Below are 72,089 nucleotides of genomic sequence, written 5' to 3'. Positions count from 1 at the left end.
ATCCGATTTCTACGAAGTTTGGCTTTTTCTTCATGGTTTTCCCTCTAGATTAATCTGGCATTCAAATCTGAACACCGATTTTTTAGTCGAAATTCATGTCCAAATCTTTCCCCAAGATTCGTATATAAACATGGGTCAAAAATTACCACCCCCATATCTCGGCCAAATCTGATCCGATTTCCACGAAGTTTGGCTTTTTCTTCATGGCTTTCCCTCTAGATTAATCTGGCATTCAGATCTGAACACCGATTTTTTAGTCGAAATTCATGTCCAAATCTTACCCCAAGATTCGTATATAGACATGGGTCAAAAATTACCACCCCCATATCTCGGCCAAATCTCATCTGATTTCCACGAAGTTTGGCTTTTTCTTCATGGGGTTCCCTCTAAATTAATCTGGCATTCAAATCTCGACACCGATTTTTTAGTCGAAATTCATGTCCAAATCTTACCCCAAGATTCGTATATAGACATGGGTCAAAAATTACCACCCCCATATCTCGGCCAAATCTCATCCGATTTCCACGAAGTTTGGCTTTTTCTTCATGGTTTTCCCTCTAGATTAATCTGGCATTCAAATCTGAACACCGATTTTTTAGTCGAAATTCATGTCCAAATCTTACCCCAAGATTCGTATATAGACATGGGTCAAAAATTACCACCCCCATATCTCGGCCAAATCTCATCCGATTTCTACGAAGTTTGGCTTTTTCTTCATGGTTTTCCCTCTAGATTAATCTGGCATTCAAATCTGAACACCGATTTTTTAGTCGAAATTCATGTCCAAATCTTTCCCCAAGATTCGTATATAAACATGGGTCAAAAATTACCACCCCCATATCTCGGCCAAATCTGATCCGATTTCCACGAAGTTTGGCTTTTTCTTCATGGCTTTCCCTCTAGATTAATCTGGCATTCAGATCTGAACACCGATTTTTTAGTCGAAATTCATGTCCAAATCTTACCCCAAGATTCGTATATAGACATGGGTCAAAAATTACCACCCCCATATCTCGGCCAAATCTCATCCGATTTCCACGAAGTTTGGCTTTTTCTTCATGGTTTTCCTTCTAGATTAATCTGACATTCAAATCTGAGCACCGATTTTTTAGTCGAAATTCATGTCCAAATCTTACCCCAAGATTCGTATATAGACATGGGTCAAAAATTACCACCCCCATATCTCGGCCAAATCTCATCCGATTTCCACGAAGTTTGGCTTTTTCTTCATGGTTTTCCCTCTAGATTAATCTGGCATTCAAATCTGAACACCGATTTTTTAGTCGAAATTCATGTCCAAATTTTACCCCAAGATTCGTATATAGACATGGGTGAAAAATTACCACCCCCATAACTCGGTCAAATCTCATCCGATTTCCACGAAGTTTGGCTTTTTCTTCATGGTTTTCCCTCTAGATTAACCTGGCATTCAAATCTGAACACCGATTTTTTAGTCGAAATGCATGTCCAAATCTTACCCCAAGATTCGTATATAGACATGGGTCAAAAATTACCACCCCCATATCTCGGCCAAATCTCATCCGATTTCTACGAAGTTTGGCTTTTTCTTCATGGTTTTCCCTCTAGATTAATCTGGCATTCAAATCTGAGCACCGATTTTTTAGTCGAAATTCATGTCCAAATCTTACCCCAAGATTCGTATATAGACATGGGTGAAAAATTACCACCCCCATAACTCGGTCAAATCTCATCCGATTTCCACGAAGTTTGGCTTTTTCTTCATGGTTTTCCCTCTAGATTAACCTGGCATTCAAATCTGAACACCGATTTTTTAGTCGAAATGCATGTCCAAATCTTACCCCAAGATTCGTATATAGACATGGGTAAAAAATTACCACCCCCATAGCTCGGTCAAATCTCATCCGATTTCCACGAAGTTTAGCTTTTTCTTCATGGTTTTCCCTCTAAATAAATCTGGCATTCAAATCTCGACACCGATTTTTTAGTCGAAATTCATGTCCGAATCTTACCCCAAGATTCGTATATAGACATGGGTCAAAAATTACCACCCCCATATCTCGGCCAAATCTCATCCGATTTCCACGAAGTTTGGTTTTTTCTTCATGGTTTTCCCTCTAGATTAATCTGGCATTCAAATCTGAACCCCGATTTTTTAGTCGAAATTCATGTCCAAATCTTACCCCAAGATTCGTATATAGACATGGGTGAAAAATTACCACCCCCATAACTCGGTCAAATCTCATCCGATTTCCACGAAGTTTGGCTTTTTCTTCATGGTTTTCCCTCTAGATTAACCTGGCATTCAAATCTGAACACCGATTTTTTAGTCGAAATGCATGTCCAAATCTTACCCCAAGATTCGTATATAGACATGGGTAAAAAATTATCACCCCCATAACTCGGTCAAATCTCATCCGATTTCCACGAAGTTTAGCTTGTTCTTCATGGTTTTCCCTCTAGATTAATCTGGCATTCAAATCTGAACACCGATTTTTTATTCGAAATGCATGTCCAAATCTTACCCCAAGATTCGTATATAGACATGGGTCAAAAATTACCACCCCCATATCTCGGCCAAATCTCATCCGATTTCCACGAAGTTTGGCTTTTTCTTCATGGTTTTCCCTCTAAATAAATCTGGCATTCAAATCTGAACACCGATTTTTTAGTCGAAATGCATGTCCAAATCTTTCCCCAAGATTCGTATATAAACATGGGTCAAAAATTACCAACCCCATATCTCGGCCAAATCTGATCCGATTTCCACGAAGTTTGGCTTTTTCTTCATGGCTTTCCCTCTAGATTAATCTGGCATTCAAATCTGAACACCGATTTTTTAGTCGAAATTCATGTCCAAATCTTTCCCCAAGATTCGTATATAAACATGGGTCAAAAATTACCAACCCCATATCTCGGCCAAATCTGATCCGATTTCCACGAAGTTTGGCTTTTTCTTCATGGCTTTCCCTCTAGATTAATCTGGCATTCAAATCTGAACACCGATTTTTTAGTCGAAATTCATGTCCAAATCTTACCCCAAGATTCGTATATAGACATGGGTAAAAAATTACCACCCCCATAACTCGGTCAAATCTCATCCGATTTCCACGAAGTTTGGCTTTTTCTTCATGGTTTTCCCTCCAAATTAATCTGGCATTCAAATCTCGACACCGATTTTCTAGTCGAAATTCATGTCCAAATCTTACCCCAAGATTCGTATATAGACATGGGTCAAAAATTACCACCCTCATATCTCGGCCAAATCTCATCCGATTTCCACGAAGTTTGGCTTTTTCTTCATGGTTTTCCCTCTAGATTAATCTGGCATTCAAATCTGAGCACCGATTTTTTAGTCGAAATTCATGTCCAAATCTTACCCCAAGATTCGTATATAGACATGGGTAAAAATTACCACCCCCATAACTCGGTCAAATCTCATCCGATTTCCACGAAGTTTAGCTTTTTCTTCATGGTTTTCCCTCTAAATAAATCTGGCATTCAAATCTGAACACCGATTTTTTAGTCGAAATTCATGTCCAAATCTTACCCCAAGATTCGTATATAGACATGGGTGAAAAATTACCACCCCCATAACTCGGTCAAATCTCATCCGATTTCCACGAAGTTTGGCTTTTTCTTCATGGTTTTCCCTCTAGATTAACCTGGCATTCAAATCTGAACACCGATTTTTTAGTCGAAATGCATGTCCAAATCTTACCCCAAGATTCGTATATAGACATGGGTAAAAAATTACCACCCCCATAACTCGGTCAAATCTCATCCGATTTCCACGAAGTTTAGCTTTTTCTTCATGGTTTTCCCTCTAAATAAATCTGGCATTCAAATCTCGACACCGATTTTTTAGTCGAAATTGATGTCCGAATCTTACCCCAAGATTCGTATATAGACATGGGTCAAAAATTACCACCCCCATATCTCGGCCAAATCTCATCCGATTTCCACGAAGTTTGGTTTTTTCTTCATGGTTTTCCCTCTAGATTAATCTGGCATTCAAATCTGAACACCGATTTTTTAGTCGAAATTCATGTCCAAATCTTACCCCAAGATTCGTATATAGACATGGGTGAAAAATTACCACCCCCATAACTCGGTCAAATCTCATCCGATTTCCACGAAGTTTGGCTTTTTCTTCATGGTTTTCCCTCTAGATTAACCTGGCATTCAAATCTGAACACCGATTTTTTAGTCGAAATGCATGTCCAAATCTTACCCCAAGATTCGTATATAGACATGGGTAAAAAATTATCACCCCCATAACTCGGTCAAATCTCATCCGATTTCCACGAAGTTTAGCTTGTTCTTCATGGTTTTCCCTCTAGATTAATCTGGCATTCAAATCTGAACACCGATTTTTTATTCGAAATGCATGTCCAAATCTTACCCCAAGATTCGTATATAGACATGGGTCAAAAATTACCACCCCCATATCTCGGCCAAATCTCATCCGATTTCCACGAAGTTTGGCTTTTTCTTCATGGTTTTCCATCTAGATTAATCTGGCATTCAAATCTGAACACCGATTTTTTAGTCGAAATTTATGTCCAAATCTTACCCCAGGATTCGTATACAGACATGGGTATAAAATTACCACCCCCATAACTCGGTCAAATCTCATCCGATTTCCACGAAGTTTGGCTTTTTCTTCATGGTTTTCCCTCTAAATTAATCTGGCATTCAAATCTCGACACCGATTTGTTAGTCGAAATTCATGTCCGAATCTTACCCCAAAATTCGTATATAGACATGGGTCAAAAATTACCACCCCCATATCTCGGCCAAATCTCATCCGATTTCCACGAAGTTTGGCTTTTTCTTCATGGTTTTCCCTCTAAATTAATCTGGCATTCAAATCTCGACACCGATTTTTTAGTCGAAATTCATGTCCGAATCTTACCCCAAAATTCGTATATAGACATGGGTCAAAAATTACCACCCCCATATCTCGGCCAAATCTCATCCGATTTCCACGAAGTTTGGTTTTTTCTTCATGGTTTTCCCTCTAGATTAATCTGGCATTCAAATCTGAACACCGATTTTTTAGTCGAAATTCATGTCCAAATCTTACCCCAAGATTCGTATATAGACATGGGTGAAAAATTACCACCCCCATAACTCGGTCAAATCTCATCCGATTTCCACGAAGTTTGGCTTTTTCTTCATGGTTTTCCCTCTAGATTAACCTGGCATTCAAATCTGAACACCGATTTTTTAGTCGAAATGCATGTCCAAATCTTACCCCAAGATTCGTATATAGACATGGGTAAAAAATTATCACCCCCATAACTCGGTCAAATCTCATCCGATTTCCACGAAGTTTCGCTTGTTCTTCATGGTTTTCCCTCTAGATTAATCTGGCATTCAAATCTGAACACCGATTTTTTATTCGAAATGCATGTCCAAATCTTACCCCAAGATTCGTATATAGACATGGGTCAAAAATTACCACCCCCATATCTCGGCCAAATCTCATCCGATTTCCACGAAGTTTGGCTTTTTCTTCATGGTTTTCCATCTAGATTAATCTGGCATTCAAATCTGAACACCGATTTTTTAGTCGAAATTCATGTCCAAATCTTACCCCAGGATTCGTATATAGACATGGGTATAAAATTACCACCCCCATAACTCGGTCAAATCTCATCCGATTTCCACGAAGTTTGGCTTTTTCTTCATGGTTTTCCCTCTAAATTAATCTGGCATTCAAATCTCGACACCGATTTTTTAGTCGAAATTCATGTCCGAATCTTACCCCAAAATTCGTATATAGACATGGGTCAAAAATTACCACCCCCATATCTCGGCCAAATCTCATCCGATTTCCACGAAGTTTGGCTTTTTCTTCATGGTTTTCCCTCTAAATTAATCTGGCATTCAAATCTGAACACCGATTTTTTAGTCGAAATTCATGTCCAAATCTTACCCCAAGATTCGTATATAAACATGGGTCAAAAATTACCACCCCGTATCTCGGCCAAATCTGATCCGATTTCCACGAAGTTTGGCCTTTTCTTCATGGTTTTCCCTCTATATTAATCTGGCATTCAAATCTGAACACCGATTTTTTAGTCGAAATGCATGTCCAAATCTTACCCCAAGATTCGTATATAGACATGGGTCAAAAATTACCACCCCCATATCTCGGCCAAATCTCATCTGATTTCCACGAAGTTTGGCTTTTTCTTCTTGGTTTTCCCTCTAAATTAATCTGGCATTCAAATCTGAACACCGATTTTTTAGTCGAAATTCATGTCCAAATCTTACCCCAAGATTCGTATATAGACATGGGTCAAAAATTACCACCCCCATATCTCGGCCAAATCTGATCCGATTTCCACGAAGTTTGGCTTTTTCTTCATGGTTTTCCCTCTAGATTAATCTGGCATTCAAATCTGAACACCGATTTTTTAGTCAAAATTCATGTCCAAATCTTACCCCAAGATTCGTATATAGACATGGGTCAAAAATTACCACCCCCATATCTCGGCCAAATCTCATCTGATTTCCACGAAGTTTGGCTTTTTCTTCATGGTTTTCCCTCTAAATTAATCTGGCATTCAAATCTCGACACCGATTTTTTAGTCGAAATTCATGTCTAAATCTTACCCCAAGATTCGTATATAGACATGGGTCAAAAATTACCACCCCCATATCTCGGCCAAATCCCATCCGATTTCCACGAAGTTTGGCTTTTTCTTCATGGTTTTCCCTCCAGATTAATCTGGCATTCAAATCTGAACACCGATTTTTTAGTCGAAATTCATGTCCAAATCTTACCCCAAGATTCGTATATAGACATGGGTCAAAAATTACCACCCCCATATCTCGGCCAAATCTCATCCGATTTCTACGAAGTTTGGCTTTTTCTTCATGGTTTTCCCTCTAGATTAATCTGGCATTCAAATCTGAACACCGATTTCTTAGTCGAAATTCATGTCCAAATCTTACCCCAGATTCATATATAGACATGGGTAAAAAATTACCACCCCCATAACTCGGTCAAATCTCATCCGATTTCCACGAAGTTTGGCTTTTTCTTCATGGTTTTCCCTCTAGATTAATCTGGCATTCAAATCTGAACACCGATTTTTTAGTCGAAATTCATGTCCAAATCTTACCCCAGATTCGTATATAGACATGGGTAAAAAATTACCACCCCCATAACTCGGTCAAATCTCATCCGATTTCCACGAAGTTTGGCTTTTTCTTCATGGTTTTCCCTCTAGATTAATCTGGCATTCAAATCTGAACACCGATTTTTTAGTCAAAATTCATGTCCAAATCTTACCCCAAGATTCGTATATAGACATGGGTATAAAATTACCACCCCCATAACTCGGTCAAATCTCATCCGATTTCCACGAAGTTTGGCTTTTTCTTCATGGTTTTCCCTCTAAATTAATCTGGCATTCAAATCTCGACACCGATTTGTTAGTCGAAATTCATGTCCGAATCTTACCCCAAAATTCGTATATAGACATGGGTCAAAAATTACCACCCCCATATCTCGGCCAAATCTCATCCGATTTCCACGAAGTTTGGCTTTTTCTTCATGGTTTTCCCTCTAAATTAATCTGGCATTCAAATCTCGACACCGATTTTTTAGTCGAAATTCATGTCCGAATCTTACCCCAAAATTCGTATATAGACATGGGTCAAAAATTACCACCCCCATATCTCGGCCAAATCTCATCCGATTTCCACGAAGTTTGGTTTTTTCTTCATGGTTTTCCCTCTAGATTAATCTGGCATTCAAATCTGAACACCGATTTTTTAGTCGAAATTCATGTCCAAATCTTACCCCAAGATTCGTATATAGACATGGGTGAAAAATTACCACCCCCATAACTCGGTCAAATCTCATCCGATTTCCACGAAGTTTGGCTTTTTCTTCATGGTTTTCCCTCTAGATTAACCTGGCATTCAAATCTGAACACCGATTTTTTAGTCGAAATGCATGTCCAAATCTTACCCCAAGATTCGTATATAGACATGGGTAAAAAATTATCACCCCCATAACTCGGTCAAATCTCATCCGATTTCCACGAAGTTTCGCTTGTTCTTCATGGTTTTCCCTCTAGATTAATCTGGCATTCAAATCTGAACACCGATTTTTTATTCGAAATGCATGTCCAAATCTTACCCCAAGATTCGTATATAGACATGGGTCAAAAATTACCACCCCCATATCTCGGCCAAATCTCATCCGATTTCCACGAAGTTTGGCTTTTTCTTCATGGTTTTCCATCTAGATTAATCTGGCATTCAAATCTGAACACCGATTTTTTAGTCGAAATTCATGTCCAAATCTTACCCCAGGATTCGTATATAGACATGGGTATAAAATTACCACCCCCATAACTCGGTCAAATCTCATCCGATTTCCACGAAGTTTGGCTTTTTCTTCATGGTTTTCCCTCTAAATTAATCTGGCATTCAAATCTCGACACCGATTTTTTAGTCGAAATTCATGTCCGAATCTTACCCCAAAATTCGTATATAGACATGGGTCAAAAATTACCACCCCCATATCTCGGCCAAATCTCATCCGATTTCCACGAAGTTTGGCTTTTTCTTCATGGTTTTCCCTCTAAATTAATCTGGCATTCAAATCTGAACACCGATTTTTTAGTCGAAATTCATGTCCAAATCTTACCCCAAGATTCGTATATAAACATGGGTCAAAAATTACCACCCCGTATCTCGTCCAAATCTGATCCGATTTCCACGAAGTTTGGCCTTTTCTTCATGGTTTTCCCTCTATATTAATCTGGCATTCAAATCTGAACACCGATTTTTTAGTCGAAATGCATGTCCAAATCTTACCCCAAGATTCGTATATAGACATGGGTCAAAAATTACCACCCCCATATCTCGGCCAAATCTCATCTGATTTCCACGAAGTTTGGCTTTTTCTTCTTGGTTTTCCCTCTAAATTAATCTGGCATTCAAATCTGAACACCGATTTTTTAGTCGAAATTCATGTCCAAATCTTACCCCAAGATTCGTATATAGACATGGGTCAAAAATTACCACCCCCATATCTCGGCCAAATCTGATCCGATTTCCACGAAGTTTGGCTTTTTCTTCATGGTTTTCCCTCTAGATTAATCTGGCATTCAAATCTGAACACCGATTTTTTAGTCAAAATTCATGTCCAAATCTTACCCCAAGATTCGTATATAGACATGGGTCAAAAATTACCACCCCCATATCTCGGCCAAATCTCATCTGATTTCCACGAAGTTTGGCTTTTTCTTCATGGTTTTCCCTCTAAATTAATCTGGCATTCAAATCTCGACACCGATTTTTTAGTCGAAATTCATGTCTAAATCTTACCCCAAGATTCGTATATAGACATGGGTCAAAAATTACCACCCCCATATCTCGGCCAAATCCCATCCGATTTCCACGAAGTTTGGCTTTTTCTTCATGGTTTTCCCTCCAGATTAATCTGGCATTCAAATCTGAACACCGATTTTTTAGTCGAAATTCATGTCCAAATCTTACCCCAAGATTCGTATATAGACATGGGTCAAAAATTACCACCCCCATATCTCGGCCAAATCTCATCCGATTTCTACGAAGTTTGGCTTTTTCTTCATGGTTTTCCCTCTAGATTAATCTGGCATTCAAATCTGAACACCGATTTCTTAGTCGAAATTCATGTCCAAATCTTACCCCAGATTCATATATAGACATGGGTCAAAAATTACCACCCCCATAACTCGGTCAAATCTCATCCGATTTCCACGAAGTTTGGCTTTTTCTTCATGGTTTTCCCTCTAGATTAATCTGGCATTCAAATCTGAACACCGATATTTTAGTCGAAATTCATGTCCAAATCTTACCCCAGATTCGTATATAGACATGGGTAAAAAATTACCACCCCCATAACTCGGTCAAATCTCATCCGATTTCCACGAAGTTTGGCTTTTTCTTCATGGTTTTCCCTCTAGATTAATCTGGCATTCAAATCTGAACACCGATTTTTTAGTCAAAATTCATGTCCAAATCTTACCCCAAGATTCGTATATAGACATGGGTCAAAAATTACCACCCCCATATCTCGGCCAAATCTCATCCGATTTCCACGAAGTTTGGCTTTTTCTTCATGGTTTTCCCTCTAAATTAATCTGGCATTCAAATCTCGACACCGATTTTTTAGTCGAAATTCATGTCTAAATCTTACCCCAAGATTCGTATATAGACATGGGTCAAAAATTACCACCCCCATATCTCGGCCAAATCCCATCCGATTTCCACGAAGTTTGGCTTTTTCTTCATGGTTTTCCCTCCAGATTAATCTGGCATTCAAATCTGAACACCGATTTTTTAGTCGAAATTCATGTCCAAATCTTACCCCAAGATTCGTATATAGACATGGGTCAAAAATTACCACCCCCATATCTCGGCCAAATCTCATCCGATTTCTACGAAGTTTGGCTTTTTCTTCATGGTTTTCCCTCTAGATTAATCTGGCATTCAAATCTGAACACCGATTTTTTAGTCGAAATTCATGTCCAAATCTTACCCCAGATTAGTATATAGACATGGGTAAAAAATTACCACCCCCATAACTCGGTCAAATCTCATCCGATTTCCACGAAGTTTGGCTTTTTCTTCATGGTTTTCCCTCTAGATTAATCTGGCATTCAAATCTGAACACCGATTTTTTAGTCGAAATTCATGTCCAAATCTTACCCCAAGATTCGTATATAGACATGGGTCAAAAATTACCACCCCCATATCTCGGCCAAATCCCATCCGATTTCCACGAAGTTTGGCTTTTTCTTCATGGTTTTCCCTCCAGATTAATCTGGCATTCAAATCTGAACACCGATTTTTTAGTCGAAATTCATGTCCAAATCTTACCCCAAGATTCGTATATAGACATGGGTCAAAAATTACCACCCCCATATCTCGGCCAAATCTCATCCGATTTCTACGAAGTTTGGCTTTTTCTTCATGGTTTTCCCTCTAGATTAATCTGGCATTCAAATCTGAACACCGATTTTTTAGTCGAAATTCATGTCCAAATCTTACCCCAGATTCGTATATAGACATGGGTAAAAAATTACCACCCCCATAACTCGGTCAAATCTCATCCGATTTCCACGAAGTTTCGCTTTTTCTTCATGGTTTTCCCTCTAAATAAATCTGGCATTCAAATCTCGACACCGATTTTTTAGTCGAAATTCATGTCCAAATCTTACCCCAAGATTCGTATCTAGACATGGGTCAAAAATTACCACCCCCATAACTCGGTCAAATCTCATCCGATTTCCACGAAGTTTGGCTTTTTATACCCTGAACCCATTAAAAATGGGTATAAGGGTATATTGTATTTGTGCGAAAGCCAAATGTATGTAACAGGCAGAAGGAAGCAACTCCGACCCCATAAAAAATATATATTCTTGATAAGCATAAATAGCTGAGTCGATCTAGCCATGTCCGTCTGTCTGTCCGTCCGTCCGTCCGTCCGTCCGTATGTATGAATCTCAGAACCTATAAGAGCTAGAGACTTGAAATTTTAGATGTAGATGCTCATAGCTCCCGCGCAAATCTTGTTTGTATCCGATAATCGATAACTTACTCCGTTTCCAAGCAATCGATAAAAATCGATATCGATATCCTGTATTTGGCAATTTTGGTAAATAATAAGAACTAGAGTCACCAAACTTGACATATAGCTTCTAAAATAGAATATATATGCATTTGATGTTGGAAGAAGAGGGTTCAGGGTATCCCCTAGTCGGGAGCTCCCGACTGGAACCTCTTACTTGTTTTTGTGGTGTATTTGTGCAGAGCCCAATCGGCCAATGTGGCCCGGTCCTGTGTCCGGTGGGGCGTCACGCTTGATTTGTGCACTGTTATGATATTTTAATAAGATCTGGCAGCGCTGGCAAGAGGCTTGCCATTTGTTTGGTTATTGGCAGTTGGCAGTTAAACTGCGCAAATGTGTAGGCACAGTTAGTTACCATACACTCGATACACGACTAGACTATTTATAATAATAGTTGTTGCCCGGACTGCAACAACAATCGAGTGAGATATTTAGATTAACAGGTTGTTTTCATTACAATTCGTGCTTTTTAACAAGCAAAACGTGCACTTTCTCCGCACGCAGAGCCAATAATTTTGGAGCTGGCTCTGGCTCTGGCTGTGGCTCTGTTAGCTCTGTGCCAGAAGAGGCACCACCGACTCTCAACTCTCCGTCTCCAGACTCCTTGGCGTGGAACAATAGCCACATTGGCAGGCATCGGCATTAACATTGACTTTACACGACTTTGGAGCGATCGCGTTGGTAGCTTCATATTTTTATTGTTGTTGCGCATTGCGCATTGTAAAGAATGCATTTTTGTTTTTTTTTTGTTTGCCTGGGATCGTGCCTGTGTCCTTAAACTCTTGTTTGGCAGCTGGCATAACGCATCTTTTTATATGCAAAGATCGCTGAAGGTATCATGAATTTGTAAGTTGCCAGGCAACAAGCTTTTACTGCGAAGATCGATAACTATCGACGGGTTGTATGGAAATTATGATCATTTGCGCTTAATCTATGCAAGCTATACGCTTAAATAAACTTGAAAATATCAATTAACTTACTTGCTTTTATAATTATAATGTAAGATAGAGATTTAAGATTCTTCATATGATCGCCGGTGTTGATATCTGTTGAAATCGGATTCGAAATGCGTATCTCTTTAAGTTATTGAAAAGGTTCAAGCAATCGAATGCACAGATATCTTATCGATAAACTTCCATCGCTATTTTGAATTTAAGAAGTCTATATTGATATTTAGCACAAAAGTATGCATCTTTATAAACTGGTTTTTTCCCAGGGTATCTGTGATTCGTTTGTTGGAAAAATAGTTGCTTTTTGGCCGTTCTTGCTGCCTGTTTATGCAAATAATGCGCCGCTGGGTCACGTTTATGGGTTGTATATACGTTGTAAAGTGTCAATTTCTCAGATGCGCAACAGACACACACAGGCATATATACGTATACTTAGATATCTGAATGGGCATTCAGAACGTGCAGCTTATGTCATAATCGCCGAGAATCCTTGCCGCGCTCTGTTGGGTGTTAATGTGCATCCTACATGTGGTCATCCAGCGTCATTTTTCCCACATTTCGCGTTTGCCATGTTTCTGGCTATTTGTTTATGGAGTTTGGCTACTGTGCACTTGCTGTTTCTGACGTTGTTGTTGTTGTTGGTTTGGTTCCAACGACTAGAACAATGGATAGTTTGCATGTAATCTTGGCTCCCTGTATCATCTTCCCCTCTCTTATTGTGTGTGAGATTTCTGACTGCGATGTGAGCAGGACATGAGTTGGGCCCTAGCAAAAAGAACAAGCTGCCTGCTCATGTCCCAAACAAACAGCAACAACACTAGCAACAAAAACAACAATCACGAATCTTCTGACAACGACAGCAAACACAGCCGCCAATGAGGTAGCTAAATGAGCGCCGTTGCCCGAAAGTTAACAAATTGCAGCTTTATTACCAACATCTCACTTAAAGCTCAAGCTAAAAGAGCTAAGCCAAGCCGAACTGAGTGCCAAGTCGGGGCTGATAGATGTGCCCGCCAAAGACTCAAACGAAAGTCGGAGCCATTAGGATAACTATCGCGTGAGAGTGCGGGCGCGCCGGTGTGTGGAGTGTGCTCCCAGGGCAACCGATCCTGACTCGCCGATGCTCCGCGCAGCTAAGTGGGCTAAAGTAATGAGCCGACGCCGACGCCGACGCCGGTGCCGATGCTCCAGCTGCCGCTCCAGCAGATCTCAGCCAGGGCGATTGGCGCGCATGCGCAATAAACAAACACGCCATGTTACCGTTGTCTGGCATCCGATTCGAGAGCACAGTGGAATGCATTCTCTTATATACTAGATAAAAAGTTATATAATTTGAAAAGGGAAAATATAGTCTGAGCTTGATGCAATATTAAGCACATGCTTTATAAATTACAGAGTCGCGTATGAGTTGAATACACGCAAAATGCTTAAAAGACACAAGATTTAAGCATTTCTTGGGCAAATAAGCAACAAGGATCCAAGTTGGAATTCCCGGCTAGTCTGTTAACGTTGCATTGTCTTGCCAGAGTTTGCTTTTGTTGTATCCTTTACTTGATTTGTTGGTTGAATTCCAAATTATTCTAAGGAGACTTTGGTATTATAGTAAATAATTTGGACAGTTTCAAAAATGATTTTTCTAGCACTATTTCTTTCATTTAAAACTGTGTTTATTCACCAAAAAATCTCATCCTTAGTTCAATCTTTACTTGCCGCTTCCTATGTTTTGTTACCATTGTTAGCTTATCCAACTGCAACTTGGACTGGAAGCTTATTGTTTTTGGCCTGGCTTTCAGTTGGTGTCAGCTGGTGGGAGTTGCGCTTGCCAGAAATGAAATAATAATTATTATTAACTATTAGCGTTGGCTGGTAGCCAAACAGATGAGGCTCCAGCCGATGCCGGTGCGGCAATTGCCACCATTTGGGCCCCAAAGCTGGACTGGAAGCACTCGAAGCAACTTTTGATTGTTTATGACCTTAAGTTGTCGTGCCGCAGTGAAAAGGTCATCATTAGGCACAGCCACAGCCATTGGCAGCGGCCTGTGTTGGGTTAGTTAGCTGAATGGGTTAGTTAGTTAGTTAGTAAGTTGTTTTTGGTTGGGCTTATGGGAGGCGGTGTCTAATTTGTGGCTGCGGCTCAACTTCTGTTCGCGTTTTTAGTGTTTGCAGTCGCGGCGGCGTTTTGCCATTTTTCGTTGGATCTGCCTTTGATTTTAATGATGTTTTAATTTGTGGCACGTTGCAGTAAATTTCTGTCTACGATTATTCGATTATTATCGCGCAACAGGTTCAATTTCTCTATACTATTTTCAATTGTGCTGCGCTCTGCAATTGTTTGAACTCTGAACCATACTGCGTGAAAGCTGAAAATTGCCTCGGCCATTGGGATTACCGTTTGACACAATTATGCATCAGCTCTAATCCCCAGAATGCCGAAATCCCTGGTCACTTTTCCATCACTTGTCGGCTTGCCATCAACAGCAGGGGCAACAAAATAACATTTGAGCCAAATCTGTGGACTACAACGTAGCCTCGTAATTCAAAGCGTTTCCAGGCAAAGCCGACAAACTCCCATTTCTCAAAATGTGTCCAAATAAAAAATCTTCCAAAGCTCTCGAACGAAATTTGTTGCTTCGGTTTTTGATCTTGTACCGCAATAAATAAATCCCCAAGCTAGAAACTTCCTCATACACACAAAAGCACACTTGAGTGACCAGAGTAGCCCGCAACAGCACAAACAAGTCGAAACTATCCTATCTACAACACATGTCGCCGCCAATTAACAAAAACCTAAAACAACATTTAAAAAAATATATTTACCAACCAAATTCGAGCCGAGAAATTCGCTGCCAGATGAATGGGAAACAAAAAACAAAAACAAAAAAAAACCAAAAAAGGATTAAAATCAAAATTGAGAAAATGCTTTCAGGCTAATCCCAGCGACATGCGCAACGTTTGCGTCTCATGTTCTCCAACATTTGTTGTTAATGTTTTTGTTATTGTTGTTGTTGTTGTTGTTGTTGTAACTGCTGGACACACACTTGTCGGTTGCGCTCAAAGCGACATTTCCCACATCAAAAAGATTTCGTCACGCATAATATCTTTGATTTTTTCAATTTTTCGATATCCAAGGGTTTCGTTTGAAAAATTTGTTTCAACCCGAAAAAAACAACAACAGCATGATAAAATATCTGAAATTATTAAGTCATGCAGAAGACAATTGGATCATTTGTTTATAAGGTGTGTTTGTTGCGCCGCATGTGCAACAGGTTAAATCGAGTGACGTGTTTCCTTGTTGTTGTTGCTCTTGTTGTTGTTGGGCATTTGTCAACAACGGTACCGTTTTATTATTTATTTATTTTTGACTTGACTGAAATCAGCTTAAATATAATTAATGGCTGGCATTGGCCATTGACAAGTCCATTAAAAAAGTTTTTGCCGCATGCGGAATCTTGATTGACTTCGGAGATACCGCATCGTGCGGCCGGCCAGGTAGGCAATTACTAGCTAGAAATATTGTTTCTCTAAGCAAACGAGTTGTTTGTAATTAGAAATATGTATTGTATTGTAAACTTGAATTTCCATATCCGCAATACATTAAATGTGAATTTTAATTTAAATTAACTCAACTATTTTCTTTTCAAAGGAGCAGGAGTGTATTGCTCTTCTAGCTTTCTATATAAACATAATTCTTTAATGATAAACATAATATATTAAATCCAACCCGGATTGAAATGCCCATACGCATGAAACTAAACGGAAAAAACTATAGCTTACTTTACAAAAAATTATGAAAAACATTCCGCATAAAAGTCGTTTGTGTTTGACCATGTTATGCATATAAAAGTCCGGTTTAGGCATTCATTAGTAAAGTAGGTCAAGTAAGCATATTTTTACATACTATTTGAGTTTTCACGACTTGGATATTATGATCCTGGCTAATTTCTTAGCTTTAAAAACCAAACTAAGCTTTTAACCACGATGAAGCCTTCGGCAGACTGCAGTTGTGTCCGTCACAATTCTGTCTGCCTGTCAGCCATTTGCTGTTTATTTTATACCCTCGTAGGGTATCATCATTTTGTCACGTAGTGTGTTACACATATCATATATCTTCGATAAATATCAACAGACATGTCGAAAAAGCGTCTGTCAAGAAATTAGTATATCAATTTTAAACGCATCTTTCTTTTGCAGGCACTATGTATATTAAAATCTACCGGATCGGACATAAAACAGTCTTCGGAATGATTGGTTGAAAACGAAGTTGATGTAAGTAGAATTTCTCATAAATAAAATGTCTCAATACATTTTGTAGTTTATTGGTTTTACTATGCTCCTTTTATGCATCGTTCAAAATCGTGTTTGTCAGACAATAATAGAAAGAATCGATCGGATATAGGGCTTTTATTAAAGATCAGTTTTACGCTATATGGCCAACAGCGTATTTAATCGTCGGTGTGCCATTTTTTCTTGTTGTTGATGCAGTTTGTTTGCATTTGCTGTTGTTCTTGTTGCCGTTGTTATGACTAATAAAATGTTAACATGCAAAACACTCGAGCGCGGGCAGAAAAGGAAAAAAAAGACAAACCAAAAAATGTCAAAAGCCAGCAACACGTTTTTGATTATGGCCCACACGTTGTTCCTGCAGTCAGTCCATTTTGCCCTGCATCTGCTCAGCTGGTGGAAAGATCAATGGTCAACTTGTGGCAAAACTGAGATTGCGTTCCGTCCCCTTCCTGGCAGCACCTCAAGCTCCACCTCTGGGCCACCACCCTTAAGTCGAGTGCATGATTCATTGGCTTGAGTTACGAGCTGCGGCTGCCGTTGTGCCAATTCCTTGATTTGCGGGGCGCGTGCCTGTTATCAGCGGCCGGTGCAACGGTTAACAACGGTTACTTGACGGCCAACAGAAATATTGAAAAAAAAAAAAAAAAAAAAAATTAAAAACTAACACACTTTCCGACACAAAGGGTCGCCTTAAAGAAATTCCAGGCCAGGCCGTTAACAAAATGTTGGCTTTCTCCTCGTTTCAGTCGGGTCTATTCCTATCAATTAAACTCATTACATTTTTTACATTTTTTTTTTGTTTGCCTCGGCTCAATTAAAACTCATTAAATCATTTACAATATTCATAAAATAACAATAAAAGGCTACAAAGAAAATCCAAAAGAAGCGAAGAGAAAAAGCCGCCGCAGAACTTGCAACGGGAAAACTATTTGAAACTTTAATGCATTTGTCATGAACCTGCCAGGCGGCGGCGGCGGCGGCGGCTCCAAGCCAACTCCAAAGTCAGTCTTCGCGTTGACCGCGACCTGCTCTCCATTGTGCACATGATGAGGCTGAGAGGTTGGGGTTGTCGCTGAGGTTGAAACCTCGGACCCGTTGGCGGCCAGCAACTACACGCTAATGGTCAACAACTACCACAACAACATCGAGGGGCATGAAGTAAGAGTGCACTAGTCGAAAAAGCTCAACTTGAAGATACCCTGCAACCAACACTATGCTGCCGTTGAAAGCAATCGTATATCCTTCTTTATGTATACAAAAACACACAACAACACAACCTTGATACCAAATTTTATGTTTCTAGCTCTTATAATTTTTGAGTTATGCTGACTAAACCAGGCTCCAAAATCGATATATTTCGATTGAATGAAACTGTTTGAAAATGTATCGGAAACGGAAAATCTCGGAGAATCTCGTAGCTCGCCGTCCTGATTAAGATTGCACTTTACTTCGTCCCAGTTGTTTTCTTCTGCCTTATCACATTAATTTGCATAAAACCATCATACCCTTCTTAACCGTGTTTAATGGGTATACAAACTTGCCGCGCACGCTGCCAACATTATAAAGAAATTGTAATAACAATAATGGCTCAATAATTTATTGATAAAGCTTCGGAGTTGCAGTTAAAGTTGTAGGTAGAGGTCGATTTTAAACGCTAATGTGGATATTTGCTTGTGTGTTGGTGTGTATGTGTGTGTGTGTGTGTGTGTACATATCAAACGGTACTTCCCAAGTATTTTGATTTTTTTGGTAACTTCATTTCATGCGAGCGTCCACAGAGCGCGTAGTGAGCAAAATCGCTTAGCCCCACAGAATCGTGACTCCCACATTTTAACCCTTGACCTCACCACGAGCGAATGAAGTTAACTGAATGCCGCCCGCCTATTCCCCCCTCCAGACCATAGAGAAAAGCGCTTGTTGTTGTACCTGCTTTCGTTGCAGTTGAAAAGGGGCGCTAGGGGCAGCTGGGCCAATCCAAAAAATCCACAATAATCATACGATTTATTGCCTGTACCTTTTTGCAAATTCTCGAACTCAAAATGACAATAAATCATATGCTTATTTTAAGTTTGGGCCCCCTTATGTAAGTCGCAGGCCTGGCACGAGTCGAGTCGGTGCATTGTTATGGGCCAAAGGATGTGAAAATGGTCAAAGGCAATGCACTGACCAGTGCAGAGAAACAGCCAACTGGCCATTGAAAGCAAAGTGGACACAGGCTTTGAAAAGTTGAAAGTTTGCGACTTTGGGGCGCACTTCTTGGGGATTTCCCAAATACATTTATAAATGCATGCCCGATATCGAGTGCACGTATTTTCCAAATCCTTTCCTGTTCCATTCTACAATGTTTTTCAATTGTCGCCTTCATATGACATGCTTACGTAAAAATTCCAGATAAAACCCTGTGACAGGAGTTTCCCGACGGACTGGAATTGACAAGACACCGCCAATTATTTGAAACTACAGGGTGGGGTGAGGGTATCTCCTAGTAGGAAATACCCGCCGACATCTGCATATCCTTTTGACATTATGCGGTCGGAGTACAATATGACGATCCATCTATCTTGGGCGACCCCATAAAACGCTGTATTCACGGCCAACTCCAGAAAGAATGTCTTTCTTCTCATAATTTCCAACCGATACACCATGGCTTCAAGCTAGTTGATTGATTCGAGCCCGAATGTTTCAATATGAACCAAACCCTAAGCCAAATCTGTTGTCCTGTTCTGTTGTCCGAAAAACAGCTGAGATAAAACCCGAACCGAATTTAACTTTTTCGCAAAGATGGTTTGGTTCAAAATAAAGAACATTTATATAATTTATAGCAAAAAGCTGCTCATTACTTAAGTTTATTCCATTATCCAAATTTTGACCTTAAGCCAGTCGAGATTAATAAAACAGATTCACTAAATAGGTAATTTCCATAAAGTTGTAAAAAAAGCTTTGATAATTTGACAATATTGATTAGCGTAAGTTTCACTTTTAAATTCTCAAGCTAACTTAGCCATTAGGCTGTCGTAATCATTGGGGATATATACACTATGAATACCAGCTTTTAGGATTTAGCTGTTACTTGGCACTCAAATTCCACACATGTGGAATTCGAAAATCGCTTCGGCTACTTCAAACGCATCCCTTGCAGCGTTTCCTCCAAGAGGCCAGTCAAGGTGTAAATGAAAATCATATTTACGCACCTTCACCTACCAAAGGCGGCCAACATAAATATGTATATGTACAACTCACGCAGTTGTGGTGGACACTTGCCGTGGGTTATAGCGCGGAACAACAACATGCGCAACAACAACAACAATTATTTTTGACTCGTCACGGGTCCCGCTGGTTCGCAATTTCGGTACTACATTTGGCATGTTCTAATTTACAAGCGAGCGACGAATATCGAGAACCGAAAGGAGGCCCAACATCAGCGCCAAATGTAAGCCAATCACGTAGAGGGGCGGTGGGGGAGCAAGGTGTGCCAGTGGGGTTACGGGGGGGTGCGCGTTACGTGCTTGTAAATTCAAATTTCATTTTTGGGCCGATCGGAACGGTGGGTCTCTTGGTCTCTTGGTCAGTTCGGCTTGTTTTCGTGGTTCATTGAGCCGCGTTCCGCGCATAAATTAATGAATTATGAAAAGGAGCTGGTTCTCAGGGGAGTAGGCGGGAGACGCGCAGGAGGGGTTGAGGTAACAGGAGACCGCACACAATGTTCAACATGGTTTATTAATTCAATTTGTGCCTAAATTAACGTGTAAGTGCTTAAATATTGAGTTACCGGCAGCGTCACATCAACCGGACTCAAACTCCACTTCTTCCAACCGCTACTTCTTTCCTTGTTTTTGCGTGTGCCAATGCCATTGACTTCTTCATTCCTGTTGTTGCTCCTCCTGATTCAAATATGTGCCTTGGATATTTAATATAGATTATCGCTATGCTTTTGCAATAAAAACTGCATAAACTGATTATCAGAGAAAACTAAAACGGCAAAACAGTATGAAACAGTGGAACGCGGAACGGAAAGACTTTTTTGTTGAGATTACGCAACACCGGAACATGCAACAATCAGAATTGAAACACTGCAATGAATAGAATTAGGATACGACTACATGAGATATAACTCTTTGGTATATGGAATAGTGTGAAATGAAAAATTATGACAGCTAAAAAGGGAAAGGGAAAAACGAGCAGCGGCACATCGAAGTTCATTTTGGGACAGCTGAAGTTGAAACGAAGCGTATTGTTTTTCCAGACTGTCGGCTTTGTTGGTAATATCAATCAAACATTGGCAGGTCGTTCGCAGTTAAGCCACCGGCTGGCGACAATATGGATCCACCTTATCACATCGCCGCATGGACGCTATCGTTGGCACATCTGGCATAGAAATTTCAGCGCTAGTTAAGCCCGCTAAGACACCCCCATAAGCTGTGACTAATTGGCGAGGAAATCGATGGTCGATAAAAAGAGCGCTCTTAACTTTAATTTATGGCGCCTAACAGAAACTGATTCGCATTTTGGTCATGCAATTGATGTTGGCATAAATTTGCACAAATTTAACTATTATTTAGCAAATATTATTAATCGACCACTTAACGCATTCTGAATGTGCGATTCATGCTACAACACTGCAAAACTGCAACGTGTATTTCTTGCTCTTGTATGTGTTTCTTTTTTTTTTTTTTTTTGGGGCAAGCAACTGTTGGCGTTGTTGTCGCTTTATTTAGTTTGCTTGGCGATTCGAAATTCGTATTGAAACAACAAGCATTTTGTCTAGACTGCCATGTTCAATTTGGCCTTAAATTAAAATTTTGGGTTTTGAGGTCTTCTAGGAGCCACACGCAATCCAAAACCATTTTGTTTTTGATTATGATTAACTCTTGAGTTTATTGAAGTCGACCAAATACTAAAAAGTCACACCTATTTTATGATTACCAAATCTTCTCTATTTAATTGTTCTGGCATTGTTATTGGTCGTTCGCACAGTTATTCTTTCGAGCTGGATCGGACTGTATTATTTTTAAATTCGGTTTAAAAGCGACCCCAATAAAATTGTCATGTATCGTCTCCTTGTGCAGGCTGCAAATGTATCGATATTGGCCCAAAAAACTTCAGAAAATTTTATGTATTTTAAGTCAGCTGATATTATGAAATATTTGTTTAAAAACAAATCTCCTTATATAAAACTGTTTTTCCTGGCCCTTCTTCCAAGCGGAAATGTGTATGGGATGAATTTAATTTTGGTCCGATTGCCTTCAAAGTTATTTTTAATTTCGAAGCAAAGAATTAGTTGTGTAATACCAGCTAATCTAGACACGCCACATATATAACCTATTATAAATTAGTTTTGTCGAGCTGTTAGCCATTATTTGAGTTTGCCATTAGTTGGTATCGCTTGGCCACGATTTAATTAACTAGTTAGCGCCATGTTAATGTTGTGCTATCTTGGGACAGGCGGCAACCCTGACATCTGCCAAGCCCACCCAAAAACCCAAAAAAACCAAGAAGCGGGCGACACTCACTTAGCATTTGATTCATGGACCTCTACCGTGCCAGCCAATCAGCAAATCATTAACAACTAATTAAATTATATAAAACAGTCATTAATTAAGCGTCAAATGCGCCAAGGCGGCGCAGAACGACGGCTACTTGGATTCTATGGAGTCCATAGAGTTGCCTTTCACTTTGCCAGCAGCTACGACACAGGCCGAACGGAACAGAACGGAATGAAACGATTGCAAATAACGACAAGAACTTTGCGCTAAACTTTTGCACTTTGACATCGGCTGGCAACCCGGTTGGCCCCACCAGGTGCAGCACTGCACCCAAAATTGGCACGCTTTATGCGGCGGCAGTTGTAAATACATATTTAATAACTACATTAATAACAGCAGCAATGACAATGACAACAACAGCAGCAACAGCAACTAGCAACAACTATAATAACACGCGCTCTTTGGTGATTGCAATTTGCCAAGCAATAAAAACTACCGTTTTGGCCACGTTTGCCAATGGTATGAATTGAATGAATGTCATTAATTTGACAACAGCAACCGTTAAATCAGCAATTCAATCACCAGCACCACAGCAACAGCACCACAGCAACAACAGCAACAACAACAACAACAGCAGCAGGCGAGTGGCGACAAAAGAAACGGTTCTCGATTCTCGGTTTGGTGGTTCAGTTTTGGTCTCGCGGCGTGAGTCTTAAATTACCAACCTTGCCACAATTCTCAATGCGCATTCGCATTCGAATTTGTTTGCAGTAATTGCGGCAATGCTGAGAAGCCGGCTACGACTGACGACTGTTGCTGCTGCCACCGCACCCATCAGCAACAGTTGTTGTGGCTGCTGGTGCTGCTGCTGCAGCACCACCCAAGCATTCATCGTTCGCCTTTTGCCTTTCAACTTCAGTTACAGGTGTATCTCTCCTGATCGTCTGGGGTTTGGTACTCTACCAAGTTGCTGCCGTGTCAATGACAGTTCAATGTGCTCGCGATTTGTTGCTGTTGTTATTGTTGCTGTTTGTTGTGCGCTGGCAACAGTTGTCGCACATGCAAATCGTGACTGTTGCCCAACCGACGTCCATCACAAGTTGCCAAACAAACTTGCCAGTCAGTCAAGACAGTCAGTTGGTCTCATGCCACGTTTGTGCAGTGCACCATATAACGAAATGTTAAAAGTTGGTTCATAGCTTCAAACTATTTCGTAGAAACGTTTATTCTCTTAATATTTCAATGATGCAGTCGTTTACGAATGACGCACAAGATAGAATTGCAAAAATTAGATGGTTTCAACTTAACATGACCATATTAGAGAGTCAATATGAAATTTGGGATATCCTTCTCTTTTAAGTGTCTTCAATTTCTCAGTCAGTAAATCACACAAAGAGGAATTGAGAAAAATTTTGAAAGGCCGAATGCTCTCAACTGAGCATGGCATGGGAAATCGCAAAAAAGAGGAATTGAGGCAAATTTTGAAAGGCCGAAAGCGCTCAACTGAGCGTGGGCATAGAAAATCTAAAATTTGATATTGATCTCTCTCGCCCCTTATTTTCTCTCTTTAACAGGATAAAGAGAATTTAAGAATAATTGAAACAAACATGTTAAGGTCGTTTGCAAGCGCTTCCTATCCTTCGCTGCTACCCACTTTCCGCCGTCTCTGCTTCTATCCCATCATTGGCTATTAAATATTTAGATAATTTGTTATTTATTTATCTGAAATTTTAAATCTAGCAGCATATCAACGCATTTTATGCATTTAAGCCTGTAATATTAGCATTTCCTGGTCAGCACAGCGTGTAACCGCATTTACAGACTGTTCCAGTTAATCAGTTAGTGGCTGGCTTTTTTCTTGCCTTGATTTCGTTTGGTAGTTGAAATGCGAGTGATTTGCTTAAGACATTTTGATTGATTATTTTTGTTTGTTTTGTTTTTTTTTTTTTTATGCCAAGCGACGACAAAACTGCGACTGCCCACCTCCTAGCCTCAATGCCTGCGCCTTCCATTAGGTGGCAACGCTTCCTCGAGTTTTACTCGTCCGTGTTGGCTTTTTGGCCGCCAGAGCTGGCTCCGCTTTTGGCCAAGTCATGCGCACAAAAGTCGCTCGCTTTTATTAATTATTTTGACCCAGAAATCGCCGTTGTTTCGATTTGTGTGTTAAGTATTAGGTATCTGAATTAAGTCTCCGGCCACGGATCTGACAAAGTCGGCGGATCTGGCTTGGGGATCGGCGCGCGTTTGTTGTCAGTTAAATTTACCACCTGTGATGAATAACGTTACATTTTGTTGATTGTTTTCTTTTGTTATTGTTGTTGCTTAACGTGATTAATCGCATTTATGCAGTACCAGCGGAATCTGGCATCAGAATCGTATTTAACGTAACGTAACATTCGCCCGGCCATGCCCACATAAAGTTGATTACTCAGGTGTCTGAGTGCGTGCTGCTCTCCCTGTCTCGCTCTTTCTCTCGTTTGCTGTATCTTGCCTTGTCTTTATTTATATATGGGGGCCGTGTACCGTTAATTAATTTGCAAGTTGTTTTTGTTTGTTGTTGTATTGAATTTGTTTACTAATGCCCTAGTGCTTGGCTTTGGGGTCAGGTAGAGTTTATTTTGATAGAGTCTGTCATTCATTAAATCGGGAAAACGTAAAAATTTTGAACGTTTATTGTTAATACCTATGATTTGATATTTTCTATATATATACAAAATTGTTTGTCCTGACTGACTGAATGATTAACGATCCAGCCGTTAAGGTTACGAAGCTCAATATTTGAATATAGTTACATTATGAATGGAGATGCACTCTACTTGGAAATTACCCATGGAAATTCACGATGGCAGCACAATTTTTAACATATTGCCAGGCAAAGCTGTTATTACCGCTGGTATATGTATATAACGTATTCTTACAATAAATTTCATTAGTTGGTTGATAAAAATTTGAAAATGCATATGCAACAATGACAACTAATTTCAGTTATTACAACTTAAGCTGGAATCTAAAGTCCTTTATCATCTAAAAATTGAGCTCAAAATTAGATTTAAATGTGACGCAAAAACGCTTGGCTGTTTGTCAATTCTTTGGCTTGTTGGCCAAATGCAGTTTGGATATGTTTGGACTGGTCCTGGGCGGAGTTCTCATGTTAGGCGTGCCCGGCTCGATGGTCACCCTGGATGATGGCGGAGCACGGGGTAGTTGAAAGGAGGTTGAAGGGAGTTGATCGGATGGAGACTTCGAAGAAGGCGTCGAATCCGGGCCGTCGGTCGACTCCTTCGACGCGATTGAACGCCTGTGGCGATTGTAGATCGGCGAGCTCTGCAGCTCTTGCGTAATCTCCGCCGCCGTGGGCATAATGGCTGGTGGCTCACGGCGCATGCGGGGCGATGGCGCAACCGGATTAACGCCATGGGAACTGATACTGCGGCTAAGCGCTTCCGCTTGTCGCTGTGTCTCCAGATTAGCATCGCGCATCAATGTGGAAATACGCTCTCGATTGGCGCGCTCCTGAGCCAATTGATTGCGCTGGTGACGGCGTATCTGCTCAAACTCCTGCCAGAAGGTTTGGGTAATCTGGCGCGAATTGCGATGGAGTTCGCGACGCAAAGCCTGCACCACATGCGCATCCCGAGGCAATTCATTTTTGAGAGGTCGTCTGGACATGGTTTTTGATTTTTGTTGAAATTTTGAAGCGACGAATAGAACAAGAATTGGAAATTAGACACAGTATTTGATAGTATATACTATGTATATGAAGTTGCCATAACGTGTGTGTCTGTGGCAATTTGATCGATGAGAGTTTTCTAATTGCGCCGCCAACTTTCTTCTTAATTGTGGCGAGAAAAATGAGGCCCGTATCGAAATGGCATGAAAAGCACAGCAACAAGAACAACAGCATATCAAACAACAACAGACGTCACTCGCGGAGAGCGAGAGAAATTGTTTTCAATATATTTCGTATGTAAAATGAATATTTGTTCTGTTGTATGTGCAGTCAATCAATCATGCGATAGAAGCTTAAATACTTGGCCCAATTGGGCCTTGGCCAAACAATGGCCCAACGTTTGTCTTTCGATATAATCGCAGCCGTAGAGAGGCAGTGGAGGCCTCTCCACTCCATTTAGCCGAAATGAAAACAAAATTGCCAGCAGCGCCGCCTCCTTTTTGTTTCCTGGCCAAGACACCCCGCTGTGCACTTGTCGAAGCCAAAAGTTCAACGATTGCCGCCGACTGTTTTAAATGCGGCTACCTAACCGAGGCGCAATCGAAGGCGCAGGCACAAGCCGAACTCGAATTCGAATTGGTACCGACTATGCGACTTCAGAGTCACAATTTATCCTTTATGGCTTTTGTTTCTGCAGAAGTGAAAACAAAAGATTGTCATCGAGACCAGAGACTCAAGTATTTTTGCTGTTGTTGTTGTTGTTTTTTTTTTTTTTTGTCGTTTTGCATAAGATCAGCAGCTCCTTGATAGTATTTATATACATGTATATACCAATATATATGATATGACTGATCGCCCTAATTGGGTGAAAGTGCTTAGAAAGTGTGACAGTGGTCGAAAGCGCTCTCATCAATACGATACCCCTGTCAAATCAGTATCTATGCCTTTACCTATACCTGTAGCTATATAACATACATCACCCGCATATATAGGCATCGTCAGCAATCAGCTAGCAAAACGACTACAAAGCCCCCGTCCGTCCGTCCATTCGTCCATCTGTCTGTGAGATATTCCCAGGCCAGACCGGGCAACAAAACTAGAACTCAAAATCATACATCACAAGCAATTACCGGCTAAAATGCGGCAGAGTGAGCTTCGACAACGACTAAGGCAGCGACTAACCTTGGCCGCTAGTGAGGAGAAGAAAAAAAGAACGAATAAATACAAATATATATAGAAATATATATATTTATATAAAAGAGTAGGCTGCTGTTATTATTGTTGTTGTTAATACACTGCGATAGGTGCCAGGCATATCGACAAGCATAAAATTGTAGAAGTAAACTTCTTTTTGGTTTATTCTTCGAGCTAAGCTTTCGGAAGCGGAACAATGAATATAAATTTTGATTAAAAAGCTCACGAGTGAATAAATCCAAATTCTTAAAAGGAATAATAAAGTTCACTTTATGGATATATAAACTATAATTTATGAAAACAAAATATATTATGCATATAATAATAGACCATTTTTTTCAAGTAATAAATATTTAATAAAATGATATGGCTATAATATACAAGAATGCACACTCCTCTTGATTTTGCAGTATTTTCAGTTCGTTGCCTAAGTCTTTTGTTTTATAGTACTTGCATTTCAACCGAAAACTTTTCGTCCAATGAATATCCTTTAAATAAAAATGTATTGATTACGAGCAGTCAACAGGGTTTTAAGTTTTAGACATAAGATCATTTTATTTAAATACTTAGAATAAATATTTCTAGACATATTCATCATTAGGAAAAGTATCAATTTTTATTGCAAAAGTGATGAGAGTATTTCGAATCTTTAAAAAAAAATTCGCGTATTTAACTTGAAAAAACAGTATAAAATTACAGCAAATGTTTTGAGCACTTTATCTTTAAATTCGCCAAATACTTTTTCATAGAGTATCCCACGTAGCATTTCGACTGCAGCCTTTGCAACTTGTTGCTGTTCTGTTGGGATGTTGTGTATGCCGCGCATGCATCATCATACCATCATCCCATTATCACATACCACAAGCCAAGCCACGGCAAGGCAAGGCAAGACTGCGTTGTGGTGCTGGTGTTGGTGCTGCTGCTCCTCCTTTGGCTGACCGACTGCGGCACTTGAATGCTCGGCATGAAATAAATCGCGTGTTTATTGTGCCAACGGCGATCGCTTCAATGTTGCACATGAAAATTGAACGCAATAGAATGCCACTAATCGATCGGTCCGAGCTGAGCTCTCTCGGATGCCGCCAGCCACAAAATGAAATGTTTCAAGTTCAAATGCAAGGTGCGGAGCTGGCCGAGAGAAGGAGTGCCAGACATATTGGACAGCCTGCCGGACATCAGTTGGTGGAGACTGGCGCAAGCAATCTCAAAATAATCTAAACGATTTGGCGAAAATCACGTTGCCGTCGCCGTCGCCATCGCCATCGACATAGTCGTCGTCGCCGTCGCCGTCGCGGCAGCGGGAGCGGCATCCACCTGTTACGCCGAGCTCATTTTTAATGCCTGCCTCCTCTGCCCCCACGATGAGATGAAGGCCAAGGCGGGTCTGGAGCAACTGCGACGGCGGCATTGAGAGCAAATTGCAAAAGCCAAATTCAACGAATGCCGGCACACAGTTTGGCATTAATAATGAAGCGCAATCAACTGACGGCCGCCGGCCATTGGATGGCTCCAACTGACTGCTTGACGGGCCGACTGGCCGGCTGGCTGACTAACTGACTGACTGTATGGCCAGGTGAGGGTGCCTTGATATGTGGCATTGGCATTGGCATTGCACAGATTAAACATTTTTCCAACACAATGCATAATTTCTCGCTGCTGGGCTCGTTATGTTGCACTATGTGGATGCTGTTGATGTTCTTGTTGTTGCTGCTTTTGGTCGATTGGTGTTATTCTAAACGGCTTTTAGACAAAGCATCAGTCCAGTCGCTGCCCATTGCCCACTGCCCGCTGCTCACGCTGCCAATCAATCAATCACGTCGAGAGCTGAACCGAGTCGCCTAGTCATCTGAGCATCTGCCGACGCCATCAACGTACCCGGAGCGCGCTCTCTGGTCAAGTGTAATGGTTTTGTCATGATGCAGCATTTAAGCTGCCGCCGCTGATTGATGCGGCGTTCGTTCCACAAGAGAGTGCCAGTTAGGAATTTCACACCACCAACACCAACATCGCCATGGCCACCAGTGCACCCGCAGACTATGGAAATTTTGTGAGTCGCTGTCTCCCAGTCTGTACATTCAGTTTTCTATTAGTTCCATATTCAAGCTTGTCGCTTAAGTCTTTCATATGACTGCAATTGATAATCGACTGAATACGAGTATATGGTCGGATTTAATTCAAGTCCATTATAAGAAGTTTTTAATCGATAATATGAAAATTAAATTAACAATAAATCTTGTTCCCTAAGCCGTGCCAAAATTAAATTGATCTCCTTGCCGTATGCCTATTTATTGTAAGCTTATCAAACAATAGTTCCTTATGACAATTTGCTTCCATTCTACATATTCTATATATTTCAGCCACACAGGCTTATACGCGGCATTTGCAAATTACAATTAGTGCTGGATTCCGACCCGAAAGGAAGCTTCGGTAGCTCCTTCGGGCTGGAATATGAATGGGGCATCGTTCATAAAGATAGGATAAGCTCTTATATATAAATATATTTTTTTGTATATACTTATATTTTACCAGAAATCGTTGTACACTACTTTTTATGGGGGCCACATACTTGATTTACATAACGTTTTTTCACAACGTATTGACATCAAACCGAAATAACGAATGCCACCTGCAGGGCGGCATATCAAATCGAAATCAAAGCGCAATTAATTGACGACAATTGTGTGGCAAGTGGCCAAATTGTATGGCAACATCAAAATTGGCCACAACGGCAATTGAAACAACTGTAACAACGGCAAACGTCAATTGTCTAATCAACAAATTTAGTCAATAAATCGTAATTAATTAACGTTTGCCGCTGCGCTTTGGTGGCAGTGGCAGTTGAAAGAGCGTTCAATTTTTGCAAAAAATTCAAATGTGTGGCAAATGCAACAGCAACAGCAACAACTACAACAGAATACAGAAACAAAACCCAAAAACGCGAGCAAATATTCGTGAATTGCGACTAATTTTTAGTGCAGCGAAAAACGTTAACAAAAATATTGGTAACAGCTAATCAGGCGCATATACGCCCAGAAAAAAGAGGTGTGCCTGGCAGGTGGTCATACTGTGCAACTGTTGTTGTTTTCGTTGTTGTTGTTGTTTTTGTTGTTGATAACATCGTTGCAATGTGTTTCTTGTCAAAAAATTGACTTGCAATCCACGAACTAACTTTTCTATCCCATTGCAATCAAAAGACTTAGGCAACGAACTTGCCGCCTGCTGCTGTTTTTGAAAGTTAAAAATGATTTCGAGCCTGTCAGCAGATAGAACTAGACGCGATTTGTAAATGCGTGCCCTGCACCGTCAAAGTTGCTTGATATACCCTGCATCCAGTTAATGTGGGTTAAACGTAGTAAAAATCTTTGCAATTTAAGAACTCGACTCCTGCGACCCTACCGAAGCACGAATGAGAAATAATGTTGAGTCCTTACGGCTTTTTGTTTTACGGTAAACATTTCCAAACGTGGGCATAGAAATATGCTCCTGTGTTTAATTTCTTCACCAATTTTGTAAGATTTCCTCATAACTCGTATTAGGCGCATTTATTTAATAATAAACATATTTACGAAATTACCTTTCATGCAAATTGGTTGGATAGCTATTTTGAGCTCGAAGGAGTGACTGACTCAGCTATTTCCGTTGAACGAGCCATGGCTCATCGTGAGCTGCTGCAATTAGCTGTAAAGAACTTTTAATTAATAATGCTTAATGCTCAATGGTTAATGCCTAATGCTTAATGCTCATGATATATGTGTGTACTGACATCGAACTCTACTGTGGCCAGATCAAAGGCGCCTCAAACCGCAGCCGCAACTTGGCAGTTAATCAAATTAATTGCTAAGAAAATCAACATGTTGATTTGAACCGTCGAAAAAAATACAAAAATAAAAAGAAAAGAAACAGGCAACTCAAAATCCCAAATCACAATCGAAATCAAGAGGCAAACAATGACAAATAACGAATTATGGAATAGATATGAGTATTATATGCATATTCAAGGCCCTCCTAGTTCACAATGGGAATGTGCAACAATATGTTTTGTTTCTTTTTTCGGAGTTTTTTTTGTGAGCTTTGAGTTTTTGGTTGCTGCGTGTTTATATTCTTGGAAGCGCATTATTTAACCGCAGTACTGAACTAAAAACGAAAATTGGCCAAAAACGAGGCACATAAATCACCAAAACACACACTCTCTCAAAGCAGATACAGATACAGATACTTACAGAGCCACAGCGCTTTTTGGGGTAGATTATTGACAGCGCGCCGGAAGATTTTATTGTTTCCCAATGGGGCCCAAACGGCGACGCCGACGATGGCGACTTCTCGGTATTTTATTAAGCCACACAAATCAAAACCCAAAGGCATTCAGCACAAAAAAAAAAAAAAAAAAAAAAAAAAAAAACCAACAGGTAAAAAACAACAAATATATATATTTATTTATATATATAAAGAAGCCTTCGTGTGGTAACTTGACTCATGAATTTGGATGCTTAATTCTACTTAAACTCTGTCTGGCCTTTTTGTGCGCTTTTAAATGCCTGACATATTGGCTCTGAAATCCGAGGCGACGATGCAGCCGCGATTAGCTGGGCAAACAAGTGTTAAAGTTGTGGCAGCCAATGCTGCCACCACAGATGCTGCTGCTGTTGCTGCAACCGTGGCACTGACAGGGGTAGGGGCATGGGGTTGCTGGCGATGGCAGTGGGTGCACTGATTGCTTCTGCCGCTCCTCTAAGTGAGAAACAAAACAAAGTTAAGCAAAGGCTTGTTGCTGTTTTTTTTTCTTTCTTTCTTCGATTTGTGGCCATTTTTGGGTAGCTTCTTTTTTGTTTCGTTGTCGCATTGCATTGTGCAAGACGATATTTGCTTTGTTTTATAACGCGTTTGTCGGTTTGCTTAACGCTTCGTTTTGATTCATTGTGGCAATGCCAAAGGTAGGCTTTACAGTTGGTGTTGCATAATCTGCTGCTTGGGGCGAGAGAAAAGCTAATAGGCAATAGGATTTAATACCGGAACTAGATGTAATGAACATAGAAATTAAAGAACGATACGATTTAAGAATATGCTTCAAAAATCAGAATTGACAACTATCGAATGCTGTCGATGGCCAGAGGCAACTTCCAGTAATACGTTAACGTATAAGATTGAGAGGGAAGAAAAAAGGCAATGAAATTGTAAAAATAGAACACTCTTTATTAATACTTATACCTTAAATTGACAAAAGGCTAAGAAATAAATATGAACTGACGCTTACTTACTTATAGTTAGGGAGATCTGTATGGATTACTGTGCTGCGATCATGGCACTTAGCGCCAACAGCGCTTAGAGATCGGTTCAAAGATCGTTTTATTTTTTATGTAGTGATTTATTTAATTGGAACCAGAAAAAGGCACCTAAAGGAATAGCTCACTTACATCAGGAAATCTTGTCATTAGACCTTGTTTCCAATATCGTTGCTAAGTATGTTTTGAACGCTATTTCTTGGGATTATATAACCTTTCACGAAATTGTTATTGCTGTCAAAATGCAACCTCTCATTTTGGGACTAGCGGGGCTTTAAGACGTTGCACCTGGTTCGATATTTGCATATCGGCAATCATTGTCCACACGGTTCATGTCATTTGCAGTCAGCTAATCCAATGGACAACAGCAGAAAGGCAAACCCCACCCCACGGACACTCCAAGCGCACAACACACACATACACACACAGTCACACCCCTCACAAGGAGCACTTTGTGTGTGGGTGTGTGTGTGTGTATATGTGTGTGTTGCTTGCCTGCCTGCCCAGTTTGTCTCTAATTTAATTTGCATTTTAACAACTTTTTGCGTGTGGCTTTAGCTGCGACTCCAAAAAATGCCGTCCGAATGGACAGCGGGCAACAAAAGGCGTGACTGCAACATGCGCCAAGTGCGTGAAACGCCAAATAAACACAACAACCTGCCAGTGGTGCTGCCAGTGGCTCCAGTGGTGCCTGTGAAGCAAACTTACCTGCGGGCGCACCACGAAAGCCGCGCACAAATTAAATTAGTTTGAATAAACAGCGAGAGGTAACCGAAAAAAATAAATAAAAATAAAACAACAAAAAAGAACGAGAACAAAAAAATACTCGTACATAATAAATGAACGAGGACGCGGGCGCAGCCTTTAAAAGGCAATGCAACAGCCGCAGCAGGCAGAATCAAAAAATAATAGGAAGAAACGAGCCCCAAATCAAAGCAAGACAAAGCAAAGCGAAGCGAAACGAGAAGCTGCTGACCGAAGGAGACGACGACCATGAGATGAAGGAGCAATTGAGGGCCAACTGAGCTGAGAGCTTCAGGCAACTCCGGGGCTGCGAGGCTGCGTGGGCGCATGCCTGCGCAGGTGATTTTAATCGCATGCTTGGAATCTGGCATAAACAGGTGAACCAAGTCTAACCAAGACTGAGGGCCAGCCAGCCAGTAACAGCAGCAGCAGCAACAACAACAACAACAACAACAAAATTAAATCAGAGACGAAAAGACCGCAAAACGTTTCAGCTACGAGTATGCCAAATGAGCCCGAGCGGTGGCCGGAGTTGGAGCCTGGCAAGGATGAGGCACGGAAAAAACGAAACGAAAAGAAACGAAAATTGTAAATCACGAATTTTTGCTGCCAGATATGCAAAAGCGGCGCACATTTTGTAGCAAATTGAATTTTCAGCAGAAAACCCAAAAACGAGCAACGAGCGGGGGGTTGTGTGACTCGAAGTTGTTGTTGTTCTTGCTGTTGTTATTGTTATTGTTGTTGTTGTTCTTGCTGTTGTTGTTGTTATTGTTGTTGTTGTTGTTGTTGTTGTACGCCTTGTTAAAGGCGAAAAAATAAGAATCAGCGCGCTTGCGCATAAATTTCACAAAGAGCATTTGCAACTGCGACAGGTTGCAGGTTGCAGGCAGCAGCTAGCAGCCAACAGTTCCCAGTTCTCAGTTCTCAGTTGCCAATGCTCAGTTCTCGGACTCCCAATCTGCATATACAAGCCATAAAGCAATTTCCATTGCTGGAGCACAGCCGCAAGGAGAATGACGTGCTCTACGTACACCCCACACCAAAATGAAAACAAGTACGAAAGTCCCCGTCGGTTCTGCTGCACTAAAAGATACCCTATAGCCAGATTAGAAGGCAAGCCAAAGCTAGAAAACAATGATATTTGTATGTATCTGTTATATGTATCTTGTTGTGAATATCTTTTCGTCTTTTCATCTTTGATCTGATGGCAAAGAGTTGATATGCGAGTTTTTAATATGTAAGACTCTGTCATTGTATGTTTCACTATTATACCTTCTTCTTGTACAGGGTATAGAACGGCGAAAGAACTTGCCCTACCCAAGCGCGTCGCAAGTTGCTAGTTGCAAGTTGCAAGTACCGATGCCACAACCTTGATCCTTGTCAAGTGCTGCCTACAGCAGCCTCCAGCAGCCGCCAACAACTTTAATAAGTTCGCAGCTCGCTGATTTTGCGAGCTCTGTTCTGATTCTAGACGTTGAGACTGTGGCCAAAGCAATGCGTATTTTATTTACTTGATTTTTATGCAAATTTTTATTTTATTTGTTAAGGAAAATGCGCAAGCAACAATAACAACAACAGCAACAACAACAGCACACGTATTCATTTCGTTGTTGTATGCAAAAAATTGTTATGGCTCCGTCGTGAGGGTAGGAGTCTCCAGTCTCCAGTCTCGCTTCTCGCTTCTCGTGGCTGTTACCATTTATAGCTGGCGGTTTTTCGTTGCCAAATTAGTGAATTTACATGTTGAACAATGATCAATGTTTTGTTAACAAATGTTTGCTTTACAACGCTTGTTACATACGTTACAGGGGGAACTCATAACAACAAAGCACACACTAAACCCAATGCTACAACAATGCAAACGTTTTATTTTCCAGCGATTTGAAAACTGTGTCGATGAGCTATTTTGTTAGATGTTCTCCGAAAGCTACACAAACCAAATAAACTAAGTTTTTTTTTTTTATTTTATGGTTTTAAGTTACTTTTATTTTTGCTAATTTTCTGTTACTTTTTACTTTTAGCAACTTTTATCAGCGTGAGTTTTGGTTAATGAAAGCTTAAGTTAAATATTTACAATGTGTATATATATGTACATGTTAATTTTGCTTCATTATAGTCGGCGTTTGGCCAGGTCTATAGGATAACACTTTTTAAGCCTCCTTCTTCGCCTCCTTAGCAGGTTTCTTGCCAAGACGTTAGGGTGGTTGCGGAGCTTACATAAGTGACTTGCTGTTTGTTGGTTAATAAGGTCTCCTACCATAGTAACCTTAAGGTCCTTTGCAATGTCTCGTGTTCGAATATACCATTCGGCTCCAGAGATTTTTCGCAAGATCTTGGCCTGCATGATGCGAAGTTTGTTAAGGTGCGTCTTCGCGGCAATTCCGTATACCTGGAGTCCATATCGCCATGCAGGGGCAAGTATTACTTTATATATTTGGACTTTATTTCGGAGCGAGAGTTTGTTGTTTGGGTTTAGCAGCCAGCACAGACGCCTGATTTTGCTTTTCAAGTTGTTGGTTACCTCGGTGACATGTTTTTTGAACGTAAGTCGTCTGTCGAGTGTTATCCCTAGGTATATATGGCCACGCACCTGCTCTAAGAGCTCGCCATGAAGAAAAAGTCCAGGGGAGGAGTCCTTGCGCAGGGTGTGAGTGACCGTAGCACATTTTTGGGGGTTCACAGAGATATTCCAAAATAAACTAAGTGATTTTGATACAGAGAAAGCAATGTACTCTGTGTTGTACCTATCTTGTGGATTAATTAATATGTTTACAAATGTACTTGATTTAGATCCGTAAATATGCAAACGTACATATGTTATGTACATGAAATAGCTTAAAAATCGATCTTTACATCTCTTGATATTTAATATAAAACAATTTGAACATTTAATGGACATAAATTATATTATGAAGGACTTCAAAAGATGAAAAAGCGATTTTAAAGTATCAGCCAACACGCGCGTCATCTGGCAGTCCCAGACTCTGAATAGAGACACCGTCTGGCCAAGTGGGAGGTCAAGGTGATCATTTATGATAGATAGAGCTGGTCCATAGCAAATTAATAATGGCCCAGGCATGCCAAATTAAAGGCCACCCTTCCCACACACACACACACACACACAATGAGAGCGTTCAAAGTAGCAATGTGTCTGCAACAATTGTGCGGGTTATTGTTTGCACAATAAGCCCATGGAATGAGGGGGAGGGGGTGCGACACCGGCAGCACCCTGAAAGTAGCTAGCAAATATTGAACCCATCAACGGCAGTCGCTGAGCTGTCATGCGAGAGCCAAGCATTCAGCCGTGGTCAAAGTTTACCATCAAATTGCTAAAATAGCAAATAATGAAGCTGACAGCAGAGCAGCAGCAGCAGCAGCAGGAGCTGAACGAGGACGACAACAGGGGATGATCCGGCTGCTAAGCCGCTGCAACAGGGGCGGCAATTAAAACGGGGCGCAATGTGCCTTCACCCACCTCCTCCTGTAAGCGCAATGTTGTTACAGTCAGGCAGGGACATAAGCAACACTTTTCGGGTCGTGGGAAACTGGAAATCCAAAGACCTGAAGTGCCTGTTGGCGGTTTGACTATGACGACGACGTCGCCGAGAAAAAGATACATTTGTTGCCTGCGGTAGACAGCGAGCGTCTGTGAGCCATCAATTTGGCTGGTAATGCTCAAACAGAGGGTTGGCACTGCTTCAGAGGGGGTGGCTGGCTGCGTGCGGCTCTTTAATTTCTCAATACACGCATTATCCTTGGTTCTGGTCCAAGTCCTGGCACTTATTATCATCTGCGTGGCGTGCGCAGGACCACTTGAGTTTTACAATCGAATTTTTGGTGGGTCGTCAATAGCCTGCGGCTTACTGGTTGCCCAACTGGTAAGTGCTACGGTGTGGGAACTGTTCGCTGTGAAGCTGAGCATATGCTTTTCCATGCCAAACACCACAGCAACCCTCCTTCCCCCGCCATCGTGAGACTCGTGCACTATCAATTCGCATGGCCAGTGGCATCTTCTATTTTTATGCATATTTGCAGTCGGCTGGTCACGTGCCGCGCCAAGGCTTTGGCCGTCGTTCTGCGCTTTACTGTACCTGTCACAATCACACTTTGCGACGTGCTGCAGCATTGCAAATAATATAAATTAATATTTTTTTGCCGGCCACCCTCCCAACTCTCGTTTGAGGTTTTTGTATGTTTACGAGATTCGGATTTTGCTGATGCGATTGCTCAAGTTGGATTCCAGATTTGGGTTTGCTCTTTGATGCCTCTCTGGGGGATGCAATGCCACAAGTTACACTGAGAATAGGTCCAAGCCAGTAATATTATCACAAAGCAAAGGACAATACATTTTGCTTAATGATTGAGTTAATGTTGTTAGGCTTACGTGATTTTTTGCTCGAAAAGTACAATGGAATTCCGAAATACATGTTTAACCCAGAAGAAATATGCCAAATATTTGTAAAAATAAGAAAAACTATATGCCAAATAATTGCATTACATTGAAGCGAACATATATGACCTACAGGCAAGCTTACCAGGCAGTTAATATAGATGCTTATCCAGGGAGCTCAGCTGGAAAGGCACATAGGTATCTGTAAAAAGGTAAGATTTGAGTAAAGCAAGGTTAGTCCGCTAAAATGCACGCATGGAAAAGTAAATTAGGCAAAATTTACTGCGTAAATGCCAGCAAGCTGATCAGGATCATGTATAGAAAATGAGAAGCTCCGGAAGAAACTAATAGAGTTATATACTATAACTTTAGAGTTAAATTAATATAGACCAGTGAGAAAACTTAAGAAAAAGAACTTGCGCTAAAGTTCACAAGAACGCTCAGTAATTTCGCAAAGTGTAGAATTTTGGCAAATATTTGCAAATTCCTTTTGCTCCCCACTTGCTGACAAATGCCGCTCATTTCCGCTACGTCTTAAGGACACGTGCCAGGACAGTCGTCAACTGGCAACTGGCAACTAATAAAAGTGCAGCTGCAGATTTGTCAGAGATTCGAAAGAAAAGGCACAAACAAACTAAAGTAACAGGGTCGAAGGGGATGCACACTGAGAGCCACTTAAAGGTGGCATTTGCCGCCCGACAAGAAGATTGTCAATGGCAGTTGATGAGCCGCATTAGTGCAAATTGTTGTGGGCGTCAGAGGTAGAGGCAGAGGTATCGGATGACGTCAGCACTTGATACATTTAGCAGGCTGCAAATCATTAAAATAAATTAAATGCACAGCGGAGGCTGCTGGCCACGTGGGTGCGCTGCTTGCAAAAGGGCAACTGACTAAGTTATGTGGACAGACGCAGACGTGGATAGTCGCCAGTCGGTTGGGCGGTCAGTCGCATAAACAAAGGCATTAGACGTCAGTTCAAGCGACGCAAAGTTGATTGGTGTCAGCCATAAAGTTGCCACGTCTCCTCCTGCATCCGTATCCTGGTGGCGCCAAAGGCTTTGAAGTGATGGCGGCAACAGCGACGGCCACGGCGATGGCGATGGCGACGGCGACGGCGACTGCTGATCTTGGGCCTTCGTTAGACACGCAGGCGTTGATGGACATCTTGTCGCTAGCCGCGACCAGTCGTCGCTAGTTGACCAGCCGAAAAGTGTCATACAGTCAGTCAGTCAAGCAGCGGCATGTGCAAAGACCCGGCGACTATTCCAAGCCAGGCTGGCGTCAAATGGTGCTTAGCGGCACCCACTATGGACCAGACTGGGCTCCATCCAGGCTCCATCTCATTTGCATGGAAATGTGCGCGGGTGTTGGCCCAGTCGCATAAACGAAAAGCCAATGCAGGAAACCTATTGTCTTTTGTCTGGCCAACAAAATATGCAAAGCTGAAATTTATGAGAAATTAAAGTAAATTTATTGCATTGCATTTTCGACCGTCTCGTGCAAATGCGGCAAAACACTTTCTGTGGCCAGTCCCTTTGCTGATTGTGTGATCAATGGATCTCATGTGCTTGTTGTTTTTTTCTCCCGATAACTTTCTCCCCAATCAAACATAAACACAACAAACCATAACCCTTGCTCTAACCAATTGTATATAGATTAACAAATTTCGATGCGTTGGAGGGGAGTGAAGGTTCACTTGGATAAACAGGCTGCCTGAGTATATTTTTAAATATGATTTTTGAGTATCAACTTATTAATATATCGGGCAATTTATTATTCTTCGCTGCAGAAAATAATGCAAGCTGTGCCAAAAATGTTTATCTACTAAGTATATATATATATATTTATCTAAGTACTAAATATATATGGATACATAAATGCAGTGGCCGGGACTTAATTTCTGTTCAAGTAAAATAACTTAGCTTATAATACGAGTATTGCATTTTAACGTATTCTTTTTAATAAGCCCGTTGTGTAATATTATTTTAGTTAGTCGTTTTTAAAAGCTTGATTAACTAGAGTGTGATCGTGGAATATGTTCTGAGCTCGTTAAAGAGCTTTATGTATACTGTATATTACCTAATTTGTGTAAGTGCTTGTCAATTTTTTGTATACAAACAACATCTTAATCTATTCCGCGCATATGCCTCACTTTCTCTGGGTGCAACAACAGCTAACAACATCTTCTAACCCTAACGCTTTCAAATGTCAAAAGCGCAGGCACTTAAAATGCCAGAGATTCATGAGTTGCCGGCCAATGAAATTAGGTAATAAGCTGGCCATATAGAAAACCCATTTATATGCAGCCAGTCCAAGTGCAACTCACTTTTCATTTTCAAATGGCAACGGCAAGTGCGCCACAGACGCCAAGTTACCAGCCGCTGCAGTCAGTCTGTGTTCGGAGTTGCAGGCAGTTATAATTTATAAGACTGTGCCCCACTCAGACGACCAGACGACCATAAAAGTCCTGGACTGGCGGCCTGCAGGCGGCTCTGTCAGTTGGACTGTCAATTGAGCGCAACACTTCCAGCCAAGAGAGAAAAAAATACAACGCGCAAACAAAGCCACAAATCGGACACGCGGACACTAAAATGAATTGAAACTAATATGCCAAAGTGAGTGGAGCAACAGCCTCTGACAATGGCTTCATGATTCTAAAGACAGCGCCACGGGGCGAACTAGAAAAAAAGCTGAACATACTGAATATACAGGCAAAAGGATACACACATAATAGCCGCAAGCGAAGCCTGGTTACCCAATGCAATAATCGATGTCTGCTGTGGCGCTTTGGAGCTCGGGAGTTGGAGAACTGAAAGTGTGTTCGCAGTGACTAAATTTTGATACCCTTTGTCGAAAGTCACTTGCGACTTGGTCATAAAATGTATGCAGAGTACCGATATGTGGTGTTTAATGATCGATAAAAACAAGTTGACATTCAATCATTGAAACAGTTGACATTACCGATGAAAACAATTTTTGTTTCCTTTGCAATTTGAGCATAAAATGGGTAAATAAATCGATAAATGGTGCTTAACAACTGTCGATTATGGGAACAGTTGACACTATCGAAAAGCAATCAATATTAATAAGAGAAGTGTATCGACCTATGTTTATTAAAATTTTTTGTTCGACTGAATTCAAAGTAAATTGATTTTTTTAAAATTAACTAATAAGCTGTTGCTTATTGCCGAGTTATTAAATGATATTCAAAAACATTTTGTCCAAGAGCTTAGTCACATTTTTTAAAAGATTTTGGTTAAGATAGAATTAAGTAAATGGTATGTGCAAAGCCTGCTTAATAGAAATTTGATTATAATGCCAAAAATGGTTTTTAATATATTTGCAATCCTACGGTTATCCTGTTTTACAATCTGGGCATTTCTTAACTTGATTTATTAACGACCGTTATAAATCATTTAAAAAAAAAATAGGCGAATTGCACTTTTAAATATGCTGAGTAAAACAAAGGTGTCACGAGTGCCAAGCAGGCATAAATTAATTGAAAATCAATTAGGCGCAAGTTGCCGTCGCCAACAGGCGCAATGAAATGCCATTAAACGCATGCATTGAATTATTGTCAACTGCCAATTGGCAAATGGTTGGCAATTGGCCACCGATCCATGGTGACATTTATGGCTAAAATGTGATTATTAATAATGCCCCAAACAGTAGGCGCAACATGTAACAATGTGCACTCGACTGGCGGATACCCATTATACAACAGTTGAAATCTGTTAAGTACTTGTATTTTTAATAAAAAATTAGATTGTGCAAATGATATTTGTCAGCAAGTGTAGTTAACATTAAATTTAAGCCTTAAAATCTACTTTTGTAGTGTGTTTTATTTATATATTTGTAGTTAATTTTTAGTTTTGAGCTCTAATATAGATGATAGAAATAATAAATCGAGTTAGCTGTTAATCAAATATGCTTCAGATCTTTATGATACCCATTTAAGACAGTTTTACGAGCACAGGGTATAAAAAGTGGACTCATAAACTGTTGGGGCTGCAGGTGAAATAGAAATATTTGCCAGCAAATACATATGCAAACGTATGTAGTTATACATCGAATTCATAGGTATTTATGACTGGGCCAGCGAATTCAAAGTGCATTGCCGTGTATGGCTAATAAAATTTTATTTTTAAATTTTTTGCATGCGGACTGACTGAGTTTCTGTATTTATTAATTAGAAAAACCTGCAACGTACCACGGCTCGTTTAAAAGCCATGTGTATAATTTTAGTCGCACTCAACCAGACGCTGAGGTGTTAATTGCACAGTGGGTAGTGCTGCACCACAGCTCCACTGTGGATTGTAAAACCGAAAAAAAAAAAATCGATTGCCCGCCGGTTGCAGTTGTTGTATCGATTGAAAGTGTGAAATTGCTAAGCAATTGTGATTGTTGGTCTGTCGAATGTGTTTTTTCGGGTGTTTTTTCTGGACCATTGCGATTGGCAAATTGCATCAGGTGTTCGCAAAAATTAGTAGGGGGATTATGATTTGTGTGTGTGTTGATTAGCTGTGGGTGTGGTCCAATGATTGGCTATATAAGAGTGAGATTAGAAGGCCTTTAGCTTGTTGTTACCTGAATACGGCCCAACGTGTGCAATACTCATGTGGCGTATGTAATGAATGCGCATAATTGAACTTAAGATAATATTAAGTACATTCCATTACTTCAAGTTACACGCACATCTGTTAAACATATTAATTTTTTATGGGTGAATGAGATGGGCAGGGTATTTGACCTCCACGGCTTGCTCAGTTTTCTTCAGCAGACAATGATAAATAAATTGTATTACTCTCATTAGCTACTAAGTTATAAAGCTTATTGATTTATCTGTTTATTTTGAGCTATATTTAGTCTACTTATGACACACACATTTCTCCATTCATACTCACTTAATTTGCAGTCATATTTCTGATTTGATATTAACCTTAGCAACGTTTTACCTGACTGCCAACAATGTATGTCATATATGCAGATATAATTCACGAAATAACCTTGGACACATTATAAGTAGTTAAATGTGGGTTCCCTTTTGAACACACATTCTTTTTATTGCCTTTGTTCCATATCTTTACTTTGTGTCCGTCTGGACTTATTCTGAAATACCACTATGTTCTCTTGGTAAAAAAATGTACTTTCTATCGCGATTTTGCTTCTAATATTGTCACATAATCTCTCGTAGACACTCTATAAGTTCAAGTTAATAAGCATAACTTCCATGCTAAGTTTACCGACAGTATTTCATTATCCCTCACAAAATCCTTAATATCTTGTTGTTGTTTTCAATGCTGATATTTCATTTTATCTCTTTTGTCTCAGCTATATCAAGATCACACCATGCCTACTTTATTAACAGTATTAAATCCACATTCCTTTTAATTCCTCTATGCTTTTCGCGAATAGAATCTTTTTAGGAATTCTTTCCAGATTGACTTACTATTAAGATATGCTGCTTGATTTAGGAACTTGCATATGTTTGCTTGGGCAGAGCCAAAAGGTTAAGCAAATGCAAATGCAATTTATGCCCATGCTCTTCAGAGTTGGCGACATCATTAAAATGCCGCCCATTGGCCAGGAAAGTTTGCTGAAATTTTCAAATTAATTCATTTTAATAAATCGAAAAGCAAAGCCCATTCGAAATGCAGTCCGTGGATTCTTCCGCATTACTGGTACAACTGGCCCGATGGCAAATATTTTAACAAAGCTGCTGCTGAACCAGAAAGTTGGCTTGCTCCTCACCTGGACATGGATTGCATCCATATTCGTTGGGCTGGCGAAATTCGGTTACAGATTTATGTAAATTTAGAGCATGACACACACGGCACGGGTTCGGGCACAGCCACAGGCACGGGCAAGAAGACTGCAGCTTCTGCTGCTGCTGCTGCTGCTGCTTGGAGGTCAAAGTGAATCACGGTTTGATACATGACCATTAGTAGATTTTTGCTCGGGTCTGGAACGTGCAGCGGCATGCGAAATTAATTTCCTATAGTCAGTCGAATCTTTCAGTTATGCACCTGGCTGCCAATTAGCGTAAATAATAAGGATTCTATGTGAACTTAAGGCCGCCCCCAACCCCGCCGAAAACACCGTTTAAGTTCAGATTCTTGGCGCGCTTTAACTGCAATAAAAATTGCCATTTTCATAATTGCACAGGCAGATGGTGCCAGAAATGTCGCCTAATTGGCTGCAGAGCTAAGAAGCCCCAGCGATAAGTCCAGCCGCAGCTCACCTGGTCCTTCTAACGGCAGAACAATAGAACGATCCTAAGTGCACAGCTCTTTGGCAGGTTTCGACCAGTCGCTTGCCACCAAACGCGCAGCTCTTTCTCCTTCTCTCTCTCCCTCACTCCCTTGACTATATGGCTATGACAATATTTGCGCTGCGTTTGCTTTGCTGGCATTGCGAGCTCCTATATCATTTATCAGATGTAAGTTTCATGGTCGTTTTGGCTTTGACTTTACCATTGCTATTCGGTATTAATACACTCACTTGGGTTACAATGCTTCTAGTATGACAATTGAAACACTTTTTGCCACTTTTTTTGAATAATTTAAATTTCCTTTTTAGATATTCCCGCCTATCTACATTTATACATACGTTTTGCCATCCCAAACATAAGATTGTTTATAACTCGTAGTATTAGTACTAGATATTTATATATTTTTATATATTCTGTTTTAAACCGAAACGGATTGAATCCCGAATTACAATTTATTTAAATTTATAACTATTAACCAAATCTATATCAAAAGCAATTGCCTTCAAAAACAATTTGTGTCAATATAAAAGAAACTTTCAAGGAAAACCGACTAGAGCCTAATTTCGCAGCAGAACTAATTTCGCACTTTCCAATAATTGTATTTTGCCGACCGGATTCTTTCAACTTCCGACACTCAATTTAAGGAGCAAGCTATATTTTATGTTAAAATATGTATCGCATCATTCTTTAGAGTATTTCCGCTTCATTATTACAATGCTGACTTTTCTAAAAAATGTTTCTGTTTGGCTTCTCTTTTGTTTCTCTTGTTGTTTGTGCAGAGTGTTTGCGGAGTGTTAACATGATCTTTTATTACTACTGCTGTACGGTTGGGAACTAGTGCCACCGGGTAGGTTTATTTACCGCTAATAATGGTCATTTAGCTTGATATTTTTGCCACGTTGACGATGGCGTGGCTCTGATTAGACAGTGGGTTAGCTTTGAGAGCTGCAAATGCACATGAGCAATGCACAGCAATGGCAAGCGCAGACACACATACGCACATACACACGCATACACACACAGACACATATACATTTTGATTTCGTTTTCTAAAAATGTGTAAAACGCGATTTTTGAATTTGTTCAGCAATTTGCTGCTTAATTGACAAAACACACACCGACGGCGACAGACTGGCCAACAACCAGCGGCGATTTTCTGTAGTTGTAGTCAAAGCAAATAATCCAACAACACACGCTTGCAACAAACACAGCACACATACTTAGTCAAGAACCAATACGAAAATTCAAATCCGAATCGAAAAACAACTAATAAAATCATATATGCAACAAATAGCGGCGGCAGGCAAGCTGCAGAGACCCCAATGAGTCACCCGGCATCAGGCAGCAGGCAGCAGGCAGACACTCTATGGCCACAGCTCTTGGCCCAGACAGCTGTGCAGACTAAGCGCCCCAGTTTGGTGGATAGAAAGGCAGGAGTAGGTGCATGTGATCTGTCTGGTGCTACGGGGCGTGCTTTGAGTCTAGGCACAAATATATAAAATGTGCAACATTTTTAACAAACATGCGCGCTTTGAGGCAAATACTCGCTAAAGCAAAAAAACAACATGCAAACTATCCATGGTTAGAAGCAAATAGATAAAATTGATACTTTGCATATTCAAAAGGTGTAAGTCTAGGTTTGGGATGCAACTTTGGATAAGTCTTGTAGGCTTCAAAAATAAATTGAAAATCTAAGCGTAAATCAAGTAGAGATTAGATATTATTGTCGATATATCTAAGAGGCTCATATTTGAACAGATAGATTATCAATTGTATAATTCTCGCAATCTCTCAATAGAGATTTCCACTTAATAAAATATCAAAATAAGTTTTTGTATAAATTAAAAGAACAAGTGCATCGGGTAACTGATCACATTCTTCAAGCGTTTGATAAAGGCGAATATTGCAACGGAGTATTTCTGGATATACAACAGGCATTCGACCGTGTTTGGCATCCAGGATTACTAGCCAAAATTAAGCAAGCCACCCCAGCTAATATGTTTAAACTACTAAAATCATTTATGGAAAATAGAAAGTTCCTGGTACAAGTCCAGGATAGTCAATCGCCAATCAACCCAATACTTGCTGGAGTCCCACAAGGCAGCGTTCTCGCTCCTATTCTATATACAATATTTTCAGCCGACATCCCACAAATTAATAATTCTGGCATGTTACTGGCTTCTTACGCCGATGATGTCTGTGTTTTAAACTCAAACACATCAGAAAGTGAAGCAACAACAGGTATTCAGCGATACCTCGATGAATTTGGTAATTGGGCCAAGAAGTGGAACATGGGAATTAACACCAGCAAATCGATTAATGTCTGTTTCACATTACGACGTAAACGAACTCCACCAGTTTCGCTCAACATGCAACCAATTCCACAAGCATCCTCGGCCAGATATCTGGGCATCACCCTCGACCAACGACTTACTTATCGAGAACATTTTGAAAAAGCTGCGACAACCTGTTATCTGAAGAGAGACAAACTTCACTGGATGTTGAACCGAAGAAGTAAGCTTCCATTACGGTGCAAAACTCAAATCTACCAGCAAATCATTGCGCCAACTTGGAGATATGGCATCCAGATTTGGGGCACAGCTGCCAAATCAAACAGAAGACGTTTCCAGACAATCCAAAATAAAGCTTTACGCCTAATAACTGGCTGCAGCTGGTATGTCAGTAACCTGACCCTTCACAGAGATCTGAATATTACGCTAATAGAAGATCAGATCTCTTTCTACTCCAGTCGCTATAACGAAAGACTGATAAACCACCAAAACAGATCTGCACAAGCCCTTGTCGGATCTATTCCTATAAATAGACTGAAGAAAAGACACTTCGGTCTTTTACAAAACAATTAAAAACAATTCTTAAGAAGACAGCTTAGCCTTAACCTTATGTAGAGCAGGAGAAAATAAACTAAGAAACAAACATTGTTAAATGCAAATTTTGAAGCATGTACATGTTTAAAAACTCATATTATCTGTTAATATAATAAAGATTTTCATAAAAAAAAAAAAAAAAAAAAGTATAAATTAAAGTGCTCGTATCCTGTTAGAAGAGCTTGTGGATAAGAATTGCGTACATACAAAAGTTATTTAAACAGTTATTCTGAAAAACTGAAAATTTATCCTTAAAAAACTCATATTCCTAACGGTACTTCCGCTCAATAGGAATATATATTAGGTGTAACTAAAAGACCCCACATTTTGTAGTGATAAATTAAGAAACAGAATGCTTGTCATCGATTTCTGACTGCTGCCTGATTTGGTGGTTCGATCCGACAAAAGTGCCTGCAACAAAAGGACAGCCAAACTTTGCATGACGATATTTTTTGATAATATATAAACCCACGATTTGTTATTTGAAAAAGAAACAAAAGAAATTAAAAATTATTTGTGGAAGCTTTTTGAAATATCATTACTCTTCTCTTGTGTTATCATAAGTGAAAATAGCTTTAATACTCCTCTTTAAAATCACCCAGAACTGTTCATTTGGGTTTCTTACATCCGCGATCACAGTTGCAGCAGAACATGTTGCATCTGCCTTCCCCACAACAGATCTGCGGGCTTGAAAGATCATTACAGACATATACAAAATTACGCGTAGAGTCTGCACGACAGCATTCACAAGTCGCCTGCCAGATATACAGCGAAAAAGTATATAAAATTAATAATTGCCACGTATACCACATTATAGCTGTATAGAGCTGCACTGAAGTGCACTGTAAAGCTTTAAAAAGTGTTTTACAATTGCTATTTGATCGACGGAAAAAGTAACATACTTCTTGTTATGTGACATGGAAATAATTAAATTAGTAATATATACCGAATATGAAATTTGTGTATGACGAAATAATTATACCCTTGAATGTATACGAGAGTATGTTCAAGTGTTGACCATTTATGAACATCAACAAGAACGAGATACGACCGAATATTCCTTGTTCCCTTTTGCTTTACGCCCAGACTCCCAAACTTTTATATGTAAATGTTTTACAGCATGAAAAAGTATGGTTCCAAAGATGACTTGACTAAATACTCTGTAGCCAAGTCAAACTTCTCTGGCCAAGAAATCTGGATAAACAAAAATGTTTTTCATACAACTTAACTTTCGAGCGATCGTTCCTATGGTAACTACATGATATAGTGGTCCGATCCAGCTGGTTTGCAACAAAAAGAGGGACTTCTGCAAGCTTTCATAAAGATAGCTTTAAATCTGAGGGACTAGTTCGCATAGAAACAGAAGGACTATATCGACTCGGTTGTTGATACTGATCAAGAATATATATACTTTATGGGGTCGGAGACAAAATTATAATACCCTCTGCAAGGGTATAAACATAATGCATTTTTATCCGCAAGCTTTTTACCTACTTTCCGTTGTTACCGATTATAAGAAGGGTGAAAAAATTGAATAATATATTTAAAAAATAGCATGCTACTTTATTATAACCTACTTTATTATAAGAGCATTTGCTCTTAATCTTTCTTAATTTTGTAATCTGATTGCCAGCATACCTGTTCGCACGGCTTGTCTCCACGTAAATTCCTGCTCTTGCCTTTATTTTATTTAACAATAGTTGGAGTACAGTATTCACCATCCGACCTCTACGGTGGCAGGGACAAGAGTTGTATTAAAAATAATTCTCAATAACAGCTGCTGAATATGTGAAATTCGTTGCACAAAAAATTAAAAGGAATAAAACATTATTTATGAAAATTTTTGTTACATTAAAAATTATTGAAAAAAAAAACGTTACTATCAATACTTGTGTCTAAATGTCATCTGTTTCGGAAATCGATTCAATATATATGGTCATTGATGTATGTAAACTAGTCGGTTTTGAAAGCTGTCGCCACGAAGTTTAACATAGGTTCGTGTTTTTGTTTTAAACAGCATATATTTTGGAGTTGGTCAGATCGGATCTTCACTCCACACTTGAGCATTGGTAGATTGACTTTAGCAGTTGGTTCCCTATATAAAACATAATAACGTAGTACCCATTTAAAGAAACGTTAATGGTTTTGGTACACTAAATTTGTTGTTTAGCTATCGGGGCAAGAAAAACGAGTCATATGCGTTGCCGTTGTACCAAAATATTAAAAAATTTATTATATCATTATATACCCATGTAGTGTTATTCTTAAATGAAACACAATAAATTAAAAAGATTTTGAGAAGCTTTGCTAAATAATCTTACTCTTTTTTTTTGGGCTCGGGCTTGCTGGTATTTTCTTTTTCTTTAAAAAATGGCAATCTGGAAAAGGAACATATATTATTAAAAGTGAAGGTGAAGTTTAATTTACAAATAATTACTCTGGTTGTTGATGCGTAAATTCTGTTTTATGGCCATACTCTGCCTTAAAATCATCCAAAACAGTAATTTTAGCTTTCCTGCATCCGCGATTACAGTTGCAGCAGAAAAAGTTGCATTTTCCTACCCCACAACAGGGCGTCGAACTTGAGAGATCATTACAGACTTTAGCTTGGCACTCATCTTTGTTCCAATAGTGAACTTGGCTCCCTCCAGCGATATCCACACAAGACGTACTGTCACTATTTTTTAGAAAATAAGTCATAGAGGTTGAGCGACAGCACGCACCATTCGCCTGCCAGATATACAGCGAAAAAGTATGTAAAATTAAAAATTGCCACGTATACCACATTATAGCTGTATAGAGCAGCACTGAAGTGCACTGTAAAGCTTCGAAAAGAGTTTTGCAATTGCTATTTGATCTACGGAAAAAAGAAACCTACTTTTTGTTATGTGACAAGGAAATAATTAAATAAGTTATATATACCGAATAAGAAATTTGTGTGTATCGAACTAATTATACCTTATTATATTATCCGTGTCAAGTGATGACCTTTTATGAAGATCGACAAAATCGAGATGGACTGTGAACGAGTATTCTTTTTGCCCTTTTGCTTTGCGAAAAGGCATTTTGCTCAGGACATTTTTTTAATCTCCAAAATGTGTGATTTCCTCTTTTTTTCTTGGGACTGCAAAATCGTGGAATGCTGCTTGCAACCCATTTACCAATGTTTTCAGTCAACTTAGCTAACTTATCCTTATAATATTAATTCTTTTAATCGATATATGCTTTCATTATTTGCAAATTTGCGATAGTTATGTTCTCTCTGCTAATGAATATTTTTAAAAACTTTATGTGATCTTTGAGATTTTCTATCATATAGTTTTACTAGTTTCAAGTGTCAACGGCTTAGTAAAACATTATTATATTCAAAAAAGACATTCGCGGCAGCAATTTTTTTACCAACTTTCAGTTGGAACCGTTTATAAGAAGGGAGAAGAAGATTGCATAGCATGTATAAAAATAACACGCTAATTTATTTGTCTTTATATATTCGATGAAGTCGGACTTACAGACTATTATTAAACGGCTTTGAATTTATTTATTAGAGTTTGACTAAAGGTTAACTCATTCCAATTCCAAGTGTCAAGCTTCTACCAATGCCAATAGTTTGGAATCAATATTTAATCGGTGCAGTATATAAAGAGTATAAGAGCTTTTCCAAAATCTTTATTGTTTTACTACCTTTACAATCTGCTCATGTGGCGCCAAGCATCCTTGTATACAGCAACAGCTAAAAATATTGCATGGTCCAGTTGCGCAAGGGTGCATGGTGGGTTTCGGGGTTTTCTCGATTTGCACAAACTGCTTTTCGAAAAGAAAAATTGTCGCCACTTAGGCAAGATCCTACATGACTCTATTGTCTTTATTACTTCAATTCCCGGATAGCATTCGGTATTTGGCTGCCATGGATGCATTGAAAAGAGTTGTAGTAGAATTAGCAAGACCGAGATATAGCGCATTGCAGCCAGTCTTCCGGATGTTTTACGGATACGAATTGATTTTGCATGTACGAGCTAATTTAGTATATCGAATTTTAACGATACCGGTACCAAATCAATTAAAAGAACCTTTGTGTTGCATTTTTTTCTTTTGCTATCTCTCCCATTCCCTAACCAAATCCACAAACATCGAACCTAGAAAAGCTTTACTTTGTTACTATACCTTAGAAGAGGGTACTATAATTTTGTCATGAAATGTGTAACGCATAAAATGAGACATCTCTGACGCAATAAAATATATATATTCTAGATGAGCATTAATAGTCGAAATAATATAGCCATGTCTGTTTCTATGCAAACCTGTTTCCCAGTTTAAAAGCTATCGTCTTGAAACTTTGCATAGAAAATGTTTACAAGTGTATTAAATCTAATATCTATAATAATCCTAATAAGTGGGGGTGAGAAATTTGGATGTACGTCTAAATATGATATTTGAGGGTAACATTTTTACATGCATTTTGACAAGAAAATAATTTTGTCAGATTTAAATGCCAAATTGACCAAGAGGTTAAGCCATGAAGAAAGAACGAAAATGGATGAAAATGGATTTGATCGAATGGTAAACAAAACAGTTTCATACAAACGGTTTCCACACATGCAGGTGGAATTTTCCGAAACCCTGTCTTAACGTGCACATCGAAAAGTAAAGTTAGCAATATAAAAACAAGTTAATTTATGAAAATTATTTGAGATTAGGTAACTGCATTTGTAAGTATATCATTGTGCTCAGTGCATTGCCCCAACCACATTCATTCGCGAATATCTGGTGGATCTAACACACATTCTCGTACAAAATCAGCAGCCATTAGGCTAATGCAGCGCCAGCACCGCATTTTTCACTACCCGATATGTCCCGATATGTGGGTCCGCCAACTGACTTGCTCCGCCCCTCTCTCGGCGGTCGAATGAGGGCGCAATAAAGGCGGGCGGGCAGGTAGTAAACATTGCGCCTATTAATTTATGACATAATTCTCAAAGCGCAAACAAAGCCGCTCGTAAAAAGTGAGCCCGGGCCAGACAATGGACCGCATTATGCACTTACGAGTATATTGGAATAGGTACCCACATGAGCACATGCCCATTGGGGCAGATGGTGGACAACTGGCACTGAGCCCCCGATTGCAATTGCAAATCAGCGCGACAAAAATTGAAAGACCAACAACTGACAAAAGGGAGACCCCAAGTGGTTGGCTCGAACTTTGGTTGTTTGTTTTTGTCTTTTTTTGTCACCTGGACCAAGTGTCCACATGCAGCTGTCAGAGATTGCCACTGTCGCGTCGGTCGAGTGGCAAATAAAATAAAATGAGACATTGGCTAGGCTAAATTATTTAATATCGCATTATCTAGCATCATAATTATCCACTGTGCGGCACTGTGCGGCTGTGACTCACACCGTGGCCCCCGGTAAACGAAGGAAAGGCGCAATGTGCGACAACTATGAAAAATCACTTGCAATTTGGTTTATCAATTTGTGAAAATTATAAAAAATATGCATACGTTGAATATTTTGGCGAAATCATTTGTAACCCAACAGTCGCCCACGCCGCGATTGCGGCGATGTGGCAACGCCGTTCACAACGCCGCTGAGTGGCCCCCGCATCGCGTGGGTAGCTGCTGCCCAGGCGCCAAAAAACCAAATCTGTAATCTGTTTATGCAACTGTTTATATACTCTTACGCTTTTGAAGGGCACACCTACTTTCCTGGCAGACGTGTTCTGAGGGTTGAGGCTTTTCATAATTGTAAGGTTAGCCTTGAAACGATTTTCAGTTTAAGTTGTAATGAGAGCTTCAACTATATAAGTAATATAATCTCTTTTCTTTTCTCCCCTTTTCCTATAATTACCTCATTTACTTACTTGTCTCTACCAATCTCGACATGACAGTTGCTTACAGTGTATCTCAAAGTCGTTTTCAATTGGTTTGATTTGCATTCTTGTTGCTGCTGCTGTTTTGCGGCCATTCGATACACTTGACGCCGTTCGTTGAAATTAAATATATACGGGTGCATATAGAAAATGCGTCGTGAGTCAAGTTTAGGATTTCTAGTTGCATCGTTTCGATACAGCTTTAGCTGCTTTCGGCGGCTTCCTCTCTGTCTACATTTCAGAAGAATACGAGGAAAAGTATTTGAACAGCACTTCTTGAGTTTGTTTGCAACGGCAGCAAACAAATATTCGTGATTCCTGATAAGCATCATTTGTTGGCCGCTGTGGTCCGAACTCTCTGCATTGGTTAACAAATGCCGCTAAAATGCGGAAAGCTAATCAAAAACGCGTTGCGACCACGACGCCGACGCCGCCGCTGCTGCCGCCGTTGCCGGCTGGCCCCAAAAATCGATGGCAAAACGTTAAGTTCCAAGAGCCAAGTTCAATTGGCAAACAAATTCGCGTGAATGAGCCAACAGCAACAGCAACAACTGTCGAGCATTGGCTGCTGGTATTTTTACTCGTACTTGCCGGGCAAATTTAGGCAAAACATTAACCGTTTTGTCCGTTTCGTTTTGTTTCCTTTAGTTTTGTTTTGGTTTTCCCTGTCCGCGATTCTGTCTCGCTGTCCGTGTGACTTATGTGCGACATTAGCGCGACGTTCTTTGCTTAATTACGTAAACTTTTTTTGGGCCTCCGCCTCAAGGCTTCCCCGCTCCACGTACCCCCGCCCACTGTACTCCTCTACTCACAGTTTGTTTGGTTTGCTGTTTGTTATGTGTACGACAAGTTCGTGTCTTAAGTCTTTCGTTTTGCGCCTTGTTCGGCTCTTGTCGCAGTGCCGTTTTACTGTTTTCTGTTATGTTCTGTGTTTGCAACAGGTTGTAAGTCGAAATTAAAGAATTTGTTAAGTTGATTTGTCCTTTGGCTTGTCCCTACACTGGGTGGCGTGCACAAAGGTCTAGTGTGAGGACAGTTGGTTACAGGGAGTCAATAGAAGCTTTTCTTCGATTCTTGGTACATTTTCTTGGCAACTATAAGCCTGATTTGTTCTTATATATTACCAATAATCGTAAAATCCTTTCAGACAGGGCAGTGAATAGTTTGGGAAGACAGTTCCTCCTACTTGGGTGTCAATATGTGCCTCATGGCAACAACCTATTTTTGGCAACAATCCACATATCAAATTGTATATCGAAAGTCTGAAACTCTTTTGTCCACAATATACTTTTTTAACACCTTGAAATAGAAGGTAGACTATATTCAATGAATTATGATAATGATGCCTGCGAAAACATTGCATGCTGTGCGCCTCTTATCTTTATACACATTGGGAATTTTTTCAAGCTTTCAATGTTTGCGCTTAATGCTTTCTCCTATGTTCGTTCTTAAAGCTTGCAATAACCTGAACAATATTTGCTAATTTCCGTTTCAATGCTTTATTAATCATACGCCGGGTCAGCCCGAAGCAGAGCACAACAACGCAAGGTGCGGCAGAATTGCCGAAAAAAATGTTACAAAAAAAAAAACATTTAATAAGTTTTTCTCACGCTCCATTAAAACATCGTTAATCTGTGCCCGAAATTATGAAGGCAGACAGAGGCAGAAGATAAAGCATCTGGCGGCATTACAAGAAAGTCGCCGATCTTATTTCGAACTAATTTCAATATTACCCAAACGCGAACCTTCGCCGCGGCGGGCACTTCAAACGCTCTCGCACCGACAAGTACAACACTTGTTGTGCAGCTTGTAAAGTTGTTGAACTCGCGAGTGAAGAGAAATTGAAATAGTTGTTGGGAATATTGACAAATTATTGACAGACGGCCCACTGCTGTTCAAAACTAATTAAAATCTGTTTAAATGTTACAACAAAAAACGACAACAAAAACAACAAAAAGGTCGGTGAATTAACATAAAATTCGATTTATTTTCATTTGTTGTACTGCGATTGGCAATTTTTCATGTAAATGTGGTAGCTGCTCGATCGTTTGTTGCCGTTGTAGCTGCTGCCATTTACAACATAATCTAAATGAGGCATATGGAGCTGGGCGCCCCATTATTCATAGGCAGGAGAAGGCCCAGCCGTGAAATGATCAGAAATGAGCTAGCGCTATGACTTAATAGGCCCGACTTTAACTATGCCTCACGATGTTGTTGTTGTTGCTGCTATGCTGGCCACCCAGTCCGGCTTGGTTTGGACTCGACTGTGAAGTCAATAAAGGCGCCGTTGGTGGTCAGCTCAAAATGTTGCCAACTGAGGACTGAGCCACTCGACAAGAGACTTGGACGTTACGTTTGCCGCCGCTGCTGCCGCTGCCAACTGTTGCCGCCGCTGCTGCCGCGGCTGCTGTTGCTGACTGCGCTTGGCAAGACAAGATCATTAAGGTGGCATATAACATGGCACTAAAGACACACAGACACTTGCCGCTTGCCTTAGCTGCCCAAAGTACCTGTTTCGCATGGGGCCACGGATGCTGAGTAGTACAGTAGACACTTGCTAAGAGCGACAATAATATCTAAATAGTTTATATGATTTGTTTTGCATAGCTACTTCTGTGCAATTGAACACACTCTTTCTCTTAACTCTTTCCCTCTATGCAAGAGAGATGTGTGCTTAATGTGCTTTGCATTTTTGGCAAGCGATGTTGTTAGTCATTTTTTACTGTAGTAGCCAAGCGTAGTGCCAGTTAGTGCTGCTGCTGTTTGCAGTTAGAGATGTTGTGCCGGCGCTGACACTTTTGATTGAATTCCCAGCAGCGTGCGTTGGGTCTGCGCCTGCGCCGGTGATTGTAATCAACGCGCCGCGATCAATCCGCAAACTTGAGCTGGACGCCACACAGCCACTCGAATCAATCCATCAAACGTATCAATCATGATGACAGGCAAGACCAGGCCAGGCTCAGTTCGACGTCCACAGGCACGTCCAGCGTCAGTGCAGGTAGCTGCTTTTCTAACATGACTGGAACCGTTGTTGCCTCACTTGTGGAGTCTCCACGCGCGTTGCGCCCATTAAATTTGAATAATCTTAGTTTATTTTTTTTTATTTTTCGCTTGCAACTGTCGCATGGAGCTGGAGCTGGACATGGCCAGGCCGCCTTGCGTGCCAGCCTCGCACAGACGCTGCAGGCCATCAACTAACTGATTTGAAATTCTAAAGTGATTTTGATTACTTGAGGTGTTGATGTTTTGACTTGTACGTTGATTAGATAGTTGAAGGCTTGTTAGATGCATGTCAAGTTACCGCACTGCGCACAGAGCAGGAGCACCGAGGACCGAACACCGAGAACCTGTCCAGTACCGGTAAACCAATCTGGCTATCAGTCTGCGTGATGCGCCTTGATGTTGATTATAATTTAATTATAAGCAATCTGTAACAAGTTAATGGCCGTTGGCGCAGCGCATAATTTAGCAGGCAGGTGTGAAATGGCTTCATTAGCTTAGACGCCTCTGAGCCAGTAACTGGCGAAATGCGGCAAATGTGGCAAATGTTGACGAGGCAGTGCTGCACGAGTAATAATAGTCATAGCCCTGTCACAGTTGCACATTGCCTGGCATGGCCCCTGGTCAGACACGATTCCCGCTCTGGAATGGATCTCGTAAATGAAAGTTGTGGCTAAGTGTCTGCTCCAAGGCGCTGGCAATGCCAGCACTCATATGATTTAAGCTAATGGTAGTAAATACTCTATTGTTGCCTTGAGCCAAAGAGTGTGTGGACTTGGATTTGGCTGGAAAGTGCATCGATTGCCAGGCTGACATTGTTGATTCGATGCTCATCGTCCGATCTTTATATAATTTTCAGGAGCTAAATAAGATAAGCGTGTATTTTCAAAAGCAAAAATACATAGAATTATAAAGAATTAATATAACACATAATATTATAGGGGTGCCCACATCTCAAGTTTCTAAGATCTTTTACGCAGATTTGTACAATTTTCTAAACCGTCTTACTCGCTTTTAAGGGCTACGGGCTTAATAATAATAGTTGTACTTGTTGGAAAATCGAAATCATATCGAAAATATGTGTTCTAAATTATAATCTTTACTCTATTGAGCTTTGAAATTTTTGGCATATAGTTTAATATGTAAGTTACAAAGTTTCCGTCAGTTAAATGCTGGAACACGCCTTAAGGTCCTCTCTCTCGTTTTCATTCATGGCAGTATTTAATTTGAGGCTTATGGTTCTTACGCCTAGTCAGATTGACCCATTAAGCCATCAATTAGTGGAATCTTGTGACTTGTAGCCGTGATTTATGTTTTGAACTTAAAACTCTAAGAGCTGCCGCTAAACCAATCCATCAATTTGCGCTTTACAGCCCATAAACAATTCACTTTCGAAGCTTATCGGCGGTTAGCTGATAAAAGTAGACCACCTTGCAAGGGATTTCTTCATTTGTGAGAGCCGCCGATTCAAATAAGTTTTCTTGATATATCCCCTATTTCTCGATTGGATGGGGTCTATTCGAATCATGTCATGGTCACTTGTTCGCATTGTTGGTCTCATTTTTTTTGAGCTTGTTTACTTTCAACTTCTGGCGTGCTGAATTCTCGAGCTGTATCACATGGCAATAGGGAGAAGGGTTAGAAGAGGGCTCTTTACGCTACTTATTCTAATGCCTGGACTCTCTAGGCATTTGTTTATTTGCTTCGCATTCGTTGTCGTATACAAAATGTCAGCAGTGTGATTTTTGGGCACTTTTAATTGCCTGCACAGAACGGAAGAGGCAGCAGCCGCTGAGTTGAGATTTCATGTGTGGGCCGTTTTCTAAGTACATATTTTGTTTGTATTATTTGAAGTGTTTGCATTTCGTAATTGGAACGTCAAAATGTCAAGTGACGCTTGAAAGGGTTCCAATTTGTTTATTAAGCATTCTCCGAGTCTATGTGTACATATGTGTACATATATAATGATAAATAAGACTACAGCTCTAATGCGTTTTATTTACATAAGAAATAGGCGATATATTAATCACATATGTATGTATGTGTCTTTTATATCGAAAGATTTCAGTCAATAGGCTAACTAATAATGTTGACTTTACACGAAACTGAAATTAAAGAATGTTGACATTAAAATAATGTTGAAAAAAAAAAAACAATATATACAAAAATATATTACAGTCCTTAAATATTTTTTAATATAATTTAGAATTACTGTGGAAGTATTTATTGTAAATTATAACAGAAGTATTATAAATTGAGAACGATTAATCTGTTGATCAAATTAAGTTGGTGTCAGGCAAGTGTACAGAATCTAACTTGAATAGTAGACCATAGGAATGGAAAATGTATGTATTAAAAAACTGTGAAAGTCGTCTCAGCAAGTTGTTCTAACAGGTACATGCATATAAACATAAATAGGTTGAAAACGCTTAAAACAATATTTTACAGAACTCATGGCAGAAATGCTTACACTAGCCACTAGGGCGTACAGGTACTTAATACACATACATAATCCACATGTCGCCTGGAATAGAAATTTGTTGGAGTACTGCAGCATGAAGTTCACCTGGACCAGCATAAAATAATGTACCTGCTGCAGGCTGCATCTACTTACGTCGTATACGAATAATATTATTACCAACATTAAGGCAGCGTTTCGACGGGTCCAAGCAAAGTTAAAACGCAGGGGTGTGGGACTAAAGGGGTCGATGAAATCAACAAGCAGATCAGAGCCGTTTGCAGTGCACGTTCGCCGAGGAGCGGAGACCTCAATGTGAACCTGCAGCAAGCGGCAGTCAACAGTCAGCATGCTGCAGCCACCAGATCCAGCTCAACCACAACAAAAGCCACGACAACAGGTACTTGCAGTCGCCTCTAGGCCATGGATGCGAGAACGAACCAATAATCCACGCACAGAACACAATGCGGCTGCGGCTTTGGCTGTGGCTATGGCTGCTGCTGCGGTCGTATCCAGCGTTTCTATGGAACCTAAACAACATCGTGCCCCGACTTTGACTCCAAGTCGAAGTTGGAGTCTGAGGCTGAGTCTGAGTCTGGTCAGTGGCTCCAAGGGCGCATGGGCAATTCTCGCGAAATGGAATTATAAAGGAATGCCTCGACCCGGGCGCGTTTTAACGAGTTGAACAAAATCGAAAACTGTGGATGGCCGCGCGCGTAGGAGAGCCCTCCACAGAAATGAGTTGAAAATAAATAAAAACAATAAATAAAAGTTGAAGCTAAAGTTGAAAGAAGCAAGAACAAAAGCAACTCCAAGCAATGAGCGTGAGGGTGATGTCGGTGGCCAGAGACAGAGCCCGGGCAGGGAAACTCGCAACGGGTACCCACAATGAGCCCTCAAATGAATGCGTAGTCGAGACGAGCGGCTCTTGCTGCCGCTGCTGAAGTGGGTGCCCCCAGAGTCCAAAACAAAATTAACCGAAATGCGAGCGAGTGTCGACCGCAAACCCCCAGCAACAAGTGTATAAGTGGCATGGCCAGACCCAGAGCCACAAACTGAGGCCGCGGACGAGGCTGAGAGCCACAGCCAGGCGCGAGCGATCATTGATCGCGGCAATCGCAGAATGAAGTGGAAGTGTGAGTCCCGGCACTGGCGGGGGAAACGTGCGCAATTGATAGAACAGATGAAACCCCTGAGCCAATGGAAGGAGGGAGGGGGAAACACAAGTCAGTGCGATCGATGGATCGATGGGCAGTTGGGTTGAGGCTTTATGGTGGCAATTGTATTTGGCCAGTGATCGTATGGCGGCTCAATTGTTGTTGTTGTTGTCCGACTTGTTGCCTGCCTGCCAGCCCGTACATTTATGCAATTCATTGTTTCGTGAGTGAGGGAGGACAGGGACTGAAAGGGTAAGACATGATCATCTTCAACACCTTGGACAGGTTACAAAACAAAAGTGGCAACATTATTGAGCATACTCTTCACCCCTACACACCACTCTCTTGACTCTCCCTCCACTCACCTGTTATCGGTCAACTGCTGTGGATATGCGTACGTGGTTCAGGCTCTTAGCTGCAGATTACGTAGAAGCTCTGGCATCATCTTCTACAAGGCAATGGCTTTGGCTTTGGCTCCGGTTCGGTAGTTAGTGCTTGATGTATGTTATTCGTGTTGCGCCCGCATGCAGCTACCTGCGGCAGTACGTGGCCATCCCATGGCATACCATCTCATGCCATCTTGTAGTATCGAGTATTTCATAATGCAATACAATCTTTATGGGTTCATCGCAGAGGTGATCGAAAAGAAGCTAAATGCAACCTGTTGGGCTAGGTTATCCAGAGAAAGCAACAGCATTGTGAGAATTCCTTTAGGCTGGCTATTTCAGAAATCTCAGTAATCTAAGTTGCGAGTGTGCGAGAGATACAAACAGAGTGTGGCGCAACGCGTAAGAAGCTAGCAAGAAGCTAGAGTTCAACAAATAATGGTAATCATATTTAGAAACTTGTGGTGTGAGGTATCTAGGCCACAGGTGTCTAATGAAAAATAATTGTACATATATCTATTTGAATCAATATCTTTCGATTTGCAGTTTCATCACGAACAGTATTGGACTATCGCCCAATTGGGTTATCATATTTGAGATAGGAAATATGTCGAACTTGGTCGAATCAATATGTTTATAGCAGTTGCAGGAAGAATTGGTCAACCTTTTTTTTGTATAACTTCACATATCATATAGGTTATATCTTTATCGTAGTAATTTATCATATAGCTACAATCGGGTGGCAAATCTTCCTCCTTCGTCAAGGGTATTTAATTTATGCCACGGCCCGGTAACAGATTTAGAATGAGTAGTAATAATATAATTTTAAATTTGGGATATGACTGCCAGTGAAGTTCCAAGACTTTAATTTTCATTACGATTATATTAGAGCTTTGGTCGCAATTTTTCTCTTTAATATCTTATATCGAAGTTTTAATGTCACAATGGTGCTTACTGATCCTTCTTTTAAGTTAAAGATCGTTTAAATTAACCACATTACAATTTCTTTTAAGATGCCGTAAAGCTTTCTTTTATAAATGAAAATATATGTGTGTATTATGGAATACTTTCAAAGTGGCATCGGTTATCTCAAGTTTCCGTTAATTTTATAACCCTTTTTGCTTATTTTGAAAGGAACTTAAATGGAATTCACAACCTTCGGCTTATCTGCATCCTCGTGCTGGTACAACCTTGCCTGGCCGAGAATCTATAACCTGGTCGAAGCCGGCTATAAGGAAGAAATTAAAATTGTTGTTGCTGTTGCTTGGTATTTTAATGATAATTTCCTCTTCACGAATTTATGGCATTTTAATTAAAAGTGCCTAAAAGAAAAAATAATATGTTTTGTATTTCTTCTGTGTTTTGTGCCGGGCCCAAAATACGAGTTTTAGCCACGTAAATTAGCCAAGTTAATGCCTTTTGGCCTGCTGATGCTGATGCTGCTTCCTGTTGCGCATGAACTTTTGCAACTCGAACGGCACTGTCAATGGCATAATCCTGACCATATGCAGCCACTCTGGGCCCAGTGTGGCCAATCCACGGTCGCACATAAACGTCAATTTGGCCAATTATGGAACGCACCAAAAACTGGAACCGCTGCCCAAGACAAGTGCATTGGACTTTCGATTTCTCGTTCTGCGCGCTCAGTTGCCATTGCCTTTGCCACTTGTTTTGGGCTTGATTAATGCGCTCGCTCCCGCTGCTTTAGCTCTGGAGCCACAGCTCGTGCCCAGCCCATCTCCTGACTTGGCTATTAATTCTATAGCTCCTTTTGTTGTTGTCGTTGCTGTTGTTGTTGCTGTGGATGTTGGCTGCTGGCCATAAAAGGCAACGTTTGTCGCCCCGACGATGGCTCAACAGGTTGCTGTTAATGAACGCCCGCGCAGAGAATTCTCAGCTGGACGGGGGTTGCTAAAGGGGGAACTGGCGCAGGAAGTGCTCGTCGGCGGTGCCAACGCAAATGGTTAGCAATTACTTTATGCGTTCGCGTTGCCAACTGATTACAAGTCCCTTTTGGGCAGCGCCGCACCTCGAAGCCAACGTGTGCGGTAGAATGCACGAATGCGTTCAATATAATGAAATTCATTTGTTCAATGTGTCTGTCTTCCCTGTCCATTGGTTGGCTCCGCCAAGGGCCTGGAAGTTGGTCCAAGCCGGAGTCTGGGCTCGGCCTAAGGTGCGTGGCAGACCTGTCCAACAATCTCAAGCGTGCCACGTCGGCTAACCTTGAATTATTATTTTTTTTTTGCAGTCACGTTGAAACGAGAATTGTAGCGCTTGGCTTTTCGTTTCTTGGCTGTTTTGCTGTTTTTGTTGGTTGACTCCTCCGCTGCTTGTCACTACGGCGAAATAAAACTTGTTACACCGCAGAAAAAAAAAAAAAACATACATACATATATACATACAAAAGAAACAGCAGAAAACAAATATATACCTAAAATGCATCTACGCTTGGCGCACTCGACTTGATCTTGATCCGCGCTTGGCTGATTCATAGGCGCATCCAAAAAAAACATATATATTTTTTCGCCAGAGAGCGTTGATTAAACGTTCCGCACGGATGGTCGGATGGACGGACGGACTGGCAAAAATTCAAAACTGCTGTTGATATTATTAATAAACATAAATTTCAGTTTAAACAGTTGCTAAATAATCGTTTTTAGTGCGCCCATTGACAGCCTCAAGTGGGAAGTGTCACCTGAGATCTGAACAGGGTTCGGCTGACTAGAGATTGCGGACGGTGCATATCAAGGATATGCGGTAAGAACTGGCGGACATGTGAAAAGGTGCAGCATGGGGTTAAGTGACAGACATGCGGGCATTTTAAACAAAACTTGATGCTGGAAAAACAGAGATTTTATGCAATTAAACAAATTGTGTGGTTACTGTCAATAATAGTGTAACTCTTGAAAAAAAAGTGGAAGTGAAGGTAGGCGAAAGGCACATGTAATCACAGCGTAGCTAAGATTAAATAACTAAAGAACAAAGCTTAACGATGAATATGAGTACTCCATTTAGAATAATTTTCATTTTAATATTTGGAGAAAATTTAATATCGAGAGAAGATCATATTGCACTCAGGCAAAATATAAAACAAAATCTTAGCTCCGAAAAATAGCCCCCAGATAGGGGAGTCATTTACATAGTGTATATGAGGATGTAAGGGAAAACCGTGGAGATTACGAGGCTATAAAAGCAGTTACATGTGAACGGGATGTATTAAAAAAGAACGAGCAGCGCAGACCGATATCAATCAACACTGAAATCGACGTTCAAGTCATATTCTGCTGTTGTTCTGAACTCTCAGAGCTGGCACAGAAAGCATAAATCAAACTTCAAAAAGTGCGCCCAAATGGCAAGTACCAAACGGAGAACAACTTTCACCCATAAATGGTGCGAGCTGGCCATAAACTTGGAGCTGCCTGTTGACGCAATGCCTCCTAATGATAACATTAAAATTGTGTTAAGAAATTAGCTAAGCGCGGCGGCAGAAGAAGCAGCAGCAGCAGGAACAACTATAAGTCGTAAATCATGTGAAACAGCCAGTTGTACCACAGACTGGAGCTTGGACAAGGAGAACAGCGACCAGCAGCAACCAGCAGCAGCATTTTCACATTACGCGATAGCGAAATGTGCACGTCAATTAAGATACGCCAAGGTATGCCAGACAGGTGAATCAGCAGGTGGGCAAGGCGTGCAGAGGGTAGCATAGGAGAAGTTGAAGCCGCATCTCCACAGTGGCTGGGACACTTTTGTCAACTGGCTTTAACAGTTTCTACGCCTGTCAGCTCGTAAATCTCAGAACAGCTCTCTCCTTTTCTCTGCTTGCCTCTGTCTCTCTGTCTCTTCCTCTCTGTCACACTCTCTCGGCAGTCTCAGCAAAGATCTCCCATTTCAGTGTTTCCGCATAGGGATGAGGAGTGGAGGGGTTAACGCCCAACTGGTAGCGCAGATCGCTTGCGTTTATTAAAAGTCAATAAATTAATAAATTATCGCATTAAAATAAATTGCATCTAAATGTTCTAAGTTGCACATTAATTAAGCAGATTGCTTGATTTATTGGCGTATCAAGTGTCGCCACCGCCATTGTCCACTGGCCACACTCCAGACACTCCACAACGGGCTGTGCCTCAGTCTTAGTCTCAGTCTCAGTCGCAGCCTGGGCCTTGTGCCTTGTGCTCTTTAGCTGATTTTTATCGTCCACTCTTCTGCGGTTGCAACAGTTGCTGCTGTTGCCTTTCATATTGCCACAGCAACCAGTTCAACGTCTTGCTCATCAACAGTTGAAGATTCCTCCCGTGGCCTCCACTCCGCCAAGAACACATTTTATGTGTCCATTTATGTGATGCTCAAATTGTGCGCATTCTAGGCAAAAGGCACAGCCACAACAACAACAACAACAACATCTGCTGTCCACTCCCAACCAATTCTCATTCCTCATCAGCCTCATCCACATCCTCATCAACAGCGTCGTCAGCGTCATCATCACCATCCCCATCCCCATGCCCATCACCAACATCATCGTCTTTGTTTGCACTTTGTTGTCATCCGCATGACTTCTTGTGCGTGCCAATTTTCTCCTTATTAATAAAGATAAATAACTTAATGATTATTACGTTAAAAGTGTTTAATTTACAGACGTTTAGTTCCCACTCCCGATTCTTTATTGCTCCTTCCTACGGTCGTTGTTGCCACTCCACGGTTATGAGTTTTATTGAAATGAATTTATTAACTGTTATTCAGATCTATGTTTAACAAGTGCTTCATCATGTCTTATAGTAATAAAATCTGAGCAATAACTTTAAAACATAATTGGAGACTGTTCTGCATAATGTATAAGGTCGATGCTTAATGTTCGATACTTAAAGGAGACAGGCATTAAAAGAAAAACTTGATATATTTATACATTTTTAGTAATTATCAATTAAGTATTTCATATTTTATTAAATTTCTTATACATTTTTTATAAGCTTTTTCCTAGTTCTTTCGCGAACGATCTTGCCTCTTGCAATGCCAATTCGGTCAGAAGTCCAATTCGACTGGATAAAGCAAGTAATAATTTAACTACTTGTGACCCGTTGCTTATGAGTAGCATAAATAAGTATATCTGAAAAAGCCCCATCTTTACCCATTTGAATAAGGGCAATAGTTTTATTAGAAACAATTATAGTCGTACTTTGTAATTTGTCAAAAACATTTTGAAATAGTTCTATTTCGATATTATTCTAACTAGCTATTGCCTTGATACGAAATAATTACATTAAAAACTAGGTTTTTAAGTTTTCCCGGAATCTTGAACAATAACGTTTCCCGGAATCTTGAACAATAACGTTTCTGGGAGCAATCAACTAATACAGTAAGAAATTCGGATGAAAATGACGTATAATTTTTGCAAATATGTATATATAAGGAGAAGATCCCATAAGTACAAATTCTCTCTAAGTCCGACGCGCTCAGTCGATCTAACTATGTCAGCCTAAAACTATAAGAGTTATAGCTTTTAAATATATACTCTCGTATACCATTTGCGGAAAGAGTTTATCTTTTAATTGGTTTTTGATATCTCCATCTCTATATTGAGAAACGTGTTTAAAGCATACCTCTAAGATGATAGGGGATTGTAGAAGATTATAGGAGCTAGATATATCATATTTAAATAGGGAAGATGTAGCACAACAGTGGCAGCTTTGTGCTGGGTCAGGGTAGGTCCTAGTCGGGCAGTCCCGGCTAGAACACTTGTTTTAATTGATTTGATGTACTTCCGAAAGTTTTCTCGTCTGATTAATATGCCCTGTTATAGGGCCACTTTCGAGATGTGGAATGACCATGTTAACAAGTGTAGCTGGTAGTCATAGTACCTGTTTAACCAGACGGAAACAACATCAGCGACAACGCTGACGACAACGACAACGACGCCGGCCCACGGTCCACAGTGGAGTCGGAGGAAATATGGCACACGCTGCCATGTGTAATTGTAATTTCACTGGGCCAGACATGGGCATCAGCACTGGGATTGCGACCATGCTCTCTTTCTCGCTCTGTCTCTCTCTCTCCCCCTCTCTCACTCTGTCATACTCTCTTTCTGTCTTTTTTCAAAGGTGTCAACGCGCATGCGCGCACGAGTTGTCAGCACATTAATTTCATTTGCATTTCCGCTCGGCGCTGGTTTCGCATTACAACTCGAACTTTAAAGCTGGAAAAACTAGTGCGATTTTCCAAACAACAACAACAACAGCAACAACAACAATAAGGAGAACAACAGCAAATGCAAGTGTTGCCCACTTGGCCGACGCGTCGGCTCGTGCCTATGTCTGTGGCTCTGGATCTGGCTCTGACTCTGAGTCTGACTCTGGATCTGGCTTTGGCACTTGGCCTGGCCCACTCCTGGCCTGTTGCCAACTGCACAACATGAATCACACACGCACAACGCAGCGAGGAGGCATTTTTTGATTATTTACATAGTTTTGCTATTACTACAAATTTTTATTTGCCGCGCACATTCGAAGGCCTGGTTTTTAATAGTTGTTGTTGTTGTTGTTGTGGCTGTGTTCGTTGTATTGGCCATCGTCAGCTGTCGTTGTGTTCGGTGTTCCTTGCTTTTTGGGCCCCACTGTTTAATTGTGGCTTAAAGTGGTTATAAACAAGCCTCGCGCAAGAATATTAATAGCCCATGTTATTGATGGCAATTGCTCGTTGAATTTGGCGTAATTAAGTCGTTGTCATCACTGCATGTGTGTGTATACAAGTGTGTGTGTGTATATACGAGTGTGTAGTTGTGCTTGCAGCTAATTTATGCAATTTTCTTCTCTCGTTCACAGATTTCTTGAGTACGCTTCGTTCGCTGTGCTGGTTAGCTAATCCAAGCAAGTGTAGCTTTTGGCCAATAAACTAAATAGGTCGATTCGTGCTTTCGAACAATCCATAAACAATGTAAGTACAAAACCCATTAAAAATACCTTTGTGATCTAACAAGTGGCAAGCGTCTATCGCTCAGCCGAATTTTAAGCTTCATATCACATGTCTTTTCTAATGTATCAAATTGTTTTGGCTTTTGTCATTTTCTCTACTTACAAATTGATTTTTTTCATCTACAGATTTTTTAATTACAAATTTTCTCTTTGGTTAAGTTGCTTTGTGATTTACAATTTTCACAAACTAATATTTCATACCTCAACTGTCTGCTGCTGTCTGTTTTCAAAGCAAATAGAGTATTTTGGTAAGAATGTGTATGTGTGCCGCTGTCCATCCGTATTTACATACACTCAGTTACGCACAGATTTCCCATCCCTTACCATGGGCAAAGAATTCTAGAATTACTTCAGTGTCTGTATACTGGGCAAAGATCTATTTCTTTTTTATAAGAATATAGATAAACACGCTTTGCAGGCGGACATGTCTATATATCCTGATCGTATACTTATCAACTGCATGGGGTCGTAGACAGCATACTCTCTTTCTCTGATACATACATTTTTCTACTAAAAAAAGACATAAATATAGCAAAACTTCCGTTAGAGTTGGATATTAGTGAGCCCCGTTGATGATGTCGCTGGTGTCCCCGCAGCTGCTGGGCCTGTGGCTAGAAATTTTCTCCCACATTTGGCTGACTGACATTTCATGGCTTTCGTGATGCGCCGCGTTGCCTGCTGCTTGTTGCAAGCTGCCAGCCGCGCAAACATCAAACGGCCGTCAAACGCCCAATGGCCAACAAGTTGAAAGTTTCTCCACCAATATGGAGACAGCATGGACCTGGCCCGTCTCCTTTTCTCTCATGCTATCTCACGACCATCTTTTCTCTCTCTCTCGCTCTCTCTGTCTCTGTGAAATCTATGGCTGTTATCAGGCTAGCCAAATGCAGCCGTGGCTTACAAATTAGCGCGCTGCCAACTGCAACTGTCGAGTTGGCCCAAAAGGCAGCTCCAACTCAAATGACACTAACAACAACAATAAACTACTGTTGACATTTGTTGTTGTTGTTGCTGTTTGAGAGTGCAACCTCCTACTACAAAAAAAAATACACACAATGGAACACTTGCGTCTTGGACCTGGACTCCTCTGGCGCTGCGTGGGGGTGAGATGTGTGGCTATGCGCCTGGATCTGTTGCTTGTGTGTGTGTGTGTGTGTGTGTGTAGTTTATGGCCACGCACGAGGCAGCAGCCAGTCCCAGTCCACCTCAGTTCAGTCCAGTCCAGTCCAGGCGAGTTTCCATAACTCGACGGTGACTCTCGTGTCCATGTCAGCATCGTATGTATTCATTTCCAAAGGGAATAACTTATGTACGCTCTGGGCACAATAAATTCTTGCGCTGAAAATGTCAATTAGGCGCAGATTTTGTTGTTGTTTTTCTTGAACTTTTTTTCTGTTTTCTTTCCGATTTTTCTTTTTTTTTTCTTGCTGCAGAGCGTGAAAAATCTAATTGGCTGGCATTTGGTTGCGGCGAATGAAATTGAATTGTATCAACCGCAGCTCCAGCCCAAAACAGAAGTCGCCCAACTGACCAACCACTATTTGAATTTACACTTGCCGGACTCGCATCCGTGCCGGTAGCTGCCACTTAGCTGTGAAATGATGACATAAAAGAACACATGCACTGACACATCAATGGGGGGACGAGTGGACACCATAGCACTCTTTCCCTCTCTTTCTCTCTCTCTCTTTCTCTCTCTCGCTGTCTCTCTGGACTAATAGGCACAAGCGTAACCAACCAAGGACTGTAGACCGTTTGCAGTTGTGTTTGCTTATTGACAGCTCTTCGCTAGCGATGAGCATGAACATAATATCTGAGTGTGAACCGAGTGATATTCACTTTTAAAGACTATATACTTATAATAAAATCCTTTTCATAATAATTATGGATATCTTACATGATATACGCTTGTCTTACAAGTATTTCTACTGTAGGTTCTCAAAACTTTAATTAATACGTACCGACTCTTATCCGATGATTTACTATCCCAAAAGACATATTATATTACACTATAATTATAAAATATATGGGCGAAAGGGGAATTTTACATTTAAAGCATTTCATATAATCCGTTTAACATTTTAACCGATGACTACACAATCAAATGCATTTCGATAAGTCACGGCACGCGCTCATCTCTAGCCAGTACGCATAACGAAGGTGGATGCGGCCAAGTGCCTGGGCAAGTGTACAATGGCCAAGTGCGTCTCTTCAGTTGGCCGGACTCGGGCGCAAAAATCGCAAAAAATCAAAAATAATTGCCAACACCGGGCGACGGCTTAAGAGATGCGTATGGTGTGATTATATTGAATTTTTGATACGCGTTGGCCAAAAGGGCTCGGAACAGTGGCAGCGACGACGACGTCGACAACATTGTGGCGACATTGACAGGTCAATATTGATGGAAACAAGATTTATATGACAACGGCGGCTATATTTTCAAATTTAATGAGCAGGAAGAGGCCAAGTGCTTGCAAGTGGACAGTGAATGGTCGCTGGCCGTCGGGAGAAGTGTCGAGTAACTCGCTTAAATGATGTGCTAATAAGGCGCACATAACTGTGCAAAATATGATGAGGATTTCTTTTGCTCCTCCAATCGATCCTCTTCCCACTCCGAATCGCAGCATTCGCTATATTGCCTGCTGGGACTTTACGCACTGCATATTTGGCCAGAGTGTGGAAATTATGGCAAATATGACGTGAATTTGTGCTTAATGAGCAGGTGACTAAGGAATTTGCCAAGCGAAAGGGAAGTGCGGATGGAAGAGCTTGCATATGTAGGTTAGATGTGAAATGAGTAGGAAGTCCTCAAAAATGTAGGTTTAGGGGATGTGTGCAAAAAAAAGTTGCGGAAACCAATAATAATAGTAGATTTCAAAACATACCAAAAGTTATTAAGATAATAACTTCGAGGTGCCGAAGATTTAAAGCCCTTCCATTCACATGGTTTTGTTGGATTCTGATGATCTTATGTTGATGTTGATGTAGGTTTAAACTTAAGGTTTAATTATTGTGCTAACTTTGTTTCCTAGTCGCTTGATTTTATTTTTTTCATATGTTAGGCAATCAGTAAAAAAGATGTCCTGAAGACATCCAAAGCAGCATAATGATATACAAAAATGTATAACGGTAGCTGTTACAGGACTAAACTGCAAAAAAGGACTTATATTCCAAACTTCCTGTTTTTACTAAAAAAAAAATGCTATAAGTCATCCAATCAGTCATGCAAGAAAATCTCTTTCGTATTTAATAATAATAATAATCTGAGATGCATGAAAGTAGTCCCATGCACAATTATGCTGATCTGCCCAATAAACTTTCGCAGGTACATTGCCCTTGCCCGATTGCAGCTGCCAAATGCCAATCCCGGCGATCTTCAAGTTTCTCGATGGTCATCACTTGAGCAGGCAACATTTTTGCGCACATCCTTGACCTCTGTCGTTCCTCTCAGTGCAGCATCAAGACAACAGAGACAACAAAAATAACAAACGCCCAGACAAGACAAGACACCTACAAGCAACAATCTACACCCACAAGCTGCACACCTCCAGCCGCCAGTCGAGCCGTCGAGTCGTCCGAGCCGTCAACATTCCTTGCGCTCTCTCAGTCAGAGCTGCATTATCGCTGCACGTCATCGGCAGCAACAGAGAGTGTGAGAGAGAGAGACTGGAGGCGGGGTTGAAGGGGGAGGGTGCCTGTACCGCTCGTCGTCACTTGTCTGATATATCACCTGTGCGGCGGCAACAACAAGTTGCAACAACATGGCATAATGCCCGGCAACAACATGAAGACAATCGCGTCTCTATATGCGTGCCAAATCGGAACAATGCGACCGCACCTCCAGAATATTGTCAACATTCAGACTGTAGACTGCCAGAGACTTGGACACAAGGCGTCTATCTCTCTTTCTCTCTCGCGCTCTTTCTCTCAGAATCTGAGCGAATCAAAGGCATTAATCCAATTTACGCATGCCACAGCGCCGTCGTCCACTTGCTCCAGAATTTTTAGTGTGCAGCCCCCGCCAAAGCTGTCAAGGGAAACGTAATGCGTACTGTGGCCAGACGGCCGGCTTGGTCGCAGGGCAACACGGTTCCGAAAAAGATTTCTGTGTAAATTTGCAGATTTTTCAAAAGTTGGCAGCACAATTTAAGAGCAACGCAATCAGCGTTAAGCAATCTGCGGCAGCTTTTCACTTAGCCCCCACGAGGCATCGGCGGAGCCTCTCCGAGGCGGAGACTCAAGTGCAGCCCGTTGACAATTTTATTTATTTACAGTTGGCAACTGTCTATATAAATTGAGGTTAGCCCTGGCACAGAGTTCTGCAGTGTTCTCTTCTCTGCAGACAATGTCAACATAGTTGCAATTAATTTGTAACCGATTATCATCTTCAGGTGCCAAATAAACTTCTCATACACCGAAAGCAAACTGTGGCGAGGAACGTGTTGAGTGTCCTCGGTATCGGTATTTTGCATTCAGCATTCAACATTTTACTTGCAACTTGCATCTTTCGCCTGCTTTATGTGCAACATGGCCACATAAACAAGATCAGGCCAGTTACGAGAATGTGCGATACTCGAGTTTTCCCTACTCTGATTTTTTTTCTTTTATTTTATTTATTTTTTTTTGCTTTTCTATCTGTCCGCCTAGAACACTGGCGCAAGCCTGTGGCTGGCCTGACAGGTTGCCAACACTTGACGGATTTAATTATTTCGATATTTGCCTCATGCCGCACCGTGTTGCGTGTTGCTGCCGGCATTCCAAATGCATCATGTCCGATCGTAATGAGAAAATATGGCATTTGTGTGACAATAAAGTGTGCTTCGCACTTATGTTACCCACATCTACGAGCACTGCCAGTGCCACAGCCACAGCCACAGCCACAGGCACAGCCCACCTCTCTATCCACATGATGCGACACAATCTCTCCGAGCATTTTGCATGCGCCTAAATTATGTTGACAACTGTCCGTAGCGTCTCATTGCAACGGCTGCTACTCACTCATTATGCCTGCAACATGGACTCGCACTCGTATCATATCGCCCGCTCTCTGTCGCTGCGGCTACATGCAACATGCAACCAGTCGTCGGTCTAATGCCTGCACCATTTATTAAATGTCTCCACGGTGCGACAATAACTTTATCAGGCCAAAAACGAGAAGAAGCTGCCACAGACACGGGCCACTAACTGACCACCAGCCACCAGCCACTGGCCACGAGCCACATATACGAGTCGAGCCTGGTGAAGACGCCTTTGCATGTTTGTAACCGAGCACCAGTTCTGTACTTGCTCTGCTCTGCCAAGTGCATGGCATTAACCCATTGATGATCTAAAATTTGCCCCATTTGTTTCTTATTCAATGGGTAGAACATTTTTGGGAAAATCGAATATTTATGTTGTGTCAGGTATTCATCTAAATGAAAATGAATATGTAATGTAAGTTAATACAAATCGTCTACAGGTCAATATAATGTGTTAAGCTTT

The 72,089-nt window shown here is 40.7% G+C and overlaps 2 protein-coding genes across 2 annotated transcripts; both read right to left on the bottom strand.

Moving 5' to 3' along the window:
* Positions 1-25,019: 25,019 nt before the first annotated feature.
* LOC115763224 lies at positions 25,020-26,121 on the bottom strand. The gene has a single exon (XM_030705698.1). It carries the CDS (start codon positions 26,010-26,012, stop codon positions 25,425-25,427), a length of 588 nt encoding a protein of 195 aa, XP_030561558.1. The 5' UTR covers positions 26,013-26,121; the 3' UTR covers positions 25,020-25,424.
* A 22,852-nt stretch (positions 26,122-48,973) lies between these two features.
* Positions 48,974-49,609, bottom strand: LOC115763199. The gene is made up of 3 exons (XM_030705662.1): positions 49,214-49,609; positions 49,098-49,154; positions 48,974-49,039 (listed from the first exon to the last, which is right to left on the bottom strand). The coding sequence occupies exons 1-3, from the start codon at positions 49,561-49,563 to the stop codon at positions 49,009-49,011; spliced, it is 438 nt and encodes a 145-aa protein (XP_030561522.1). The 5' UTR covers positions 49,564-49,609; the 3' UTR covers positions 48,974-49,008.
* Positions 49,610-72,089: the final 22,480 nt, after the last annotated feature.

The sequence above is a fragment of the Drosophila novamexicana genome, unplaced genomic scaffold, assembly GCF_003285875.2.
Source record: "Drosophila novamexicana strain 15010-1031.04,08,12 unplaced genomic scaffold, DnovRS2.1 tig00000689-arrow-pilon, whole genome shotgun sequence".
Classification (NCBI taxonomy): Eukaryota; Metazoa; Arthropoda; class Insecta; order Diptera; family Drosophilidae; genus Drosophila; species Drosophila novamexicana.
This window is presented reverse-complemented; position numbering and strand designations above follow the sequence as displayed.

Excerpts from the sequence above, each read along its gene's own strand:
- LOC115763199 (XM_030705662.1), bottom strand. The coding sequence starts at position 49,563 with ATGTGGTATACGTGGCAATTTTTAATTTTACATACTTTTTCGCTGTAT. Across the intron at positions 49,155-49,213 it reads TTTACGCATCAACAACCAGA|ATTGCCATTTTTTAAAGAAA; the intron begins GTAATTATTTGT and ends TTCCTTTTCCAG. Across the intron at positions 49,040-49,097 it reads CCCGAGCCCAAAAAAAAAGA|AATAACACTACATGGGTATA; the intron begins GTAAGATTATTT and ends GTTTCATTTAAG.
- LOC115763224 (XM_030705698.1), bottom strand. The coding sequence starts at position 26,012 with ATGTCCAGACGACCTCTCAAAAATGAATTGCCTCGGGATGCGCATGTG.